This window comes from Eleutherodactylus coqui, chromosome 8 (assembly GCF_035609145.1).
Source record: "Eleutherodactylus coqui strain aEleCoq1 chromosome 8, aEleCoq1.hap1, whole genome shotgun sequence".
Lineage (NCBI taxonomy): Eukaryota > Metazoa > Chordata > Amphibia > Anura > Eleutherodactylidae > Eleutherodactylus > Eleutherodactylus coqui.
This window is the reverse complement of record NC_089844.1, coordinates 177,444,339-177,504,408: the sequence shown is the minus strand read 5'-3', so window position 1 is coordinate 177,504,408 and position 60,070 is coordinate 177,444,339. Positions and strand designations below refer to the sequence as shown.

The 60,070-nt window shown below is 44.9% G+C and overlaps 2 protein-coding genes across 2 annotated transcripts; both read right to left on the bottom strand.

Moving 5' to 3' along the window:
* Positions 1-5,956: 5,956 nt before the first annotated feature.
* On the bottom strand, positions 5,957-11,867 carry LOC136578041 (uncharacterized). Its single transcript, XM_066577950.1, has 5 exons — positions 11,800-11,867; positions 10,766-10,898; positions 10,086-10,136; positions 6,510-9,052; positions 5,957-6,035 (listed from the first exon to the last, which is right to left on the bottom strand). The coding sequence occupies exons 1-5, from the start codon at positions 11,865-11,867 to the stop codon at positions 5,957-5,959; spliced, it is 2,874 nt and encodes a 957-aa protein (XP_066434047.1).
* Positions 11,868-29,074: 17,207 nt separating this feature from the next.
* On the bottom strand, positions 29,075-49,893 carry LOC136577705 (uncharacterized). The gene is made up of 6 exons (XM_066577623.1): positions 49,843-49,893; positions 46,578-46,858; positions 35,002-35,205; positions 34,565-34,587; positions 31,665-31,712; positions 29,075-29,868 (listed from the first exon to the last, which is right to left on the bottom strand). The coding sequence occupies exons 1-6, from the start codon at positions 49,863-49,865 to the stop codon at positions 29,656-29,658; spliced, it is 792 nt and encodes a 263-aa protein (XP_066433720.1). The 5' UTR covers positions 49,866-49,893; the 3' UTR covers positions 29,075-29,655.
* Positions 49,894-60,070: the final 10,177 nt, after the last annotated feature.

Here is a 60,070-nt window from a genome sequence, read left to right as displayed (position 1 = left end):
TTTTTGGTCACTGGGTATGCAATGCTAACTGCAGCTGCCTTGTCAATGCAATCTAAGTAGCCACTCCCAGCTTTATCCTTGTTGTCTATGATAAAATCAGTGTTACTATCATAGCCACGCGAGTTGCAGCCACGCATGTGAGCTGTATGAAGTGTTTTACGCAGTTAGAAATGGCAGTTCAACAGGGCAGGAGACAGGTAGGCCGCAAACTCTGCCTATATGCCTTGTGATTCACAACTATCACTAATGCTGTCACCTCTATCCTCATCTTTGCTGTTAGCTTTAGAGCCTTTTTCCAAAGCCCACCTCTAGTGCATTCTACTCACATCAGCCCTTCTCTTCTTTCCTCACCCAGTTAACATGCACTCTTTACTTTCTTAATAAACCTCAAACCCCCAAATGCCAAACTTAACAACCGCCCTTATAAATTCCCTAACCACCTGCTCACCCTCGCCATCCTGCTGCTACTAGCAGCAGGGGATATTTCTCCCAATCCTTGTCCGCTCCTATTACCCCGCTATATAAATAAAAAGTAATTTTTTTTTTTTTTTCAGTAGAATTGTGCAGCCTTTTGCACATCTCCTTGTGTATTGCACATGCATTTGTACAACCCGTAGACTATTTTATGCACCAAAGTAGAGCATATTGTGTTGTTTTCCACATGCACTATATGCGTGCGCAAAAAGAAGGAGCTGTGAATGAACCCATTTAAATCAATGGGTTGTATTCTCTGCGTATTGAGCATAGAAAATTTTGTGGGTAGTAATGGGGGACACAGATGTACCACCACAAAGGAGGGGTGTGCAGCACACAGGGGGGGGGGGGCACTAATTATTTAGAGGTGGAGGCCACAAAGAGACAACTATTAATTTATAAAGCTCGCAGAGGGGCCATTCTCACTTTTTGAGGGGCACAGAGGTTCTATTATTACTTGGGTGAACAGAGGGATCACTATTATTTTGCGGGGCACTATTACCTTGTTGGGGGCACAAAGGTTGCTAATTACTGTGTGAAGGCACAAATAGAGGAACTATTACTGTGGGGCACCAAGGGGGCAATAAAGCTTTGTGAGGGGACAAATGAGGAATTTTTTACTGTATGGGAGCACAAAAAGATGAGTTTTTCTTCTTTGTGGGGACACAGAGGGGGTATGATTAGTGTTCGGGGGCACAAAGGAGGCATTATTTTGTTGAGCACCAGCTCACTTTAGAGATGTAGCCATGCAAATAAAAGATTCTGAAGCGCTGCAGCCGTAAACTAGGATATAAAGTTGTGCAAGAAAACATAAAACCATGTATGTACTGTGCAAAAGGGATCAAACATGCAGAAACAATGTCTCGTCACGGCTGCGATGAGCAGATAATAAAGGTAAGATCTCATTTATGTTTCATTTCTTTTTATTACATTTCTTCAGTACGACATCGTTAGTACATGATGAAACAGCAAATTACAGTAATTTACACAAATTAGTAGAGCAGACATTTCATTATGGGCGGCTTGTCATATTACTGCAGTCTGATCACGTGTCTAGTGCCCATTATAATAAATAGCGTTAAAATCTTTAGAAAATCTTAAATAAAAAAAAATCCTTTTTAACATTTTGTCCAAAGAAAAATCTAAATCATAAAAAAATACTTAGTATCATCACAGTTACAGAAGTCCTGCAATGCATTATCATAGCGATCAAAGCTTTTCTGGTTCAAGTAACCTTAAGGTACATAAAAACTGTGAAAAGGAAGTAAAATGGTAAAAAAAAAAAGTCAAAACCCCTATTTTGCGCACTTTACTCTTTTTGAATATTGAAAAAAACACACATTTGATATCATCATATCCGTAGCGACCTGTGCAGTAAATTAACCCTTTGCAATCCAATTTTGGATTCAGGGTTTCCTAGGGGGCTTTCTCTTTCTGACATTATACAATCGCGCCATCTGCTGGTTAGAGCCAGTACTGTGGTATGGACATGCTGGAGAGGCCCCCGACAACAGAGCGGCCGGCAATATACAGTAAGAATACCCTGCCAGACATCTTCCAACATCGGAGCTGTACAGTCTTCAATCAGAATGTCTTTAGACGTCAGACAGTGAATTGGAAAGGGTTAAACCCGCTATTTATCTTGCACGGTGCAAACTGTGAAAAAAAAAAAAACGGAGTGAAAATGTTTATTTTGTTGATTTGGTCTACCAAAAAAGATGTATTAATTCTAAATTCAAATGGGTGAGCGTGATATCGGGCCAAGAAACCCGGCCTGATATTGTGATTGTGAATGTGCCATTTACCTGTGAATTGTAAGTGTTTTTCACGCGCATTTTTTTCACGCACAAACTTGCAGTTTTTGTGCGATGCGTTTTTAACATTAGAGGGTCCTTTTGACATTCACATTAAAAAAAACGCAGCAACATTGCGTGAAAAACAACTTGGGTGAAAACCGCATGTGTGCAGGGGCCCTGAAGACTACAGCCCTTATATGACCATGCCAACGGACAAATAAAGTTATGGTTTTTAAAAAGTGGAGATGAAAATCCCCAAAAAGTTGTTGCATCCTTTTTGCCAAAATAGCTTTCTGTTTGCTTCCATTCCGTTAGGTTTACGTTTCTTTAATGCGACAAATAAGACTTCAGGCTGCGTTAGGTTCCCATTTTTTAGCGGAATGCCAACAAACAGAAAGCTCACAGTTGGCTTTCATTTTTTTTAAAAACACCATTGAAATTAGTGAGAGAAAAAACTGATCTGATTATTTCTATTTTTCTTCGATTTCTCTGAAGCCTTAACAAAGTTGTGATCTGAGCCCAAGGGAGAACATTCCTAACAACAGTCACTTGTAGTCCTTCCAGGAACAGAAGAGTAAAAGAATCCACTGCAACCACTTGAAATAGAAGCTCATTCCAAACACAATCCTCCCCTGGAAGTAGTCGGAGGGGATGAAACTCTGTCTGTGTGATTGTAACATTCATATGAGTGATTGATTACGTGATAGAGCAGAAGGATCATTTATTTTGGGGAACCTTGTAGGGAGGCTCTAGTACCCTGTTGTACCGCCTCTAGCTTGGATACAAGATGTGATATTGGCAGGCATGGAGGCTCTAGTACCCTGTTGTACCGCCTCTAGCTTGGATACAAGATATGATACAGGGGGCATGGAGGCTCTAGTACCCTGTTGTACCACCTCTAGCTTGGATACAAGATATGATACAGGGGGCATGGAGGCTCTAGTACCCTGTTTTACTGCTTCTAGCTCGGATACAAGATGTGATATGGACAGGCATGGAGGCTCTAGTACCCTGTTGAGGATCCTCTAGCTTGGATACAATATGTGATACGGGAGGGCATGGAGGCTCTAGTACCTGTTGTACCGCCTCTAGCTTGGATACAAGATATGATACAGGGGGCATGGAGGCTCTAGTACCCTGTTTTACTGCCTCTAGCTCGGATACAAGATGTGATAGAGGGGGCATGGAGGCTCTAGTACCCTGTTTTACTGCCTCTAGCTCGGATACAAGATGTGATAGAGGGGGCATGGAGGCTCTAGTACCCTGTTGTACCACCTCTAGCTTGTATACAAGATGAGATGCAGGGGGCATGGAGGCTCTAGTACCCTGTTATATCACCTCTAGCTTGGATACAAGATGTGACATTGATGGGCATGAAGGCTCTAGTACCCTGTTTTACTGCCTCTGGCTTGGATACAAGATATGATACAGCGGGGCCTTGAAGCTTTAGTACCCTGTTGTACCGCCTCTAGCTTGGATACAAGATGGGATATGGCCGGGCATTGAGGCTCTAGTTCCCTGTTGTACCACCTCTAGCTTGGATACTAGATGTGTTAGGGGTTGGCATGGAGGCTTTTGTACCCTGTAGTACCGCCTCTAGCTTGGATACAAGATGTGATATGGCCGGGCATTGAGGCTCTAGTTCCCTGTTGTACCACCTCTAGCTTGGATACTAGATGTGTTAGGGGTTGGCATGGAGGCTTTTGTACCCTGTAGTACCACCTCTAGCTTGGATACAAGATGTGATATGGGTGGGCATGGAGGCTCTAATACCCTGTTGTACAACCTCTAGCTTGGATATTACATGTGATATGGGCAGTCATCGAGGTTCTAGTTCTCTGTTGTACCTCTTCTAGTTTGGATACAAGAAGTGATACTGGCTGGTATGGAGGCTCTAGTACCCTGTTTTACCACCTCTGGCTTGGATACAAGATGTGATACGGGTGGGCATGGAGGCTCTAGTACCCTGTTTTACCACCTCTGGCTTGGATACAAGATGTGATACGGGTGGGTATGGAGGCTCTAGTATCCTGTTGTACCACCTCTAGCTTGGATACAAGATGTGATACAGGCGAGCATGGAGGCTCTAGTACCCTTTTGTACTGCCTCTAGCTTGGATACAAGATGTGATACGGACAAGCATGGAGGCTCTAATACCCTGTTGTACTGCCTCTAGCTTGGATACAAGATGTGATACAGGCAGCCATGGAGCCTCTAGTACCCTGTTGTACTGCCTCTAGCTTGGATACAAGATGTGATATGAGGACATGGAGGCATACAGCTTCTGTATGGTATCCTGTGGCATATTGCTCCACATTTGCTGTAACTGAGCCTCTAGATTGTGCAAACCTCTAGGCTGTCGAAGTTGGCATCCCAGATGGTCCCAATATGTTCTGTTGGCAATAAATCTGGCGGCCGGGCGGCCACAGAAGTGTGAGAATGTTGTGGAGACATTCCTGTGACCCTCTTGTGTGTGCGGCCAAGCACTATCCTACATTATTATACCTCTTGGAAGCCACCTTGAGAGGAACACATGTGGCTGCAGGACGTCCTGAACATATCGCTGAGCTGTTATTGTCACTTGTACCACTACTAGGGGTGACCGACTGACCATAACACCAATAGTGGGCAGTATTGAAGCGCTGATCCCTATGTCTCCAAACATGAACAATGCTGTTGTCAGTCTTCAAACTAAGCCCGATTTCACTTCATAGCAGACCAGTTTCATTGCTCACGATGTCACTGCAAATGGAGGCGATGATGGGTGGGTGTCAAAGGCCGTACACATAATGGACACCATGAGACCAAATGTCCTTCAGCCAAGCACTTGGAAATGGTTCAGGCAGACACAGAGGGTTGTAAAAATGGTGCCCCTTGTCTTTGGATGGTGAACAATAAAACAGTTGGAGCAATCAGTTGATCATCTCCGCTGGTAGTTTGTCAAAGACATCCTGAGTTCGGTCACCTTGTGTGCGGTCCCAACATCCCCTAACAGTCTGGTCAGAATGGCCCAGGTGGTGGGCAATTCGTTGATATGCCCATCCAGCTTCTTACATCTCAATAATGCACCCCTCTCACACTCTGGGTAAAATCTATTCTCCGCGTCGTACAGGCATTTAGTGATCAACAAGCTCTACAAAAGTGGAAGAAGAGGTCACTACACACAAGGAGCCTCCAACAGCCTTTTATAGGCCAAGGGGAGAACCACTTTTAGGGCCTCTGATGACAAGACCATTTATCTAATCAGACCACAACTCTAATCATTTACAGATTTGCCAGAGATGTAACTGCAGGCCGACAAGTCCTTCTAGGTCCTTGATTTTTTTTTTTACAATGAGTGTACAATTACAGTGCTGCCGATTGAACAAATTCTAACTTTCCACTTTTAGTGTTCTGGAGATGTAGAGGTAAAAGGCACTAGAGGATCTCACCCAATAGTGGATGGTTTTCTCAGGAGAAGCTTCAAATCAAAAGTCTATAAAACTCTCCCAAGGAGCACTAGTGCGGCACTTCTAGTTCACATCCTCCTCGCCTTCAGGATAAGGGTAGCAGTCCTCTGGTATGTCTCATGTGTAGCAGGGTCTGTAGGGAGAGCCTCGCTATGCAAGGTATCAGCGGTTCTGTGTTCTATGCTCTGAACTGTCCTCACCCCAACCAGCACTTTCTGTCCCATCTCCTTGGAGCCCCTAGGACCAACTGGCCATCAGCTCATTCTGCCAACAGTCCTCTGATCGGTGAACGGCTTTCTTCAAACCCTTTTTACACCTGAGACACAAGAGGATAGACACAGAGGATGTAAAACAACATAAGTAGCCCCATCTGTCCTGCCGGGGAAACCCCTTGCAGGTTTATGTCATGTTGATCCCTACAGTGGTGGGGTTGTCCTCTGGAAAGTGGCTGGAATATTCTGGAAGTGATGGTGAAGTATGCAGACTTGTAGAATTTCCCAAACTTTCTGTGGTATTCACCCAAGCAGTCACATTTGGAGTTGTATTACCTGGCAGTAATGTGGGAGCCTCAGTATGACTAGTTACAAGTGTATTTGTGTTAAGACCTGAGCGCTCAGTAGTAGTTCCTGAAAATAAGGTGGAGAAGGTGAGATTACTCGTGGTGCTTCCTGGACCTGATGTGTAGACATCAGCCATGGAACTTTTTTGCGTTGTAGAAGTTTGGATTGTATACTGTTGTGCAGTAGTAGAAGTGTCTGTCCTGTTGATCCCTACAGTGGTGGTGTTGTACTCTGGATAGTGACTGGAACTTTCCGGAAGTAATGAAGATGTATACAGATTTGTAGAATTTTCCATAGTTGAGGTGGTTATTTCATGACCAGTCGTTGGGTTCTCTCCAATGGTTGAATTTGTACTTCTATTTTCTTGAACTAACATAGTAGTTAAGGTATGACTGGATACCAGTGTGGTAGTGTTATGATGTAAGCCCTCAGTAGTAATTCCTGGTAATGAGGTGGGGGAAGTAAGATTACTCCTTGAACTTTCTGGATGCGATGTATATTGATAGGTGGTGGAAATGTCTTGCGTTGTAGTATTCTGTATTGTATTCTGTTGTGGAGTAGTAGTTTCTGTCCGGTTGATCCCTACAGTGGTGGTGTTGTACTCTGGATAGTGACTGGAACTTTCCAGAAGTAATGTAGATGTATGCAGACTTGTCAAATCTTCCATATTTGATGTGGTTATATCAAGACCAGCTGTATGATTTTTTCCAGTGGTTGAATTTGGATTTCCCGGAACTAATGTAGTTTCCTTAGTTTGACTGGGTACTCGGGTTGTGGTGTTATGATCTGAGTCCTCAGTAGTAGTTCCTGGTAATGAGGTGAGGGAAGTAAGATTACTCTTGGAGCTTTCTGGATCTGATGTGTATTGATTGGTGGTGTAAATTTCTTCCACTGCAGTACTATGTATAGCATTCTGTTGTGGAGTAGAAGTGTCTGTCCTGTTGATCCCTACAGTGGTGGTGTTGTACTCTGGATAGTGACTGGAACTTTCCGGAAGTAATGAAGATGTATACAGACTCGTGACATTTTCCATAGTTGAGGTGGTTATTTCATGACTAGTCGTTGGATTCTCTCCAATGGTTGAATTTGGATTTGTATTTTCTTGAACTAACATGGTAGTTAAGGTATGACTGGTTACCAGTGTGGTAGTGGTATGATCTAAGCCCTCAGTAGTAATTCCTGGTAATGAAGTGGGGGAGGTAAGATTACTCATAGAACTTCCTGGATCTGATGTGTATTGATCGGTGGTAGAAATGTCTTGCGGTGTAGTATTCTGTATTGTATAGTCTTCTGGAGTAGTAGTTTCTGTCCGGTTAATCCCTACAGTGGTGGTGTTGTAGTCTGGATAGTGACTGGAACTTTCCGGAAGGAATGAAGATGTATACAGACTCGTGGAGTTTTCCATAGTTGAGGTGGTTATTGCATTACCAGTCGTTGGATTCTCTCCAATGGTTGAATTAGGAATTGTACTTTCTTGAACTAACATGGTAGTTGAGGTATGACTGTTAACCAGTGTGGTAGTGTTATGATCTAAGCCCTCAGTAGTAGTTCCTGGTAATGAGGAGGGGGATGTAAGATTACTCATAGAACTTTCTGGATCTAATGTGTATTGCTCGGTGGTGGAAATGTCTTTTGTTGTAATAGTCTGTATTGTATAGTCTTGTTGCGTTGCAGTATTCTGTATTGTATAGTCTTGTTGAGTAGTAGTTTCTGTCCAGTTGATCCCTACAGTGGTGGTGTTGTAGTCTGGATAGTGACTGGAACTTTCCGGAAGTAATGAAGATGTATGCAGGCTTGTGGAATTTTCCATACTTGATGTGGTTATATCAAGACCAGCTGTTGGATTTTTTCCAACGGTTGAATCTGTATTGGTATTTCCTGGGCCTGATGTGGTTGCCTCAGTTTGACTGGATACCAGTGTGGTGATGTTAAGATCTGAGCCCTCAGTAGTTATTCCTGGTAATGAGGTGGGGGAGGTAAGATTACTCGTAGAGCTTCCAGGATATGATGTGTATTCATCAGTTGTGGATGTTTCTTCTGTTGTATTATTATATTCTGTAAACCATTGTGCAGTAGTAGTAGTTTCTGTCCGGTTGATCCCTACAGTGGTGGTGTTGTACTCTGGATAGTGACTGGAACTTTCCGGAAGTAATGAAGATGTATACAGACTCGTGGAATTTTCCAAAGTTGAGGATGTTATTTCATGACCAGTCGTTGGATTCTCTCCAATGGTTGAATTAGGGCTTGTATTTTCTTGAACTAACATGGTGGTTAAGGTGTGATTGGTTACCAGTGTGGTGGTGTTATGATCTAAGCCCTCAGTAGTAATTCCTGGTAATGAGGTGGGGGAGGTAAGATTAGTCGTGGAGCTTCCTTGATCTGGAGTGTAGAGATCGGCTGTGGAAGTCTCTTCTGTTGAAGTGCTTTGTGCTGTGAACTGTTGTGGAGTAGTAGACGGTTTTGTCTGGTTGATCCCTACAGTGGTGCTGTTGTTCTCTGGATAGTGGCTGGTACTTACTGGGGTTAGTGTTGATGTGTACTGAATTGTTGTGGAATTTTCTTTTGTTGTGAAATGATGGGTTGTATGTACTTGAGGGGTTCTGGAGGTTTCTGTCCATTTGATCCCTACAGTACTGGTGCTGTACGCTGGGTAGTGGCTGGAGGTGGCAGGAGTTGATGTGACATTTCCATTTTTTCCTCTATTTGCCACCTCATCTACTCCAAGAAAAGTAATAAGTACCATGATAATCAGGATAATAGGGATTGCCAGCCTCTGTGGAGAGAGAATTAAGAAGATGGAGGTACATAATAGAGCATACACTAGCCATGCAGGGTAATGCAGTTATTAGGGTCGAGGGGTATTGCATTATCACTAAATGAGGCTCCGTGCAAAACAAATCAACAGGTCATGGAAGACTAATGCAATAACTGAACACAGCCCAACAGAGGGTTAATTTAGTGGGGACTGGAATCACATAGCCCAAGGAAGAGTTAATTAACCAGACACCAGAATCATGCAGCCTAATGGAGAAATAATTAACTGGATGCCAAAATCATGGCACCCTGAGTGACTCAGGGAGAGCAGAGCCGAGTACATTGCTATGAGCCAGAAAGGACCATGTTGTGTACACTGATTTGTCCTTACATTGTGGGGTCTAAGAAGCCAGAGTCCCGGCTCTGAGCAGCCAGCACAGCCCAGAAGTCATTATTTCTCTGGTCCAGCTCTGTGCAGATCAGTTGTTTTCATACCACCGGGGAGAACTCCAATCCCCCTGATTCCTCTTCTGTGGCCTGCGTACCCCTCTATTACAAGCTGTGTGGTAGTGCTGTAATCACTTCCTGACCTCAGTTTTGTATTAGCTTTGCTTATCAATCCCTCATGATTTCTGTCAGTAAATGGCAATCTTTATTGTTTAGATCCAGAGACAGATTATTTGTTCTGGTCATGTGATGATCACATGATTAAAGGGGTTTTCCAGGCAGCGCCTGTCGGGATACACCGAGGTCGGAGCAGTAGCCATTGTTCCGACCCTGTGTAGTGGCTGGTGCTTATAATTGCAGGCACAGCTCTCATTGAAATCAATGGTATGCCATCCTACAATTACAAGCACCGGCCACTACACGGGGTCGGAGCAGCAGCTTCACTTCTGATCCTGGTGTATCCTGGCACTGACAGTGAGCATTGCCTGGAAAACCCCTTTAAGAATAAATCTTTATTTGCTGAAGATGGAGCACTCCTTTAAGATCCCGACTTCCCATTCTAAGCCTTATATAACACAACAAGTGAGACACATAATCTTGCTAACCTGAAAGCCGTTTTCCCTGCTTGTGTCTTCTGGAAAATCTTTCTCATCCTCCTATGAAGTAGAACAAAGTGTGTGAGATTTATACATCACTGATGATGTCACCATGTGTTATATACAGAACAGTATGACCCACCCGACACCCCAGTACCAGCCTGTTCCTCTGCAGTATGTCCAGTCTTCCTGTCCTCCGTGTTCTCCCTTCTATCTTCAGCAGGGGTGTAACTAGGGGCGGGATCTGTGATAACCAAGGGGCCTCCCATGTCTCCCTCTCCTCCTCCACTATCTCTATCAGACTTCACTGTAGTTTTGAAATTATTGTCATGAACCAGGAGGCACAGGCTGGGCAGAGTTACAGGTCCTCTTCCTGATATTACACTGCAGTACATGGAATTGCGGCAGAACAAAAAAGACATGAGACCTGGGATTTTAAATGTATATATGCTGCATCCTCTCAGCCACTTGTTATCCCAGGTTCTTTCACGGTGAATCTTTGATTCTACACCAAACAAATAATAACTCTGAGATTATATCAGTGGTCTCCAACCTGTGGCCCCACAACACTAGTGGGACATTAACTTCCATAATTTCCTGACAGCCGCAGGTTGGTAATTATAGGCTCACAGCATCTGGAGAGCCACCGGTTGGAGACCACTGGGTTATATCCATGGATATCTAGATACCTGGATGATATTTCTTCTTCCTTTCTCAGTTTTTCCACTGCTGAAGGTACTTGTAATGTCATCTTGTGCAGCTCCAGGAGTTCCTTCTCCAACCTCTGAGAAAACATATGGAATGAATTTAATAATTTCTTGACTGATTGAGCAATTTAAAACTAAGAGGCACGGCCAAGATACACAATATATTACTGCATGCACAGAAAGATATATAAATGTGTAGGGGACTTGGTGAGACGGACTTGGTATGACTTGGTATACTCTGGATCACCTGGTGGAGGTGCTATAAAAGTCTTTGTATGGCTTGGTGGACTTGGTGGACTTCAGGTTATGGTAACATCAACAAATAGCAGCGGGTACACTGTGTTTAATCCATGGCGGCAGCAAGTCACCTCACTCGGTAGTCACAGCCGTTGGCCACTATCACATTCTGCTTCACTTAACATAGACCTCTTCCCGCCCCGTCGGGCTGTACCTCCTCACTGAGGCGCTAGGCATCATAAATATCACCATTTCACAACTCACCTGAGGGTCTATCCTGTTGCTACCATTTTCTCAAACTCTTCACCTAGACTCACTATTGCTCCACTGTTACACAAGTGGTTGTATATTACGAATAACCAAACATAATAAACACCTCAGCAGTCATTGAGACATCCTTGCAGCTTATGCACACAGTTTGCAGGTTACGAAAACTCCCTGTTCCTGTTGGCTTGCATGGGCTGCTGCCCCTTAATCACAACTAATAACACAATCCCAGCTTTTCGCTCAATTCCAGACTCAATTTGTAACTAATAACACAGTCCCAGCTTTTCGCCGCTACCCAAACCTAAAGTCCCAAGCATGCATGCATATCTATATTTTCTGAGGCTGGCCTCCTTACATGTGTTTGGTGCGTAGTACTGTTTCACGAAAATAGGTCCTATCCTGATAGTAAGACCTACCTGGTTTTCAGGGGAGGCTTAAAATATAAGGCCTCCCCCGAAAATAAGACCTAGCTAACATCCCCCCCCCCCCCCCCAAAAAAAATCAATACTCACCTGGTCCACGGCATCTTGATGGTCTCCAACGGCGCGGCGCAGACTGCAGAGTCCTCCCCGTCTGCCATCTCAGCTTCTGCTGGTGACGAGTCTTTGAATACCCAGCAAAGCGAGCGTTGTGATTGGCTGATCGAGCGCCAGCAGCCAATCACAGCCGGCGCTCGATGAGCCAATCACAGCTCTCGCTTTGCTGGAGGCGGGGTATTCAAACCCCGTCACCAGCAGAAGCTGAGATGGCAGACGGGGAGGACTCCAGAGACCATTGGGACGCTGCAGACCAGGTTGAGTGTAAGCCCCCCCCCCCCCCCCCCCAAATAAGACACTGTGCCTCTTTTGGGGCAAAAATTTATATAAGACAGTGTCCTTTTTTCAGGGAAACGCGGTATACCCTCGACCGCGTGTGTTAGCAGTACCTCCCTTTTAGCTAGTTGCCTCTGTAACATGAGCTCCCAGCTCTTAGGGCCCTTTGGCCCCCAGTCTGTGGGGCCTATTTCTACACTTGTGGTTAGTGTCGTGTAGGATCAGCAGCTGCCGCCATCTACCCCAGGCCTCTGCTGGTTCCCTGGTCTGTTGGAATCTGTACACTGTTCTCTATATAACTGTAAATGTATTTGTGATGCTCCAGCAGGCCTGCTAGTAATCTTGCAGGGACTCTGAGTTAGGGTGAGCTTAGAAAATTGCACCTCCTGCACATTCTTATTAGCGCTATATGCACTCTCTCCAGTCCCCACTGCTACATTATGGCAGGGTGTGAGGTATCTTTGCACATACTGCTTGTCAGTGCTTTTATTTACAGCACTCGACCAGTCTCTACTCTCATCCGCTCCCCTCCCGGCCGATTACTGGGCCAGAGGGAGCAGGACCAAATGCTGCAGCTCATTAGCTGCTTGCCATGGTGGCTGCAGTGAGGGGAAGTACCCCCCTACAGACTTGGTATAACTTAGTAAACTAGGTGGACTTATGATATATGGCAATACAACATGGTCTAATGGATTGTATGACTTGTTTGATTTAGTTTGGGGAACCTGATTGACTTTGAATGATTTGGTGGACTTGGTATGGAAGAGTCTATATGCCCTGTTGTATTTGGTATGGCATGGTTGACTAAATGTGATTGATGTGACTTGTTGGACTTGGAAGACTTAGTATGGTGGACTTTGTATGACCTGGTGGACTTGGTATAACCAAAGGCCCTTTTACACGCAAAGATAATGTTTCAAATGACTGAAAGATTGAAAGATTTAGCGATGTATTTGCATAAAATGTTGTTGGCCATTAACACTTCATCATCTTCACTTGCATGTAAAAGGACTTCCAGGAGCTGTTTGCAGAGCCCAGTGTGTGTTTAAACACTAGCCCAGGTGCATTGTTCTGCTTGTGGCTAATGGCAGATTCCATTGTTCTCTCCCAGCTAGTGTAAACACAGAGAACAGCATGCGGTCTATTGAGAGATAAATGTGTTTGCTTTACCTCTCAGTAGCTGAATGATGGATTTTAAGTTCACCTTAAAATCATTGTTCAAACGAAAAGTGCACAATGCCTGCGTTTACATGTAACGATTATCACTCATTTTTGGTAGTTTGAATGAATTTTGAGCGATAATCGTTACATGTAAAATGACCTTTACTCAACTAGATGCACTAAGTATAACTTAGTACAACGTGGCCTTGTGGACTGTATGACTTGGTTTGGTGAATTCGGTAGACTTTGTATGACTTGGTGTGGAGGAATCTCTATGCGCTTTTTAACTTGGTTGACTAGATGGGCATAGTATGACCTGTTGGACTTGTTATGACTTGGTGAATTTGGTAGACTTTGTATAACTTGATGGACTTAGTAAGACCTGGGAGACTTGGTATAATTTGGTCAACCAGGTACACTTAGTGTAACTTGGTTTAACTCGGTCTATTGGACAGTATGACTTTCTTTTGATTTGGTTGGGTGAACTCTGTATGACTTGGTGGACTTTGTATGGCTTGATTTACACAGATCTATTATCATATCTTTGAGGTAGACATAAGAAGGGTCATTTGTTGGCAGAATGCGTCCTTGTGCAAACACTGGATGTGTTGCCAGTGATAAGGAGTACATTATCTGCTGCTGCCCTATAGCCAATGGGGTAAATGTGAAGAAACCTCCTTCCTCCTGGATCTGGTCTTTAACTGGTGACCTCCCATCTCTGTGCTCAGATCCAGAAGGCACTTCCTCTGTGATGACGCACACTTCAGCTGGTGTCCATGTTGTATTGCTGTCCTGGTTCAGCTCTGAGCTTCTGTCCTCTGGAACATCAACCACAACAACGATGTCTCTGGTTTCTGTATCTAACAAAGAACGATAATTATCCTGTAGTCTATAAGCTCACATCATACACACAGCAGTATTCTGCAAATCAGAAGCCATGAAATAACTTGGTGTAACATTTCTTAATTCATCACTTGTGGGTCTTATTCTCCAGTCACCTCCAAAGGGACAATAACAAATATACTAGAAAAACAATCATGTGACCTATTTATGCCTTTTGAGCTCCCACAATGCAATGCACCTAGTAACAGGAAACCACCAGAATGATAGCAGCAGCTTTGGATGGGAACGCAGAATAAGACAGAAAATTGTAAAACAGCAAAACTGCAGGGAAAGTGGAGATCGGAGATCCGTGGGTATCTGTATAATGTAAGGGCATGAGAACCACCCAGAGATACTCTTTAAAATTGGTCTCTATGGCTTATAAATGGGGAGGGTGGGAGGACCTTTATATAATGGGGTATATGAAAAGGTGACTTGCAAAAGAAAACATGGAGGCATCAAATGTAGACAAGAAGTAGAAAACGTTATCTTAAAGATTAGAAGAACTAAGTCAAGGTTCCTGGTGAGGTATGAACACTTTGTCTATGTGTCTTCTCTGCTTCCTTGGCTGTTTCCCTCTTTGTCTATACCATATACTGTATGTATATACTCTGGTTTATTGATCTAGGGATTGATATAAGCTGGAGGGAGGTGACAGACATAACTTTACCTTTCTTACCAGTTTCCATACTATTTGTTACTTCTGACTTCTCATATTCTGCTCTTTTCAGAACTGAGATTTTCCTTATCTACTTCTGTGAAGAGGCTCAGCTCTCATGCCCAGGTTACATAATGTCCCTGGCTCTGCAAGTTCCAGGGCTTCTGCTCTACACTGATATCTTCCAGTCTTTGGTCACCATCAGGAAGGTTTTTCTCTCTAGAAGGAAAAGTAGAAAATGTTGCTGAATATAACCAAATCCCTGTGCATGAAACTTATCCTCCTCCACATCATCTTCATCATTACCATCATCACTCTCATTAGCACCCTCATCCTCATCATCATCATCATTAATATCATCATCATTCTCATCACAGTCATCATACTCCCCTCATCATCACCATTCTCATTGTCTTCATCATGCTCATCATCCTTACCATCCTCATCTCCTCAATAACCAATGATAATAAATTAATTACAATAAATTATAACTATTACAAGTGAGGCGTGTTCTAGCCTCGTTGCTAATATCTTTGTATATATACTTCTGCTTGTTCATGGAATAAGTGGCAGAGCTTACTTGAAATATAAAATATACCTAAGGGCGCCCACCCACTGGCGATTTTTTTTCTTTGCGTTTTGCGTTTTTTCTCAAGAGCAATTAGAATTGAATGTACTCCTGTCCACTGGCGTTTTTTTTTGCGGTGCGTTGCGATTTTTAACATAGGAACTGTCAGTTGCATATGTGTCCTTATTTTTCTCCTAATGCACCCATCAATGTCAATGGAAATTAATGGAAAAGGCGCGAAAAAGCCGCGAAAACGCCGCAAAAAACGCAGCGAAAAACGCACGGAAAACGCAGCGTTTTTCACGCACGAAAATCGCAAACGCCAGTGGGTGGGCGCCCTAAAGTGCATATTTCGCTATCACTGTCATCATTCTCATGCTCATCATCCTTACCATCCTCAACATCCTCATCACCATCCTTATTATCATTATTCTCATCATCTCATGAATCTGAACATCATTCTTATCACCATCATCGTCATCATTCTAATCATTATCCTCATCATTACCATGCTCAACATCAACATAATTATCTTCACCAGTGTTATTTAACAAACTCATCATCATCTGTGGATTACGCAGCTTCATGCACACAGCTTCTAGATCAAGAATGCACAGCCTCTGGCCTGGAGGCCACATTCTGCCCATGATGCCATTCTGTGTGGACAACTATCGGGTCTGGTGGCCACTCACATGTATTTTCCATGTCAGTGGGAAGAGTAGGGTGCGTAACAGAGAGATGGATAAGTACTAGTGGTACACTGCACAGCCATCCTTGGGACCCCCCTATATTGGCAGAATTAGGGCCTCCTGACCACTGTGTGACACTTTTAGAAAAGCACAAAGTGGAGAAGTGACTATACATGCGTGCAGCTACCTTGATTGTAGTTTAGGGAATAGTGAACACTCGGCTGTCTCAGTATCGCACATAAACTACAATTGAGTGAGATGCATTTTGGTCTCTTCCTTTCTGAACAATGGACAAGGGAGAAGGAGATGCCAATTCTCCCAACAAGTGGGAGTCCTTAAAGTGGAACCGGCAGCCATTAGATACTTATGGTGTATAGTTTTGATATGCCATAAATGTTTAAGGTGGTGATACTTCTTTAAGTTTCAGTATTGCCCTTGGAATTGATCTCAATCTAACAGTGTGGCCCTCAGACCAGAAAAGGTTTTTCACCTCTGTTTTAGGCAGAACGGGTCTTTAGGTTATTGACTAGGTTTGGTTATGGAGCTGACAATTAATGACAATACCGGCAAGCCAAGAGTGCGACTTCCCTCAGGAGGGGCTCAGATGACCCTTTAAAGAAGGACTCTGTTTCATGCATGACCTTCCGCTTCTTCTTGGAGGTCCCATTCTCTTCCATCCCAGTTCATTACTATGCACCATATTCATGAATTTCTAAGTATATAGTATGGCTTCATATCATGGAGTCTACATGAATGAGGACAAGTTTAGTGACACCGGTCAGCTGATATTTTTGATCCCACATTCAGCATTTTGTGGGATTCCATGACACCGACCTAAAAATGGGTAGAGCCTATCCAAATGTGTCACAGAAAGGAAAATTCTGAGATGCTTTGTGGGTATCTCATGAATGGGGAATGAAATGTTGGCAGTTATGCACCATTACATTATTTCCTCTTACTATGTAATTTACATACATGTTCAAGGTTGGCCTCAGGTGAAGGTTTTCCTCCACCAGCCTCCCCTTCAATGTTATTTTGATCATAAATAACCACAATACCCCGCTTTCAGCAAGCAATTGCTCTGATTAGTTAATGAGCGCCGCACCACCTAATCAGAGCTGGCGCTCCATTAGCCAATCACAGCCATTCCCTGAATGACATCATAGGTCTTATTATCAGGGAAACACAGTAGGGTACTGGTGCATTATGTCTCCACCAGAATAATGGGTTTGTCAACCTGAGTAAAAGGGAACGCCCACAGCTGCTGATTGGCAGCTGCAGACGTGCCCTTCGTAGCTCCTTAGCTCCCTATCGGCCGACAAGAAAGACCTTGCAATTAAAGCGGGTGTAGCTGTCCTGCAGCTGCCGTTTCGCCTTCAGTTCCTGCTGACTCCTCCAGCCCACATGCCAGCAAGAAACAGATAGTGCTCGAAGCGGCTGCAGTTGTCCCCTTGCAGCCTCTGGGGCGTTACCTGATGGCCGGCAATGTGCTGGAATTGGCTCCAGAACTGCACTACCGGCCACTGCAGCTCCTGCCCTTCCAGCTTGCTGCTGGCACTGCAGCCAACACCGCTAGATATCCTGACAGGGCAGCTACTGAAAACGCGACCGGCACTCCCACAGCAGGCGCTCCTGCTTCTGGCCGGACAGCTCATGTGGCTGTTTATGCTTCTGACCAACCAGCTCTTAAAAGCTGTTCCGGCAGGGGGCTCCTGGACGTGGTCGGACAGCCACTGCAAACCCAGGCCAGATTCTAAAAGCAGTTCCGGCAGGGGCGCTCATGGCCATGGACAGACAGCCACTGCACACCCAGGGCAAACCCAAATGTCACAGGGAGTGAAGATGGCATCCCGGCGGTGGGGGAGTGACAGGGTCGGCAGGAGCTGACCTAGGATGCCGCAGCCAAGAGCTGTGAAACAGCCACTAGGATTGGAGATTGCAGTCCGTCGGGGAGCGTACATGCCAGAGGGGCATGTACAGCTGTCAACCAGGCCCTTCCCTACTACTGTACCTGGCCAACCCATTTCTCCACCCCTAGTTCCGGTGGAGACAAGATGCACCCGTACCACACAGTAGATATGGCTACATCAAAAAGAAAGTGTGTTTATCATCGTGATGTTTTTTGTATTATTTGTGAGAAATACACATTCCCTCAGCAGAGACAAGCTATAACGGACTTATTTAGCTTATTTAGCTTACTCCACAGTGAGACTAGGGACAAAGACGAGTCATGGGCACCACATATTGTGTGCAAAACATGTACATAGCAACTGCAACAATGGTGGAACGGGAAAAGGAAGTACATGAAATTTGGTATAGCAATGGTGTGGCGCGAGCAGAGCAACCGTAGCGATGACTGTTACTCTTGTGTGGTGAATATAAAGGGTATCAATGGGAAAAACTAGAGTAAGACTTATCCAGATAAGCGCCCTGTACCACATTTAGAAGATATACTTGTCCTAACATGGAGCAGCCTTCCAGAGGTGTCTGAAGAAACAGATGAACCGGCTGGTGAGAAAGAAAGCTCTGCTGAGCAACATGACAGTGATTTCCAAGGATCTTCATCAGCTGCATAAGATTTCAATCAAATAGTATTGAATGACCTCATAAGAGACCTAAATCTTCCAAAAAAAGTGTCTGAGTTGTCAGCTTCCCAACTGGCAGGAATAAGTTTATTGTTACCGGGAACTAATATCATAGCATACCGCAACAGAGAAGAAGAGTTTCTGCAATTCTTCACAAAAGAAAATTATTTGGCTTTCTGCAACAACTTGCAAGGGTCCTCATTAGGCTGAATGTGAGAGAATACACACCAAGCTAATGGTGGTTGTTGTTTCATAGCTCCAAACGGAGTCTAAAATGTTTACTTCTACATAATGGAAACAGATTCATGTCAATTCCTGTTGGTTACTTAGTTAGTATGCGGAAAGATTAGGCAACAATAGCCTCAGTCCTGCAGAAGATGGAGTATCGAGATCACCAATGGATTATCTGTGCCCTTACAAGGGTATCCAATGACCTACTGACAGCCAAATCGAGGGGCGATTACTCCCTACTGTTCCTCCTCGACCTCTCCGCAGCATTTGACACTGTTGACCACAAACTCCTCCTCAGTATGCTTCGCTCCATTGGTCTAAAGGACACTGCTCCTGGTTCTCCTCCTACCTATCTGACTGCTCTTTCAGCGTTTCCTTTGCTGGCTCTACCTCCCCTCTTCTTCCCCTTGCTGTTGGGGTCCCCCAGGGCTCAGTCCTTGGCCCCCTCCTTTTCTCTATCTACACAGCCCCTAATGGACAAACCTTCAGGAGATTTGGTCTCCAATACCACCTGTATGCTGATGACACCCAGCTATACACCTCTTCCCGTGACATCTCTGCACCTTTCCTCCAAAACATCACCGACTGTCTGTCTGCTGTCTCTAACACCATGTCCTCTCTCTACCTAAAACTAAACCTCTCTAAAACTGACTCACTGGTATTTCCACCCTCCACTAACCGACCTCATCCTGACATTTCCATCTCAGTGTGTGGCGCCACCATAGCTCCTAGACAACATGCCCGCTGCCTTGGGGTCATATTCGATTCTGATTTCTCTTTTACTCCCTACATCCAATCTCTCGCCCGGACATGTCAGCTGCACCTCAAGAACATCGCAAGAATCCGCTCTTTTCTCACTGTGGACACGCTAAAAATGCTTACTGTTGCCCTCATCCACTCTCGGCTCGATTATTGCAACTCGTTGCTGATCGGCCTCCCCTGCACCAGACTCTACCCTCTACAATCCATCCTGAATGTGGCAGCCAGGCTCATCTTCCTGTCCAGCCACTACTCAGACGCCTCTGCCCTGTGCCATTCACTGCACTGGCTGCCCGTTAACTACAGAATTCAATTTAAACTTGATACCTTCATCCACAAAGCCCTCCACAGTGCAGTGCCCCCCTATATTGCCTTCTCATCTTAATCCATCACCCAGCCCGGGCTCTCCGCTCTGCTAACGAAACCAGACTGAGCGCCCCTTTAATATGAACTTCTCATTCCCGCCTCCAAGACTTCTCCAGAGCAGCACCAGTCCTCTGGAACGCACTACCAAAGGATACCCGAGCAATCCAGGACTTGCAGAACTTCAGGCATGCTCTAAAAATGCACCTCTTCAGGGAGGCATACCGCATACCCTAAACAAACCCCTCTGTACTCCGCCTGATAACATGCTCCCTGACCTACTGACTGCAATCCCTGCTAGCCACCATTAACCGCTCCTGCAGTCATACCGATTCTGCCATCACACAGTCAAATGTCTGACCATTGTTTATGTGTATAGCATCCCTCACTCTTCACCTCGCCATATGTGCACATCTCCAGCCCTTTACCTTCTGTATCACCCCATTACTTGTAGTATGTAAGCTCGTTGGAGCAGGACCCTCACCCCTATTGTTTCCATCAACTGATTACTATGTAACCGTGGTTCTGTAATGTTTGTATTTTGTCTTTCTGTATTCCCCCTGTCTATGTAATATGTTGCCGCTATACAAATAAAGGTTATTATTATTATCTGTGTGGATTTGAAAATGGTGAATTTCCTTCTATGGCAGCAGGGCGTGTACATGAGGTATCCATGTTTCCTATGTCTGTGGGACAGCAGAGCTTAAGATCAACGCTGGGTGAGAAGACAGTCCTTGGAGAGAAACATGGTTTCTGGAGAAAACAATATCCCAGAACCTTTAGTGGACAGAGAAGAGATCATATCGCCACCATTGTACATTAAATTGGTTTGATGAAGCAATTTGTAAATGTTCTCGGGAGAGAGGGAACGTGTTTTGACTACATATGTAGAAAATTTCCTGGGCTGAACATGGAGAAACTATAAGCAGGTATATTCGATGCACCACAAATCCGGGAACTCATGAGAGACCAGCGTCTCCAAGATTCTATGTACAAAATTGAGGCATGTGCGCGGTTATCATCCTGTATGGTTGTAAAGAGTTTTCTTGGAAATAACAATGTGGCTAACTTCAGGCACTCGTGGAGAATACGCTCGCTGCATTCTGTACACTTGGCTGCAACATCAGTATAAAGTTGCACTGTCTGTACAGTCATTTGGATCGATTTCCATTGTCTCTTGGTGATGTCTGCGGCGAACAGCGGGAAGGATTTCACCAAGAAATAATGATCATGGAAGAACGATACTGTGGATGATGGGATACACATATGATGGCAGCATACTGCTGGAGCATCCATTGTAGATGTCCAGGAACATCACATCATAGGAAATCACAGAAACGAGGGTTCAGTGCCGTGTCCCAATGAAGAGACTTTTTTTCGTAGTTCGTTTTCTAAGCTTCACGGAATATATTCTTCCAATACCAGATTTTTTAATAATAATGTTATTAATAGTTAATGGTGGCATAATATTGAAATAAAACAGTTTGTAGTGAAAAGGAGACCTGATGGGCAAAAACTAATGCCATTTTCAGAATCTACGACCCAGAAATAACCAAAAATATGTTCTAACATCTTCAACATGAAAGGTTGTGTTCCCCAGTGTAATATTTCATTGTAAAATGCTGAATCAAACTCCATGATGTCAATATGGAAAACCCTTCTCTGAGCGGGAGCTGAAGGTAGTGACCAGAGCGGAGCGTGGACATTTCTCATATAACCTCCCCCAACATCATTCAAGATGAACTGCCTGGAATAATCTCTGATGATTATCTATGCTTCATCATCAGCCACAAGACCTAACGTGGTCATCATGTAGTCATGTGACCAGCCATGACCACCTTGATTACGAGTGGACTATAATGTATGCTACAGGCTTGTCAATGGGGAAAGGGCAACCTACATATTGGGCTGAGGATCAGGTAGCTTAAAAGAGCCACAGTCAGAGTTTGTACCCTATAAGTCATGGAGCCCCCATCTACACTTACAAGATGATGTTCTGCCCCAAACACAATTTTGACTGCCAAAATTATATGGCATGATGGATTGATTAGACTATTGTTCCAAACTTCAGTTCTCACAACAACCCAACAGGTATGGTTTTCAGAATTTCCATAGTATTGCAGAGGTGATGTATTTATTGTTACAAGTGTTCTTTCTCATCAGGATAGGCTCAACCTGTTGGGGGTCATAAAAACTGGAGTTTGGGAAACCCTGAGTCCAAAAACACAAACATTAGCTACTGTTTGCATCCATTTTAATAGATCTGTTTTTAGTGTAAATATTTTTCCCTACACTCTTTGCCTTCTGAGCATGTGCAGAAGAAAAACTGGTCCCTTAAACTGAACAAATAATAGATACAAATGGAAGGCTTTCCAATTGCATCCATTCTACATTGACAACAATGTAAAAAAATAAATCGGAGGGTGACTTTCCGTCAGCTTTGCATGTTTTCTTGGGGGGGGGACCAAAAAGGATGGGAACCTGATGGAACGGACACAAAGTGAGAACCCTAAAATCCCCACTGAAATTAATGGGAAATTAAACTGAAAGGAGTGTTTCCTTTTGTCTGTCCCGATGATGCAACAGAAGGAAATGTGCGCAGAGCCTTGCATTATTATACTGCTATAAGATTTACTCAATAGACTCAGTAATGAGACCTTGACCTCCTCGCTCTCTGTCTGTGGCTATGAATCAGATAAAGTTCAGTACATAGCGAAGAACTTACAGCTGCACTGAGACTGTGCAGCAGATTTACCAATAGAAATGCGTCATAATTCCAAAAGGGGACATAAAGTTACAAAAAAATGTCTAAAAACACTACTGTATGAGTAAACTGGGATACTTTTGGAACACCTAGTCTAGTTATGAGCCATCTGAATTTAAGCTAGTATTAATAAATCTGACCATGAGGCACTCCTGACCATGAGGCAATGACAATCATGGATCCATAATAAGTTGTCCCATATGGTGACCATGCTGCGGTTGTACTCACCCTCTGCAGCGATCGCTCAGACACTCTGCAGGGTTTATTGATTTCTACTTCAGTGTCTTAAAGCTGAGTTGTTGTGTTTTTTAATCAAAGTCCAACATAATCTCATCAGGAAGTATTAGGAAAAAGTGTGTGTGTGTGGGGGGGGGGGAGTCACTCAGTTCCAAACAGTCTGCCATGGACGGGGCTGATATATGGGGTCAGCATACAGCTTAAGGCTCTGCTTTTGTGGGGTTTGGTGCTTTAATGACATTGTGTCTAGTGAAATTGGGATAAATGTGATAATGAGATAAACTCAATACATGGACCTAATCATTGATGAAGAATGTAACTTGTACATCAGTTACAGCTGACAACCCACCTCTGAATTTAGAAGAGAGGGTATCACTGTCCAAGAAGTGGCTGGAACCCAAGGTTTGTACTCTACCCTAAATTGTGAAAATAGTGGCAGCTGATTGTATCATTCGTGCCCTCCCAATGGAGCTGCAGCGCTGGGTTGGTTTGGAGACCCCAAAGACGCCAACCAGCTGGTTGACCACGACGACAGATACCTTGCCAATGAGGGCTATCTCCGTGACACCCCGGCTGCCCTTATCTCCCCTAGTAGTACCTGGCCCACAACAAGGGGGAGGCCTATGAAATGTGATGGAGCTCGGTACCACTCCTTGCTTGCACAGCCTCACCAGGCCTAGACTCTGAGCCACACATGTGTAAAATAACCGTGAACCACCTTATGGTGGAGGCTCTTTAGGACTCTGGAAGTTTAGTCACTTTGGTCCATGTCAGTCTGGTAACTGAAAGCTATTTACAAGAGAAACACCTGAGTGTTACAGCATCCACGGTGACACAAGAGTGTATCCTCCAGATCTTGCTACTATAAGGACAATGGTGGGAACTGTATCCTATGAAGTAGGCGTAGTTAAGAGTTTGATACAACATATGATAGTGTGGCATGATTTCCCTCTGTTCTGGGACTTGTGGCATAAAGCAACATCTCCAGCTAAAGAGACTGGGGAAACTTCTAGTGAAATCTGATGGCAGTATAATTGTGGACGTTGAAGCAGGATGCACTAATTTTCCTTTGCAGGTCTTGGCAGGGAAAGAGGATGAGGATAGATTCAGAGGGTTTCCGTTATCTGGAAGTTGTTCTATTAAAAAAAAAAAAAAACTAGCACCAAAAGCATTGAATGGGAGCTGTCCATGATTCCTAAAGAAATCCTTACTGACCAGTGGACACCGTTTATGTTCAAGATAATGAAAGAGCTGTGCTACCTCTTTAAAATTAAAAGCACATACACACCTCTATGTCCCACCTTCAGACAGATGGATTAGCGGAGTGATTTAATAAGAACCTAAAACAGATGTTAAAAAAGGTGGGCGTAACTGGCACGTCTATTACCATACCTGATGTTTTCCATTCGAGAGGTGCCATTGGCTTTTACAGGGCTCTCATCCTTTGAAATGGTCTATGGTCATCACCCAAGGGGGCTGCTGCACACAGTGAAGGAAACATGGGAAACTTAGTCAACTCCCTAGAAGAGTATTATTGAGCATGTGGAACAAATGCAGGACCGCATTGCTATGGTAATGCCTATTGTTAGAGAACACGTGCAGGCAGCACAAGAGGCCCAGAGGAGGGTGCATAATCAGTCTGTGAAGGTTAGAGACTTTTACCCTGGGGACCGCATCCTGATCTTGGTGCCAACAGTCGAAAGTAAATTTCTTGCTAAGTTGCAAGGCCCTATGAGGTCATAGAGAAGGTTGGGGTGGTAAATTATAAAGTCCACCAGTCAGGCAAAAGAAAGCCATACCAAAATTACCATGTCAATTTAATTAAGCTCTGGAAAGTTGGAGGATCCTTAGGCCTTGAGGGCTAGGAGGGTAAAGCCACAGCCACCTGTTCCCGTGGTCAGAATAGGCGATACCCTCTCAATACGCCAACAGCAAGAGGCTAAGGAATTCCTGCAGACAAACAAAAGCTAGTTCTTCGACCTGACAGGGAGCACCTGTGTTATAAAGCAGGACATTATAACCAAACCTGGGGTAAAAGTAAATATCAACCCTTACAGGATACTGGAAGCATGTAGAAACACAGTTTCTACCAAAGCTAAACACATGCTGGATCTAAGCGTAACAGAGAAGTCAAAAAGTCAGTGGTCAAGCCCAATTGTTTTGATCCCTAAACCAAATGGCACTTGGAAATTTTGTAACAACTTCAGAAAGTTAAATGAAATCTCCAAGTGCAATGCTTACCCAATGTCAAGCATCGATGAGTTGATTGAGAGTCTTGATAGTGCCAGGTACATTACCCCTCTGAATCTCACAAAAGGATATTGGCAATTATCTTTAACTGACAGAGCAAAAGAGAAAACCACTTTGTCTACCCTAGAATGATTGTTTTAATACAAAAACATGCCATCTGGTTTAGATGGGGTACTTGCTATCTTACAGGGATGACGGACCGAATTCTGAAGCCGCATCGTGGCTATTCCACAGCATACTTGCATGATGTGGTTATTTACAGCTCATATTGGGAAAGTCACCTTGGAAAGGTATAGACCATCGTGGATGCCATAAGGATTGCAAGTGCACAGTACTTGGAGGAAGCCAAATAACTTGGCTATGCTATTGGTAGAGGGGTAATCAAGCCTCAAGTTAATGAGGTAGAGGTCATAGACAGTTGGCCTAGACCATTAACCAAGAAGCAAATCAAGGGTATCATAGGGTACTACCACAGTTTTGTCCGAAATTTTGCCTCCATAGCAGCACCATTAACTGACTTGACTAAAGGTCGGAAGTCGGTAATAGTGGCATTAACTCCTGAAGCAGAGGATGCTTTTCAAAGCCTGAAGTATGCTGTATGTCAGCAGCCAGAGTAAGTCATCCCTGATTTTACCGAAGAGTTTGCTGTACAAACAGATGTTTTGGACGCAGGTCTGGGCGCACTATTGTCCCAAGCGATAAATGCTCACCATCCAGTAATGTATTTGAGTCAAAAGTTGTCCCCCGCAGAAAGGAATAATGCCATTGTAGAACGAGAATATTTGGCAGTGAAGTGGGTGTTGGAAACCTTAAAATACTATCTCCTCGTTAGAGAGTTTAAGCGGATATCGGACCATGCCCTCTTGACATGGATGAAACAAAATAAGGAGAAGAATGCTAGAGTGATAAGATGGTTCTTTACACTCCAGAACTTTAATTTTTCCTTCGATTAAAGACCAGGCAAGTCTCAGGGTAATGTGGATGCCTTGCGACTGGAGGAGAGTTCTCTCCTCACTCTCCCCTGTCCCTCTCAATTCACTAACACAGTGGCCATTCAGTACAGACCGGCTGCTATTTACACTGAACGATCATCATCCAGAACATGAGTCAACAATGTGATGCAGCAGCAAAAAAAATGAAATATGTCAACATGCAAACAAAAAAGCCAAGCTCATAGTGCAAAAAAGTTGTTCTAGGATACTTGCAATTGTGCTTATGTCTGTGCGAAGCCAGCCTAAGGCCTCTTTCACACGGGCATTGCGATTGATTTTTATCGCATGCACGTGAGAAGGTTGTGTACAAATTGTGGTTAAATCTTGCTTTTTCTCGACCATTCACATGACCGGGTGCGACGTATATATGCCTCAGCCGAGGATTCCGACAGCCGGGGGAAGAGAGTTTAGCGATACTTAACTTTTTCCCGCCTTACTTTGCAGGCTGATCACGGCAATAGAAGCTCCCATAGAAGCCTATGGGAACTGCCAGCAAAGGGGGAGGGATGGGGAGGTCATATTGCACCGCGAGCTGCTGCTAAAGTCCCTCCCTCTCACTTTGCCGGCAGTTCCCATAGGTTTAGGGGCTGGCGGATGATTGCGGTCAAAAGATAGGGCAAGACCTACCTTTTCCGTCCGTGCCTAAAAGCAACCGGACGGAATCCGCAGCATATGTGCTATCTTTTCCAGCTGGCTGATTTTACGCACCGGAAAACCGCCCATCTGGATGAATGCATCGGATTTGAATGCTTTAGATGGTCACGATTTTCAGCAGATGTTTTATCGTGGCAAAATAGCCACAATAAACCGTTTGTGTGAATATGGACTAATGCTGCTATTACACGCGGCATTACTGCCCTGCAAAACGCAGGAGGAACGACGCTGATCACAGCCGTCAGCGGGACGTCTCAGTTCAGTACCTATGAGAAGTCCAGCTATAATCAGTGTAGCGCCTCCTGCATTTTGCAGGACAGTAATGCTGCATGTAATAGCAGCCATTGGGAACAAGCAGGGATAGGGTGCTATTACATGAATGCTAGCGACTTCCATTAGCGCTTGTGTTTTCCCGACAATTGCTGGGCTGCACGTGTAAGTACAGTTGCAGCCCGGCAATTAGCTGTAATACAAACCACCAGTGATTGTGTAATACAGCCCTTATATAGAAACATAACAAGGTGAAAACAGAAATAGAGGAATATGGAAGTGCAATGTTGGTGGGATTAACCACTCAGTTGCTGGAGAATGTGGATATGTGGCAGAGCTAAGCTATTCCACAGCCTCCTGGGTCAAAGGTCGTACAAACGGCTCAGTCTGTAACACAATCAGTGTCACCCGCAGACTTTACATTGAGGACTATGGTATCCCCTCCCATGCCTGTGACCCCTGTGCCCCAATATACTGGTGTTTTCCATATAAGACCATATTATAGGGAATCCAGAGGAATCAGATCTGTGGATCCACAGAATATGGGTGCGGGTTCTTATTTGCCGCTATTCTCTGAACTGCAAGACTTCATCAAACTCTTCTAATGTTATAATCATCTTGTACCTGGCACATAGAAATGCACAGAATGCAGCGGCCCTGATCCAACAAACTGCGGGAGTTCCTCTGATAAGGTCAGTTCTCTATGGATAACAGTCCCCTTTATAGTTCCAAAGTCCGCCCAGCTACAGTGTAAATCATTGGAAGGAGCCAACAAAGTCAACGTATCAACAAAAAGATGTTACTATAACAACTGCAATGTGACTGTAAAAAATACGAAAGCGCCGCCCCCGAGTCCTGTGTGATGTCTTCTTATGTTCTCACCATTTCTGACTTGGCCTTTCCCACCGCTGGGTGACTGTCACTATTGACCACCCTTACAGGAACCACAAGGGTTGCCACCTAGAGTAAACCTGAATCAATCTGAATTATCACCCAGTTATACCCCCATCTCCCGCAGCTTCTCTCCTGCTGCACGGCCCGTGGAACTGCTGGTTCTTGCCATGGAACAGCCCATCTCCCTTCTTCATGGGGGATGTTAATATGAATAGAAGAGTCACATATTTTTGCAAAAGTTTGGTTTGCATTTTTCAGCCACCCCCAACGCTTTTCCAAAAACTGGACTGGTGTTGTGCATTTCTGAATTTAGCATGAATGATACCACTAGTGTACGCCAGCTTATACCTGGTGTAGTTTTGCCTGTCTGGTGCCCTTAAAGGAGACACCAAATGTAACTGTTGTGAGTAGCACCAATTCCTTAGCAAAAGAATCTTGAACAACCATTATGTGTGTAAGGGGGGTGAGAGGTGTCCCGCACCCCCATTACACTATACCGTGTCTTGGCTGCTCAGGAACCATGCAAGTTGAGCTCTGCAAACCTCAAGTACAGAGTCCTGGATGTACCCCCGCCCCCTGCCTGTGATGTGGCCAGGCAAGGGTAGAGCCTGAGAGCGTTGACAAGCTCTGTGCGGTTGTATTTGATGTACTCTGGCACCAACTGTCCATGGAGGCCGCAATGATAATGTAATGCTGTGGAACTCCAGAAATAAAGTATGAAGACAGACAGGTATAAGATTAATATGCCGGACTGAGATTGAAACATATTGTTATTGTGAGATTCCGGCTGAACTTCTGTAATGAAACTACAAAGAACATCCTACAGAGCGAAAATCTTGCTCATCCAGTTACGGTTCAGTGAAGCTTGCTTTTATAAAAAAAATCTGGTTTCCGTCTTCTTCTGTCAGCCTCCGTACCATCCTGAACCTGTGTCGTACCACCCCCCGTGACCTGTGAACCTGTGATGGCTGCAGCAGGTAGAGCGCTCCTCCGGTTCTAAGTGCGACAGTCACCATAATCTGGTAAATTCATCTAATTTATTTTCATATAGCTCACACAGATGCCAGAGGGCAGCACAGAGATCATCATCACTGGATCAATCCCTGTCCCCATTGGGGCTCACAAGCTAAATATGGGGAGGAAAGAAAAAACAAACTCCAAGCAGATTTTACCCTTCATCAGATTTAAACTCAGGGTCCTAGTGCAACAGGATAACAGTGCTGGGCTACCATTCTGCCCCCTAATGGACAGAACTCTACTTGCTGTCTTCCACATAATGCACACACCATCAACAGATCTTGTATTTATTTCTTACTGAACATTCCCTTGGAATGTAGGGACAGAGCGCTGATGGCAGAAATCACAAATATCATTATAAAAGATTCACAGAATAACAATAAATGAACAAGATGGCGACAGATCAGAAATTAGGATGAAGAAATGGGGCTGACAGTACTGGAAACAGATAAGTGGCTGCTCAGGGGCCGGACCAGTTGTCAGCAGCTCATTACATCACTCAGTAGGCGGGGTTTACAGTAGATAATTAGATAGACATAAAGATATGTGGAACTGCTACACCTAGGCGGTGGTGTTATATAGTCAAGTGCTGTTATACAATCCTGTGGTGTTATATATTGTGGTAGTATTATGTATTATGGTGGTGTTTCCATGAGGTTCGGGGGTCATCGTGATGTACGTAAGAAGAGTAGTCCCTGGTACAGAAGTACTTTCCGGTGCACGAGTGGATAACCATATGATTAGGCTGATCAGCAGAATTACCACAACGAGGAAGATGAGCACGTAGGGGGCGAACTAAAAGAGGAAAGAACATCATGGTTACATCACCACCGACAACCAATCAAAACATTGCTCAGCATGACCATATAGCGAATTCTGCTAAAGGATTAGACATATAGAATTTCCTGACGATGTACCAAGAAGTGCCAAACTAAAAACCCCATGGTAATTGTCCCACCCTCTACCATAAACACTGCCTCATCTTCAATGTCAAACCTTGTCCTATCCTCTACTATAAACACCCTCCACCCTCTAAATCAGTTCCTATCTCACCCTCTATCTCATTGCCCTATCACACTGCTCCACCCTCTAGCCTGCCCCCTTCCTCACCCATTAAAGCAAACACTGTTGCACTCTCTACCCCAGTTATTGACCCCCTTGACCCTAAACCATGCCTCTCCCTCTGCCATGGTCAGTGCCTCACCTTCTACGCCAAGCTCTGCCCTACCCTCTACCATAAACTTTACCTCATCCTTTACCCTGGTCACTGCTTCACCCTCGACACTCAACCCTGCGCTCTACCACAAACACTATCTGACATGGAATCCTGGTTTCACCCTCTACCTCATCTGTGTCTCACCTTCTACAACATTGACCCATCCTCTGCTCCATTCACCCAAAATGCACATTTCTACCTTAGTATATATAGTTAACAAAGATCTACTAGATCAAGTGAAGATTATGTCCCCCTACTGCTTTCTTACTGTCATGTCCCCCAATCACATGACCGATCTACTAAGGTCGAAACATTGCATATTTAGAATGGAGGAATAAAAGTTTTTCTTCTTTTTTGACAAACCCCTTGAATGCCGTCACATCATTGACTCACCTTCAATCTGAAGTACTGCCCCATCCACCGCCCATACTTCATCCCAGTCACTGCTACACCTTTTGATGCAAACACTACCCCACTCTTTACTCTTGTTATTGACACTCTCTATCTTGAACTATATCCTACCCTCTATCCCAAATGCTGCCTGTCCTCGACCCCAAACACTGCAGCACCTTCTACCATAGTTACAGAGAAGAGCGTCCCAGAAAGGGGGCCAATAGGAGTGTGAGAATGGAGTAGGTGAAAAGATGTATAATCCAAGTGACGCTTCATTTCATGATGCAAGATCAAGCCGGCAATGTAATGTGTTTCGAGGTACACAGACCTCTTCCTCAGACAGCCGGGTGACTATAGTTTATAGCAGATCAAAAGGTACATAGGGAAAATAGCAGATTATTAGAGATGAGCGAGCATACTCGTTAAGGACAATTGCTAGATCGGTTGCTCAGTTCAGGTGACGGCGCGGGTGACAGGTGAGTTGCGGCAGTCAGCAGGAGGGAGCGGGGGGGGAGAGAGGGAGAGAGAGATCTCCCCTCCGCTCCTCCCTGCTCTCCCCCGCCACTCCCCGCCGGCAGCCGAACCTTTGCTCCCGAGCGGGCAGGTACTCGCTAAGGGCAATGCTCGATCGAGCAATTGCCCTTAGCGAGTATACTCGCTCATCTCTACAGATTACGAGGAGAAAAGGGACAAGATAAACACAAAGACAAAAATATAATAAATCAATAGGAATAAATTTAAAGTATGACTAGTATAGTGCAGATGATTCTTATGGCTTCCATAGATGTATGTGGAATATAAAACAATGTTCATGTATATAAACAACTATACAAATACAGAATAAACACAAGTAGTAAAAATCAATATAAAACATATAAATAATGTGTCCATATGTAATTCTTAAGTAGATGGGAAATGGAACGTGGGAGTTGTGGGGGGTGTACATATAGACGCCCCAATGTCTGGAAGGATAAACACTTACTTTATAATTTCTGGGTTCTCCCATCCTAGGTAGGAGGGGCAGCTGAACCTAGAAAGGATGAAAAGATGGTGAAAATAAAATAGGAAGTAAGAAATGTGTATAACGGGCCGGGGAGGGAACTGGTTGGATTTCAAAAATGAATGGGACTAGAGGGGAAGAGGGATAGAAGAGAGAGAGAAAATACACACAAATGCCACTGCAAGGGGCAATGAGGGTAAGAAAATATATAAAGCAATGAAAAGGTAGGTGTACACATACGCCTTATATATATATATGTTTGCATTAATAGAAATGGGTGCATGAAGTGTTGTGATGGGGCTGGTGGGACTCCCACCATAGTCACTGCTCCGCCCTCTTCCACCATCACTGCTGCACCTTTTCATTTTAGCTTTTGTCTTACTCTAAAAAAGCAAGGCCAGCGAGTCTACATGACCTCACATAGGAGCTCGATGACCATCCAGGGTCATAAGTTGTCTCAAGTTTTGTTTTTTTCACATTGTAGGTCAATTTATAGAAAAGTGGACAAACCCTTTAAGATCTCCCCCTCTTCCTAGTGCATCTATCTGACAGCATTAGCCAATCTGAGGAGACTGTTGGGATCGAGGAACCTTCTGGCTTTCAGACACTTTTTCCTTGCTCCCATATTTACAGAATCCAGGAGATGCCCTTTATCCTGTACTCTCAGGAGGCTTCCACTCCGGGGTGACGGTTTCAAGGACTGTGGGGGTCAATTGCTTTTATGCTAACGTCACCCCAAATAAGTAGAACTGCAGGTTTAGGGCCCTTTTTCACTGGATGATTGTTGGGATTACACAGGAGCGATCATCGCTCACTGAGTGGAGGCGGACATCGTTCTGGCCTGGCTGCCTGCATAGATACATGACTGCCTGCCTGTGAACATATGGATGTAAGTTTATATCTATATGCATGTATGTATATATCTGTATATACTGTATGTGCTGTTATGTGTATTCTCACAGACACAGATGGCTGCTGGTTGTCACATTTACACAACGGGGAAGATTTATTATTGAAAATGGAAGTTTTGTAGCGAAATTTCTGACCATGCCTTGAACCACATTTACGATGTGTTTAGACACTTTCAGACACTTTTTGTTCAAATCCTACAAAGGAACATTCCGTTATAAGAAGGGGGCGTGGCCTAAATGTGACATCGCGTGCCCACAAATGCAGAAGAAGGATGGCGTACTTTGTGTTGCAAGCTAAGCCAACTAATAGGTGGTATGAAGTTAGACTTAATGACATGGCCTATTTTGGACTTAAGGACGCAATGATTTTTGGCAGATTTTCTTCTCCATTTTTCAAAAAACATAACTTTTTTATTTTTCCGTCGATGCGGCCGTATAAGGGCTTGTTTTTTGCGTGGCGAACTGTAGTTTTTATCTGTGCCACTTTTGGGTTTCTGCGGGTCGGTACGGTTACAATGATACCAAAATTATTTTTTTTTAAAGATTTTTCCACTTTTCCGCAATAAAAACCCTTTTTTTGGAAATCTTTTTTTTTTCTAAATTCAAAGTCCTGTAACTTTCTTATTTTTCCATGGACGGAGCTCTATGAGGGCTTATTTTTTGCGAGACGAGCTGTAGTTTTTATTGGTACCATTTTGGGATACATTCAGCTTTTTTGATCACTTTTATAGCGTTTTTAGTGAGGCAAAATGCTAAAAAATTAGCTTTTTTTTTTTGACAATATTTATTTATTAAACTGTAACATGTATACATTTCTATATTTGTTACAAAAGAATAACATTTTGATTGACACGAAAAAAGTTTTCCTGTCTGAAGGCATCCCAAGTTCCATCTGTATGCTGAGGACCAGGAAGACAACATGAAACAAAACGCTACACAACAGCATTGTTAATTATTTAAAACAAATCCACCGTGTCCTTTATGAGGACCTCACTGATGGCAGCATAACGTAGTGGCAGAAATACTGATTTCAACAGCCTGTCTCTTACTGGGCGATGTGCAGTAGTTTTTAAGAACCTAAAGGAATTTTCCATTTTGCCTCAGTTTTTTAGCGTTTTTTTCAGTCAAAATCATGTGCAATTTATTGTTTGTGTCGTTATGGACGCGTAAATACCAAATATGGGGGGGGGGGTAATTTTTTTTCCCTTTTTTATGCTAATATGAGAAAAAGCATAAAAAAGGGTTTTTTTACTTTTTTTTTTACATTTTTCTTTTTTATTCATTTTTCTTTTTTTTTACACAACTTATGTCCCCCTGGGGGACTTACAACACTGTACTGATGATTGCTGTGATAAGGCATGGCAGGGCTACTGCCCTGCTATGCCTTATCATTTATACAGCAATCACAGGCTATGGCAATACAGGACTCCAGTGTCTGGTGTCCTGTTGCCATGGCAACCAGCCGGGCTCCCTGCGACTATATCGCGAGAGCCCGGCATCTTCACAGAGGGAGCGCGCTCCCTCAGTGAACACCTCCCTTGCCGCGATCTGCATAGATCGCAGCAGGGAAGGGATTAACAGCGGGGGGCGCATCTCAGATGCACCCCTGCTGTTGCAGCGGGAGGCCAGCTATGACTGACAGCCGGCTCCCGCTGCGGGATAGCGCGAGATCATAAGTGATCTCGCGCTATCCCCAGGACGTACGTTTACGCCCTGTTGCGGTAAGTACCCAGCTGCCAGGATGTAAACTTATGCCCTGGAGCGGGAAGGGGTTAAACATTGACAGATTTATTATCCACTGGGATAAAGTTTGCACTGACTATTAGACAGTATTAGTAAATCTGCCCATTGATGTAAGTGCAGCACTGGTGCCCATCAGAGCTGGACATGTGGCCGTGTATAGCTAGATATAGGGGTTCTGGATGCGCCATACGCTGTGTGCAGTCTGCGCAGTCTGTGTTTGGCACTTACAAGGTTGGACCTTTCCTTGGCACCTGTGGAGAAGAAGAAGAGTTTCTTGTTAAAATTTGACAATAGTTTTGTATTATCATCTCCTAGTATTCTATCTTTATACCATCATATAGTATGTCTGGTAGTACTATCTCCTAGTATCCATCATGTCATAGTACCCTCTCGTAATATCGTCTGGCATCTTGTAAGGTCCATCATCTCATAGTACCCTCTTGTAGTATCATCCTGCACTACTGTCTCATAGTACTCATCATCTCATAGTATTGCCTCGCTACATCATCTCACAGAACAGTCCCATAGTCCCATCTCATAGTATTGTCTGCTAGTACATAGTATCGTCTCGCAGTATCTACGTAGTATCGTCTCTGAATAGGCTTCATTTCGAGTGACCATAGAGCTGGATGACCCCCTGATTTGTCTGTGAATCGTCCCATTACCTTCTACCACCCTCTTCATATCATTCAGTGTTCTCAGGACATGGGCTGATGGCTGGTATCCAAGAGAGGCTTTATCTGCGGAGCTGAAGAGGAACAGATCCTCGGCGAGGTTTCTGATTTTTGGCTGAAAAGTGAGAATTCTAGCTTTCTCCTCCTCGTTGCTGCTGTCCAGGTCGTCGATCACAACCAGAACATTCTGCCTCCCTAGAGAGAACCAGTGAAGAGAAGAGTAGATGTGAAGGCAACGAATGTAGTCCTATACTGAGTGCTATATGTACACTCCTATATTGGTTGTTATATACAGTACTGTCCAAAGGTTTTAGGCAGGTGTGGAAAAAAACTGGAAAGTAAGAATGTTTCCAAAACTAGAAGTGTTAATAGTTTATTTTTGTCAATTAACAAATTGTACTGCTCTCATCATGCTTCACTGCTGCCTGCTGACACTCCTTATTGTACGGCTCTCCATCATGCTTACTGCTGCCTGCTGACACTCCTTATTGTACGGCTCTCCATCATGCTTGCTGCTGCCTGCAGACACTCATTATTGTACTGCTCTCCGTCTTGCCTACTGCTGCCTGCAGACACTCATTATTGTACCACTTTCCACCATGCTTCACTGCTGCCTGCAGACACTCATTATTGTACCACTTTCCACCATGCTTCACTGCTGCCTGCAGACACTTATTATTGTACTGCTCTCCACCATGCTTCACTGCTACCTGCAGACACTCATTATTGTACCGCTCTCCACCATGCTTCACTGCTGCCTGCAGACACTTATTATTGTACCGCTCTCCACCATGCTTCACTGCTGCCCGCAGACACTCATTATTGTACCGCTCTCCACCATGCTTCACTGCTGCCTGCAGACACTTATTAACGCACCTCTTCAGGGAAGCATACCAAATCTCCTGACCTAGTCCCTCGCCCCTCCCTATGGTGCTCCATCCTGTTTGCCTTCTGATAAATGATCTGTACATAAAATTTCCTATTGCCTGTGTTCCCCACCCCCTGCACCTCCTGTACCACCCTCAACCCATTTGTGTCTAACCCAATGTACCTTATATTGTAATTGTTGTATTGTTTTGCATTTATCCATGCCTGAAAGCGCTGCGGAATAAGTTGGCGCTATACAAATAAAGATTATTATTATTATTATTACTTATTATTGTACTGCTCTCCACCATGCTTCACTGCTGCCTGTAGACACTTATTATTGTACCGCTCTCCACCATGCTTCACTGCTGCCTGCAGACACTCATTATTGTACCGCTCTCTACCATGCTTCACTGTTGCCTGCAGACACTCATTATTGTACCACTCTCCACCATGATTACCTGCTATCCAAAGGCACTCATTATTGTACAGCTCTTCATCAGACTTCACTGCTGCCTGCTGACACTTATTATTGTACCGCACTCCACCATACCTCACTGCTGCCTGCAGACACTCATTATTGTACCGCTCTCTACCATAATTCACTGCTGTTTGGTGACACTAATTATTGTACTGCTCTCCACCATGCTTCACTGCTGCCGGCAGACACTCAGTATTTTACCACTCTCCACCATGCTTCATGGCTGCCTACAGACACTCATTATTGTACAGCTCTCCATCATGCTTCACGGTATTAGTGTATCTTGATGCCACCAGGAAGTACTGGTGGAGTCAAGACTGACTGCCTGGTGACACCCCTTCAAGGTTATTGGCTGCAGAAGAAGGCTCGGCAGTAGGTCCTGGCAGGTTAGTATTATTATCCATTGTCCTCTAGCTGAAAACCCCGCTGCTGCTCCCCCCAGCTGGTAAAACATCTCCCCACGGCTGTTGTTTTTTCCCCCGACCCTGTAATCGCCAATCCTGCTGTTACTTACCCGGGCCTGGGTTCCCTGCTACATAGTAACATAGTATGTAAGGCCGAATGAAGACATTGTCCATCTAGTCCAGCCTGTCTATCCTACTGTGTTGATCCAGAGGAAGGCAAAAAACCCCAAGGCCAGAAGTCAATTAGCCCTTTTGGGGAAAAAATTCCTTCCCGACTCCCTAATGGCAATCAGACTGTTCCCTGGATCAACCCCTAATAGTTCCTACCTGCCTATATACCAGGATTGACACTTAACCTAATATTTATATCCTGTAATATCCTTCTTCTCCAGAAAGACATCAAGTCCCCTTTTAAACTCCTCTATGGATTTTGCCATCACCACTTCCTCCGGTAGAGAGTTCCACAGTCTAACTGCTCTTACAGTAAAGAACCCCTTTCTGTGTTGGTGATGAAACCTACTTTCCTCTAATCGTAGCGGATGTCCTCTTGTTACCGTCGTGGTCCTGGGTGTAAACAGATCGCGGGAGAGATCCATGTGTTGTCCCCTCATGTACTTATACATGGTTATTTGGTCGCCTCTTAACCTTCTTTTTTCTAGAGTAAATAGTCCCAATTTGGATAGCCTCTCTGGGTATTCCAGTCCCGTCATTCCATGTATTAGTTTAGTCGCTCTTCTTTGAACCCCCTCAAGCACTGTGACATCTTTCCTGAGCACCGGTGTCCAGAATTGTACGCAGTATTCCATGTGAGGTCTGACAAGTGCCTTATATAAGCAGCTGTAGCTGCTTATCTCTCCGGGCGCCCCACTGCAGCTGTTACGTCCCCAGCGGTGTGTTCTCAGCCGCTGCTGCTTCTCATAAACGGTCTGCCGCTCCATTGTGTTCTGTGCGGCGCTTATGTCTGCGGACTGCCCACGTGACATCTTCTGTCCCGGCTCACTTTGGCGGCTCCCCGGCCCTTACATCCGCTTGCTGCTTTTTCCACGGACGTTCGCCGCTGCTACCTCCGATCAGCAGTGAGGCTGTGCGTTGTCTCACCTGCGCCGCGGCGGGGGAACAACATCAACGGCACTGCAAGAGGTATTTATGGCTCCTCTAGATATTGATTTTTGCCAGCCGTGGCTGGTTAGGGTTAGGGATGATTTCCCTTTTAGAATAACATCATTAGTTGTAAATGCTTGCATGTTACAACATAATCTGTAACCTTAACCGGTCACGGCTGGCAACAATCAACATCCTTCTGACGTCAACCGATAGGGAGCAAGAGGTGTAACAGGGGCGTTCCTCCTGTCAAACCTCTAGTCTCCTGGTGGCATCAAGATGCACTAATACCATGTTTCACTGTTTCCTGCAGACACTCATAATTGTACCGTTCTTCACTATGCCTCACTGCTGCCTGCAGACACTCCTTATTGTACAGCTCTCCACCATGCTTACTGCTGCATACAGACACTCATTATTGTACCACTCTCCACCATGCTTCACTGCTGCCTGCAGACACTCATTATTGTGTCACTCTCCCCTATACTTCACTGCTGCCTGCAGGCACTCATTATTGTGCCGCTCTCCACCATGCTTCACTGCTGCCTGCAGACACTCATTATTGTACTGCTCTCCACTACGCTTTACTGCTGCATGTAGATGTGAAACTGTCTTCCACAACCTCACCTTTGTATGTACCGTAAATGTTCAGTTATTCTTATTTTTAGTTTATGGCTTGTGCAGCCTACATACTTCATTTTACATGTAGGACATTCTATGATATAAATGATGTTTATACTTTCACATTTTCTATAAGTTGAAATGGAGAAACATTGAGACATGAGACTATTACTGAAATTAAATGTGTTACGAGTTCTACTACATGTATTGCATCGGGATTTACCCCAATTAAAGGACCCTTTTTGTTCCAACCAAGATGAGCTTTTTAAATTAGAAGCACTTGTTAAAAAAAGGCTTTGAGATTTTTTTCACGGAGGAGCAGCCATTCTTTGTTTCTTTGAAAGTATAATAGAGGAGATCACAGCTCATCCTCCTGACTGTGTACTTATCGTCTTTAGCTTATTTAGGTGAATATAGAAGATAATGATAATTAAACTGTCCCAAGCAGAGTATTACTTTAGCTAATGGTGTCCTGTTGCATTATGGGGTTAATGTGAAAGTGAAAGAAAAAACCTCACCATCTAGATGATGCCTGATAAGTATTAGATAGGAGGCTGCACTGCATGGAAGGGGCTAAAGTGTCAAAAAGAGACCAAATGGGTGTGACAGGCAATCAGGTGAGAGGAGGGCAGGGATAGAAAAATGTGTTTTCGCCAGAGTGGTCATTTAAGAACTTCCATTGTCGTCAATGATTTAATGGAGTTCAGCTCTGATGCAGTAAACTGCCAGACAATGGTAGGAGATCTTAGGTCCCACCCTTTGACATGACTCTACAGTTAAGGCCATCCTGGAAAAGGGCATATGTACCCAGCCAGCATTAAAATAAAGCCTTGGACTGTGGCTGCGCAACTGCAAGAGAAAGCTCAGTTTTTAGGGGGAGAGTGGGGAAATGATATAAAAGCTGAGAAATAACCAGTGCAAAGTGCGCCAGAAGCTTTTAGAGAGACTTTGATGCAGCAGATAAAGAGAAGAGCAGAGACTCCGATCCAGGCATCCAGCCTATTGAAGTGGTAGAGGCCGCTGCCACCATGGAGCATGGCACAGGCCGCGGAGCAGACTCAATCTATCCAACAAGTGGAGTGACAACTGAGAGTGGTCTGGGCAGAAGGAAAGGTGCTATACTCCAGTGGGCTGCCACGATCTTAAAGGACCAAGTGCTGCTGAACCGAAAATTATACAGAGTGCTGCGGAGGCCGATGCTGAGAGCTGACTGCCAAAAGTATTGCAAGAGTCTTGTACTGAGTGTAATATGCTGGGAAGGAAAGGACTTTGTCAACGGGAAGGAGTGCGCTGCTGCACCACCAGCTTGGGAAGCGCTGCAAAAGACCGGGCACTATGGATAAAAGTGGTTATGAGTACCAATCGTGAGTGCACTCTTTTCCCCGGTTCAGCTATGTAAATAATCATCTGTTAGGCTGGGGGTCTCGGAGCTTATGGGACTATCTGAAAGGGTTAATGCTATTGAAGTGTTAAATGTGGTGCCATCTTTAGTGAAAGGCCTTGCGTAGTTCGTAATAGGATGATTTAATATCCTGCACTGAGCAAGGGGTTGGACCAGATGACCCCGGAGGACCCGATAACCCTGGAGGTCCCTTCCAACTCTACCAGTCTATGAATCTATGTTTATTACGGTTGTTATGGCGCAGTAAGCCACTCGGCAGATAATGAAAGTATAGACTGTTAGTAAGCAGCATTGCATATTTTGAGTTATACGAGGGGCTGCTGATAAGTCTTTGGCTTTACCCAGAAAGAAACGAGATAGGAAGATGAAACTTTACATTTATTCCACATACTGTCCACTGATAACAACAAACTTCGGTATTCTAAGTTCTGTAAGCTTTGCAAAAAGAAGGATTTTGGTTGTGCCTCAAACCAGTCATCCGTAGCAGCCATGGCATCAGAAATGGTGTGAAATTTGGTACCCTTGGTGTTTCTTCAGGTTTGGAAACAGATGATAGTCGGAGGGAGCTAGATCTGGTGAATAAGGTGGGTGGTCAACCAGCTGGAAGCCGAGCTCCACCAGTTTTGCTATGGTCGCCTGTGCAGTGTGAGCAGAGGCGTTGTCTTGCAGGAACAAGATTCCTTTGGACAGCTTGCCGCGCCTTTTGGCCTTCAGAGCTGCCTTCAATTGGTCCAAAAGTTCAATGTAATACCTTGCATTGATGGTGGAACCATTTTGAAGGTAGTCCACTAGCAGCACGCCCTCCTTATCCCAGAACACAGACGCCATCACCTTAGTGGTTGAACTTCTTTGGGCGAGGAGAACCACTGTGCCTCCACTCTTGACTGCTCCTTGGTTTCAGGCTCATCCATAGTAACCAGTCGATCCAGGAAGTTCTTATCAGTCTGGAAACGCTGACAAATGGACCGGGGAGTTTTCACTCACATACTTTTCTGGTCTGTTGTCAAACATTTGGGGACCCACTTTGCAGATAGCTTCTTCATGTTCAACTGTTCATGGATGATGACACAAACGTATTCATGAGAAATCCCCATGATGTCTGCTATTTGTTTACCTGAAATTGGCCGATTCTCCAGTATGAGGTTGTGCACGGCATTGACGATCTCCGGAACAACAACCTCTCTCGGTCGTCCAGGACATTCCTCATCATTGGTGCTGAAGTGGCCCGTTTTAAATTTGGCAACCCAGCTCTTAACTGTAGAATATGAAGGGCATTGATCCCCCAATGTCTGCGACATATCACCATGAATATCCTTCGCAGACTTTCCTTGCAGAAACAAGAATTGTATCACTCCTCTGCTCTCATTTGCTGTGAATATCGCCTTAGACTTATCTTAGCTGAGATACAGAACTGGATCAGATGTCACCAATTAGACCAGAAACACCTTCAGATGTTAGGGCGGCTAGTGGTGTCCACGAATTGGTTAGGACGATTGTGGGCAAGGTTCGATTTTCCATCAAGAAATTATTTAAGCACCAGATTTTGTGGCTACAAGGATCCCCCTCTCAGTGGTTAAAAAGGAAGATTATTTATTTTATTAATGTTAAAAAATTAATAAATGGCTGCTGTGGCCAAATTATCCGAATAATTTTGTGTGGTGTCATTCTTTAAGGTAAAGGTCGGTTGGCTACAGAATGGCTACTCGGGTCTACCCTGGTCATGTTATACTGCTATGTAAGGGGGCAGTGGTGAAGCTGTATACATGCGATGGAGAGGAGGTAGTATGTGCACCTATGGAGCTTTGTTAGGATAGCTTTCATTTCAGGGCGTTGTAGGGATATTTTGGGGTCACCTTTGAAAGTAGGGATGCCGGTAGTACAAGGTTTTACTGCTATAACATCTTCCTGCACAGTCGTCTCTATTACAGAAATCATTGTGAGGGACATTACAACCTCATGTGTATCCTCCCCTTATTGATATGCTGCTATCCCAGTGAGTGTGAGAGCGCAGCAGAGTAGGGCAGACGCGTTTCTCACATGAGTAGTAGACATTATTTAAAGTACTGTGTTTCAGCCCAACATGGCGGAGGGTGTGGGGTGTAAGCTTGTCTGCTTATATTGGGATTGTTCTGGTAGACTACATGACCTCCAGCATCTATTGTTGTCTGTTAATAGTGTTCGCTCTCTAGCACCATCCCAAGTACTTGTAAAGGAACATTTATCAGCAGGAAAACAAGAAAAGAAAGGAGGAAAACAAGGAAATATGGGGGATGGCGCTTCGAGACCAATGGTCTAAGAAGAAGGAGAATAAAGCCAGTGCCCAGTCCCGTTATTGGCCTCATGTCTTCAACCTCACAGGCCTGCGCCTCCAAGGGAGCAAGGTAAGAAAAGTAAGAGGTCCACTGTACTATGGTGGCCACATTTCTAGCGCTTTGTCCATGATACCAAACAGCAGTAAGTTAGTGTGGGAGAAACCATAGTGTTTGTACACCATCTTGTTCCCCACTCCATTGTCTAACTTCTGTGACACACGTAATCAGGTATTTTATAGAATCAGAAGTTTACAAGGCCTGAAGAAGAAAATCTGTGACTGACTTTCGCTCACACGAGTGTCTACTCAGGAAGACTAACTATGAACTTTGTTTTGGAAATATACTCTACTTAGCAAATAGTAAAGCAGATAAGGAGTTTTTTTTTAATTTCATTGTATATATATATAAGTAAAGGGTCACAATTACACCTGTGAGGGACACCAATGAGATAGCCACTCACACAGCCTCTTAATATAGAGCGGGGTGGCGGTATTATTGTTTCTTGTCACCAACAGAAGTAGGGGTGGAGACAAGATACAGGCTGCTTGACTGGCCAGACATGCCCCCTGTTCGTGATTGGTTGCACCGCTGGCTCCCCTTGCTCGGGCTCACAGGTACTGGCACTGAGCACTGTGGTTTCCTGCTGTGAGTGTCCCACTGCTATCCCCCACTGCAGCCCGGACTGTTGCCACTGGCATCCTCTCAGCAGCGGTGCTGTAACTGTGGCCTCCCATCTCCCCTTACCATTAGCAACCCCACTGTGACTCTCTCTGGCGGCTTTACTCTCTCAACGGCAGTCCCCTTTATCTGGCTGGCGATGACTGTCCCTAGCAGCTGTACTCTCCCACGTCCGCTCTTTGTACCTGCCCCGCTGTCGGCCGTCCGACTCCTGATGCAGTGGGGGAGAAGCCAGCACGCAGAGCCAGCGGTCGGCAGATGTCAGCGCTCCTAGCGGCCGTGCGCCTCCTGATGCAGTGAGGGAGAAGGCAGCTGAGAGACCCGCCGGTTGCCACATGTGAGTGCTGCTGAGCGCTAGTGAGGCCCCCACACGCCTGAGACACGCAGCATGGGGGACTACAGTTTTGGCAGCAGCGGCGGGGTGTGGGTTCCCCAGCAACAGTATTTTGCTTTTTGCTGTGCAGAAGGGTTAGGGATTAGTTTTCCAGTGAAGCCTACATTATTACCTGTAACATAGAAGCATTAACAGCAGATAATTTAAGGATAACTGCAAGAGTTACCCTAACCCTCCTGCCCAGGCAAAAATCACTAGACAGCCTGGTAACACCTTCCAGGACCTTGCAGAATTCAGCCAATCGGGAGCTGGGGGTGTGACAGGGGCGTTCCTCCATGAAAGCCCTGTCAAACCCCTTGCTTCGGGTGGTGACAAGATACAATAATACCTGGGGTAGCTGCTTGGTGTATTCTCCTGCACAGAGTAGATACAAAGTGTCAGACCACTCTAGTACTTGTAGTGCGCCATGCAGACTAGCAACCTATTAATGATGCCATATCAGTTCGCCAGGCTGCCCTGCACCTCAAAAAGTGCACCACATTGTTACTGCCACCCTGGGTTCCCTCAGCGTTTAAAAGCCGCACTGCATGCTGAGGAGATGGCAGTTATCTGCCCTCCTGTTTTTGGGACACACCTGTAGCGCTCCATTGTGTGGAATACTTGGGGTGTGCAGGAGGGAGTCTGTGATTTTAAGAACAACTTGCCAGTATACTGGCCGCACCCTACATGACCAGATCATAGTCCTCAGCATGAGGGGCATTCCTAAAAAAAAAAATACACCACTGCTTTTTGCATTTCATTTTTGTATGCAAAATAATGTGATATTCTCCGGTTTCGGCTACACCAAGTTTATACAGTTTTTTATGTGTTACTATTTTTGGACACTAAAACCACTTTTTTAAATAGATTTGCTTTTGTGTTGCTGCATTTCAAGAGCCGTAACAGGTTTATTTTTCTATCGAGCTTTATGGGGGCTTGCTTTTGGAGGATGAACTCAAGTCTTAATTTACTCCAATTTTTAGGAACTTATAACATTTTGATAACTTTTTATTTAAATTTTTTCTGATGCAAGAATAACAAAATCTGCAATTTTGACAATTACCGTGCAGAATAAAAAATATGTTAAATTGATTGATATACTTTCTGCTACTTTTTCACACTTTTTTTTTTTTTTTAAAAACATGTGTTTTTACTACAATTGTTTCTCATGGCTTGCACGGTGCGGGTTAGTGCGAACACAGTGATATCAAATTTGTGTTGAGTTTTTATATTGAGCTAAGGCCACTTTCGCACGGCCGTGAAAATTGTGCGAGATTTGTACACTGTGAGACGCACAAATCTGGCACGAATATAAACTCTATTCCTTTGAATGCGATGCAGGAAAAAAATCGAGGCAAGTTCCCTCGGAATGCATTGCCCTATGTTTTCAATGGGGCCAGAAAACATATTGCAGGGCGCGATGTGCACGCGAATGCGATGCAAGGTTTTCTATTGAAAACAATGGGAAACCCTCACCACGCCGGAGCATCGCAACTGTACTGAAGTGATGGGAGGCATTTTTTACACAAAAATGCCTCGCATCTGTGGGGACATCGCATGTGCGCAATATCGGACCGCGTTTCATGGCCCAATATCACACTCGGCCGAGTGAAAGTAGCCTAAGTGGGGGGAGTTGGGGTTTTGACTGCTGTTTTTTGTTTGGATTTTTTACACTTTACTTTGCATTTAATTCTTGTCCCACTACAAGACTTGAAGTTCAGCACTTTTGATTGTTTTATAATGTACTTCAATACTTCAGTATTGCACTGTATTACGGCGTATAAAGCTCAGCCAGAGGCTGAGCCATGTTAAGCCTGGTTTAGACACAACGATTATCACTCAAAAGATGTCTTTTGAACGACTTTTGAGTGCTAATCGTTGTGTTCTTTTACAGCGCAAGGTGATCGCTCAAACGTTGAGCGATCACCTTGCGCTCCAAGTAGGGGAAGCAGAAGACAGGCAGGGCCACTTGTCTTCTGCATCCAGCTGTTCTTTGCTCGGAGCGCCCAGCTGTTATACAGCCGAGTGCTCCGAGCAGGGTTGGAAGAACACAGCTGGACAGCTGTGTTCTTCATACCCCACCTGTGTTCAGGAAGCGGGATACAGCTGAAACAATAGTATCAGTTGTATCCCACTGTGAATTCATGATAAGGTGCATCGTTATCTTTCAGCATGCTGAAAGACTATGTTCAGCGACTGCTTAACAAAAACTGCACAATGTCAGTGCTGTTAGACACAACGATTATCGCTCAAAAGAGGCTGTTGAGCGATAATCGTTGTTCTTAATGGGCCTTAAGCCTCCTGAAATGGCAAACCCAGAGGCCATCTTCAAACCTGTAGTCACCCTGAGATCACAGTCTGGGGGTCAGATGGCTGACAGCAAAGCCGCCTCCCTCTGTCAGCCCTCTACATGCCACAGTCGCATTGACCATAGCATGTAAAGGCTTGAAAGGCTGGGATCGGTGGTTTTGCTGGTCTGCGTCATTACAGCTGCTGCCAGGCTGTCACCAGACAGCTGGACACTCCCGCCCTCTGGCACAGGAGACCCATGCTGGTATTCTCATACAGCACCCTAAGAAGGTGTATGCATCAGTATAAAGCCCTTTAGTTGGTGCCATAAAAGGCATATGGGCAGTTGTTAAGGGGTTAAAGGTACATACACATATCATTAACAATCCTATCAGCAACACTAACATCCCACCCCTTTACATCACATCTCCAGCTTTGGGGAACACAAAGGTTCAAACTAAGTGACTAAAAAGACCACACAGTGGTGATATTGGGGTGCTGCTAGGGTTAAACCCACTAAAGACAGAGTCAGAGCATAAGGAGTGGTTGTACCCCAGAAGTGTTTCCTAGTGGCAAACACTATCTTAGTTGGTCTATTTGTAGAAGGGATTGCGCTGCCAATAAATGTGGGAGATGAGGATTACACCGTCATATCCATGTATGACCATTACCTGCCTCTTCAGGGATCACATTAAGTGAGATACTATATCTTCAAAGTAACCAAGAAGCAAGATGGGGAGCCAGTAGGACCTCTCTGACTGCAGGACTGTCATCAGGGAAACCACCAACCAGCAAAAGCCAACTGAATGCAATATCATATAACCAGAGGTGAGACAAAGTCCCCACAATCTGATGGCAGAAAGGGAACTTGTAGTTTCATCCTGGGCCAAGTCAACCTTAGAGGCTCATTTGCTAAGGCAGACAGCGCCCCAACGCGTGACAGTCCTAATACTAGCCATACTCTACTGGACCTACACCAAATGGTACAGGCAGACGGTCACAGACTGACTACTACTAATGAGATTTGGGTAATTCTCACCGTGAACAGTGTTGAGATGCTGCAGCTCCATATCGTACAGGGAGTCGGTGACATCAGTGACATTGATCCGTCCTCTTGTCTTTGAATGGTAGAGGATGGCAAAGTTGCACTTAGAAGCCTCCTCATAAAATGTCAGGGAGTTGTTTGTGATGATCACAGACCGGACGTCCCGCACATTTCTGCTTTCCAAAAGTTGTCCACTCAGCCACCGATAACAAGATTCATCCTCCCTCGAGAAGATTCCAACCAGCGTCATCGTTACCTGCAATCTGTAGGCGGCCCTAAAATAACACAGAACCCCAAAATATGTCGATCAGCAACAGAGCTCCGTGCCACCAGCAGCACCATGAAGTGTTGGACATAAACTACAACTAGTCAACAGCTGGAACTAGTGATGTCGCCAGACAAATAAGTGATGTCAGCACACCAACAAGTGATGTCACCTATGAAATGCTCGGCTGTGACTGATTGGATATCAGTGGCTCATAATTGACAGCTCCAGGAGAGGCGACCACAGGGGACCTCCGGCTGCTCATCCACAGAGTTAAGAGGGTCAACTTTTTATATAAACCCCAGCTGACCAGGAGGACACTGCAGAGAGGGAAAAGGCTTTGCTGATTTCTTCTAACCATTGCGGTTGCTGATCTTTTTATGGTCCTTTCATACGGGACGATTGTTAGACGCTTTCACACAGGAGCAATGATTGCTTATTCGTCGTTCGGTCGCTGTCTGTGTTCACATGAATCATTATCATTCCGATTCTGACAGTCCAGCGAGGATCTGAAGGATAATCATTCATGTAGAATGGCCCTTATTTAGTAAATGTTGCCGGATCATCTACTTTTATAACCCTGCATTAAAGGGGCGTTCCTGCAGCGCCTGTTAGGGTGTCAGTACTCCACAGTGTGTCCACGTATCAACCACAATTAGCGTTTCTCAATCTAAGGCCAGGCTCACATGAGTGTATTTAAATTGAGTATTATGTGGGTGATGTACACATGTATATGAGTATGACAGCATGCATGAGATATGCTGCCATGCCCAAGCAAAGTCGCTGCCATACGCGGCAATATGCTGGTCCATACCATGGAAAAATGCTGCGTTGTATGCACAGTGGTTTACCACATACTTATTGGAGATTGCGCTAAGGCCACTTACACCAAGGAAATCGTGCAAGATTTGTGCGTTGCAAGATGCTTATATCTCACATGAATATGAACCCCATTCTTCTGAATGCGGTTATATACATGAGCAACTTTTTCCTACATCGCGGTGCGGGAACAAAACGTGATATGTTGTATCTTTGGGCATTCCCTCGGATCGTTGTTTTCAATGGGAATGGCATTGTTCGATGTGAGATTTCCTATTAAAAAAAACAATGGGAAACACTTGCTGATCCTACTTCACTGGGTAGGATCGCTACTTCACTGAAGTGACGCCGGGCGGTTCTAACACAAAAACGTCTTGAATCCGCTGGGACATGGCACGTTGGCCGACACTTGGCCCGATCTCACACTCGCCTGTGTGAAATTAGCCTAAGATGTAATATTAACCCCTGTGGTTCCTGCAGCCCCTGGGACGCCTCCGCCTAACATGTACAATACCAGGAAATGTCAGAGAATAAATACTTGTCCTAATAATTTTCCGATTGCCAAATTGGAATCGGGAAGGAGTATTTTCCCTTAAATGACAATAATTTGCTTCTACCTCACTGTGGTGTCTTGCCTTCCTCTGGATCAACATGTGATGGGGCGGGGGGGCAGGCTGAACTGGATATTGATGGACTCATATACTATGTTCTCCCAGCAGTATTCAAGTGAGCTCAGAGGTGAATCCCAGCTCCTATGCATCATATACATTGTATACAGGACTCGTATTTAGGATACATTGTATATAGGACACATTCCATGTATGATACATTATATACAGGACTTGGCATATTTAGGATACATCGCATAGAAGATGCAATCTACATGGGATATATTATATATAAGACATGGTAAATAGAGTATACATTATATAGAAGACACATTGTATATAGGATACATAGGGCAGAGTATATAAAGGAAAGATTGTATATAGGGCATAATGTATAAAAAAAATAGTGTATATAGGGTACGTTGTTTACAGAACATGATATATATAGGATGCATTGTATATAGGACATGGTGTGTATGGTATGCATTGTATAGGGGACACATTGTATATAGGGTACATCATATACAGGACACAGTATTCATAGGGTGCATTATATATAGGACACAGTGCATATAGGGTACATTGTATACAGAATGTGGTATATGTAGGATGTATTGTATACAGGACATGGTGTATATAGGATTCATTATATACAGGACACAGTGTATATAGAGTGCATTGCATATAGAACATGGTGTAGATTAGATACATTGTATACAGGACACAGTCTATATAGGATACATTATATACAGGGCATGGTGTATATAGGATGAATTGTATATAGGACACAGTGTATATAGGATATATTGTATACAGGACACAGTGTATATAGGGTACATTGTATTAAGGAGACAGTTTATACAGGCTGCATTGTATACAGGATGTGCTATATATAGGATGCATTGGATAGAGGACACAATCTATATAGGATACATTGTTTACAGGACACGGTGCAGATAGGATAAATTGTATACAGGACACAGACTATATAGGATACATAATATACAGGACACTGTGTATATAGGATACATTGTATATAGGACACGGTGTATACAGTGTGCATTGTACATAGGATGCAGTCTATATAGGATACATTGTATATAGGGCACAGTGTATATAGAATACATTGTATGTAGGACACCATGTATATAGGATACATTGTATATAGAACACAGGGTATATAGTGTGTATTGTATATAGGACACAGTCTATATAGGATGGATTGTATATAGGATACATTGTATATAGGACACAGTATATATCAGATACATTGTATACAGGATACATTAGGTTCACTTACCTGGTTCTCGTTGATTTCAGCTGTTTTAAGATAGGTTTCCTGTCTCTGTGATTACACCCTGTAATCTCATACAGAAAGTGAAAGGAGCTGCCGGAGGAGGATGATGAGGAGCTGCCCCCTCCTTCCCACTCCCCCAGTCACATTAATACTACATACAGGACGTTCCTCACATCATCAACAGCAGTGACTTATATGCTTACAGTAACTAACCGAATGATCTACTCTATATAGGAAGGACCCATGCTTTCCTATCCGGTTTTCCCTTACCATTTTTCTTCTACTTTTGCCATTTCTTGCCTTCCTCATCCGCACTGTCTTCATGGGAGGATTCATCAGGACTGGAAGGCAGCTCTTCTCTCCATCCTTCTGGTTTCCTCCTCCACATCACTATCCCTCAGGATCTCAGCAGTGGGCTTCATGTTCCTGCGAGGAGCTGCAGACTCTTCCTTACTCACACTACTCATTATCAAGCTCCCCTTCATCCCTTTTACTCACCTCCATGTTTTCTGTGTAATTTTTACCCCCATCATTCTCACCCTTTACTATGGCCAGACTGGTAACATCTCTCGTCCTGGGGGAGGATTAAGAGGAACTTGGCAGCTTAGAGGACTACTGGCACCTCCATCCAAGCCAGCAGGGGATCACCCAAGACTTGGCTTCTTAGAGATAGCCTCCTCCAAGCCGCCAGGTCCAACCCTTCTTTAGTAATGTGGGAAACAGAACTTCGGGCTGCACGCATGGAGAGGCCTTCAGCCCCGCCCCGTCCCACCATACGCAATGTAATCCCGACAAAAGAATTCAAGTGTGAAACATTAACAAAACTTTGACAGTAAACAGAATTTATGATCCCACCCACACAATGGCCCTGTCCCTGTCACCATATTCTCAGATCCACTACTCACCACTCGGGATTGCCAAACTGCCCCCCACATCTGCCATGTTTGCAGTGTGGCCACTCAGCACTATACAAGCCCCTTTATTTAGGCTTTTCTCAGTGCCACCCAACAGCGGATGACCACCACACTTTTTCCTCCACCTCCCTGGAAAGCTTGGGATCACCTGATGTTGACAACCACCACATGCCTAGACGCACTGCAGGGCCCTTCAAGAGGGCATACACCACTGGGAAACCCCCCTTCTTTTTACCCACTGCAAGACCCCTCTGGAGGTCACCTGACACCAGATAACCCCCACACTTAAAGACCTCGCTGTCAGATACCACCCATCACCACACTGCCCATCATTCCTCCTGTTATCACGAACCAAGTGAGTGCCTAGACCAGGATTCCTAGCACTCTCCCTTCCTGTGCACTGAGTCCACATTAGCAAGGTCCAGGCTGGGTCAGATAAGGAGGCTACCCATACAGCTACCCCCCTCCCTTGGTTCAGATGCTTGCCCTGGGAGGTTGACGTACCTGTACTCCCCCTGGGTGATCATTTTGACCTTTTTTATTCTTCTTAACCCCGGAGAACCATTGAGTTATTCACAAAACAGAGACCCACCAGGGGATTCCAGGTGCTTTATATATGCCATTAGCTTTCCGAGCTTGAAATGACGATAACTTGCCCGTCTGGCTTTCCACTGTCTGCAGTTCTCTGCAGCTGAGACCCTTTAACCCAGTCATCATTGCATAGTTTCTCTGCAAAGGGACCTGCCCCCTTAAAGATGGCCAATCTTCTCTCACCAGGGTGAGGAGCTCTTCTTTTAGCTTTTCAACTGCCTGGTTGTATTGGGCTCTCCTTGCTCAACCTAAATTGTTGGACAGTAAACTGTCTGTCTGTAGCTCCTCCTGGAGCCTTTTGATGGTGCAACGTCTGAGAAGCGGGCCCACAGCTGAGGAGACAGCGGGGTAGATAAAGGCTTTGTCACAGGGCTCTACCATCTCCTCCCCTGGGGGTAGCTCAAGACCCGACTAAGTTACTGCTGGGGAAGGTCACAGGGAAAAGTAACCAGACATAACCTGTAGTCTTCTTTGTCATGCATGATGCCACCATTCCGTACTCTGCAGTGAATCTTGGCGATTGAATAAAGTAGTCCACGCACAGGGAAACATTCTAGGCAAACCAGGAATTGTCTGTAATGTCCACTTACTGTAACTTGTTAAACTCGAAACAACATCAGCAGTCTGGCATAGATACAACACAATAAAGTGGTGCGACAGGGAGGATTCTCGGGGTAATACTGATGATCCACAGTCCCAGTTATCTGTGTGATCCTGCTCCCGTCAACTCTCTCTCTCTAACGTTTCACCAGTCCACACTCACATTACTTGTCATTCAGCAGTCCTCCTCTCACTCAGTGCTGTGATAGCACCAGCACATCATGGGTAGATTGGTCCCAGGCCAAGTAGAAGGGAATTGCTCGGCTACCTCCATTTTCTCCACACACAGACCGATCAATGTCTGTGCGTCTCACTCCCTGACTTCTTACTTGCAGACTTAGACTAGTCAGACTCCTGCAAGAAGGCAGAAGACTCTTGCACTACATCTTGCAAACACATATATACAACACAGTCACATGACACACAAAGGGATACATTTTCCAGACATAACCCAGACATTAACCCATTCAGTGCTGCAGAGGTGCAATACACACTCAAATGCATACCACACATAAGACACTGACAAGACAAGGGCACGAGACAAACATATGACATTATGGAGGGGCCCCACTGACTCTAGGCCACTACAATCGTGCTGCTGGCCTCAAAGTACTCCTGGGTTCTCACAGCTATCCTGAAGGCAAAGCTGTTTACATCTTCCAGGGGTAGGACAGGGGTCTCCTATATAAGAACCTGCTCTTGCTCCAGGGGGCCTTTGCTGGAACTCCTTGCAGCTTAGGTCCAGGAGGACTAGCATCCCTCACCCTGGTTATTCTGATGGCCACCTTGAGTGAACTCCAGGAGGGGCACAGGAGACACATCGCTACGTCTTGGGCTAGATCTCCTCAATCCCTCCTGGGTAGCCAGTTGTAATACATCCCATACTTCACTGGCCTGGCCCAGAGAGTGGGAGTTAGTAGGCTTCCCTCTAACCATAACCCAGGACTTCATATTCTCCTTGGTATGAGGGAACAAAAGCCCCAGGCCCTGGAGTTATGTCCCTTTTAAACGACTGCATGAGCGCTGATGTCACCGCTAGGTTGTTAGCGCTCAGGCAGAGTGTTTAGTCAGGTAGATGACCGCTGACTATTCTCTCACCATTACATATTCTATGGGAAGCACTGAGCAGGGAGCGTTTACACTCAGCGACAAGTCGGCGATCCAGCGTTGATTTTCATGCTAGTTGAGTGAGCGACCAGCAAATGAATAGTGCAAGATGGCTGTGCATATAGATGCGACGATTATCACGCAAATTCTTTCTTTTGAACTAATTTTGTGCGATAATTGTTCCGTTTTAATGGCCCTTCAGGGAAGGCTCAGAGCTGCAATCACCTGCACACAAGCTGAACCGGAGGCACAGGGAGTCCGGCGGTGCATACAGCAGCCACGCAGACAGTACTACTCTGACTCCATGACTGGGCCGCTGTGTGAGCCGCCGTTTCACTGCATATGGCAGCAATTTTTTGGGGACTGTACATGGCAGCGAATCTCACACACTCTGCCAAGCGCAGTCTTCCTGTTTTTTTATTAAATTTCCTTTCATTGGATCCATTCACCACGTATTATGTGCGCGTGCAACGCAATTAAATTATGCTTGTGTGAGCCTGCCCTTAGGCTTGAAGGCACTATCACTACTGTATGCCTGGTCTTGCCTCTTCTCCATAGACTTCTGTGCACGAGGAAGACACTTTGGTGGGATTTGCTGCTTGATCTGCACCCATGATTTGTCACAGGAGGGGAATATATTGGCAATGTAACATTGAGCTGAGGTTGGTGGAGCGCCGACACGTGGTCCTTGCAGCTGCACTTTATGCATTTCAAGCCCTTAACAAGGTCCAGTAGAGCCGTGGCGTCTGAAACAAGCCAGAAACCTCTTCATGGGTTCTTTCTGATGCACTTCTTAAGGGGACGTGGTGAGTGTCTGTCTTCGGCCGGGTGCACACTACCCATGTGGCGGGTAGTGCCTGAGAGGCTCGAGCACAACTTGCATCAGACAGTACATGGGGACCGGTTGATGTGCCGTCCGACTTACGCACAGACACGTTATTTTTCATCCATTATACAAGCAGGAATATGACATACGATGAGGTTTTTCATGGATCTGTGTATAGAAGCGTCAGTGTGCATAGCCTCATATCACTATAATTGGGCTATCTGCTGTCTGTGGCCCCGAATACGCTAGTGTGCAGGTGTAGTACCTCAGAGTTGGATACCACAGCACTTTTGTGGCCACTCCTTATGACAATGTGTATATGTCTTTAAATGTTTTTTTGTGTGTTAAACCTATGTGCTCCTGCAACCTAACCCGCAGTGTTCTGGTAAATCACCCTAACCTCCTAGCATATGTCAGTCACCCTGAGCTAGCCTAGGGATTGGTTACCTAGCTAGCTAGTTGCTAGGGAGCCTATAATTGGAGGATAAACCCTCTGCACGGGTTGAGTGAGAGCAATAGTATAAAAGAGAGAGGGGTAGAGCTTAAGGCAGTCTAGAAGATTCCAGCAGAGTAGAGTCAAAGAACATCTGAGCAGCCAGTGTGGTGGGAAGCAAAGTGTGAGTACAAAAAGCAAGAAATGTGTTGAGAAAGACAATCAGGAAAGACATTTTATGTAAAGAGGAGAATAGAGAAAGAGGGATCAACAAGTAGAAACAGAGCAAAGGCAAAGAAGTAAAAGGAGATTTAAAGAGACAAAGTCATGAAGCAAAGTAGATGAATCAACTAATGAGTACAGAGGAGCATTCCTGTCTCTGTCTCAAACAGTCCTAAAACTAGGAACAAGAAAATGATAAAAGTGTGTAATTGTAATATCTCAAAGCAAAGAAATAGAAATGTGATGTAATGCTTTTAGGGAAGAACCCTCTTAAGTAATAAACTGCTTTCCTGCTTGCACCTTCAATCCTGACTCCTGGAATCCCTTCCCACCAACTAAATATCAGCAATGAGGTACCAAATCACACTCCCAGGGGTAAGGATTGGCAATCCCTTTTTTTGTTTATTTCTCCAATTTTTATAATTATTATTTTTTGTCCAGAATGGGTCCCTACTAGAGATGAGCGAGCATACTCGCTAAGGGTAATTACTCGATCGAGCATTGCCCTTAGCGAGTACCTGCCCGCTCGGAAGAAAAGATTTGGCTGCCGGCGGCGGGGGAGAGTGGGGAGGAACGCAGGGGGGATCTCTCTCTCCCTCTCTCCCCCCCGCTCCCCCTGCTCACTGCCGCAACTCACCTTTCACCCGCGCCGGCAGCCGAACCTTTTCTTCCGAGCAGGCAGGTACTCGCTAAGGACAATGCTCAATCGAGTAATTGTCCTTAGCGAGTATGCTCGCTCATCTCTAGTCCCTACTGATATATGAACTGACGTCATGACCAAACACCATCTTACCCTACCTGACTCCGCAGGTATCACCCCACCAGGAATTATCATCTTACCTGACCCTACTATGTGGGTAGCACCTTAGGAGAACTACTAAGGTCTAACGTCAATTTATCATTGTGTAACCCTGCGCCAGGCCACGTTTCATTGGAGGGGAGCAGCAGCACCATCCTGACTACCATCATTCGCTGCCCTCGCCATCGCACCCTCTGCAGTCTGGCCTGTTGCACAGGCAGTCTTAGCCAGCTGAATTTCTAGGAGTAGATCGCTGAGTTCTTGAAATTTCAGATTGCTCTTGCCTAATAGTTTTAGAAAACCTTGCAACCTTTTGAACAGAGCCTTCTCTGTGGCTTCAGAACTACCAAAGCTTTGTTCTAATCTCTCCAAAGCAGCAATGAGGCCTGGCACTGGATTTCCAATGTGGACAGATCTGAGTCTCTTGATATGTTCTATAGACTATGGTGTGAGCCACCTAATTAGCCAATCTTCAGCGATGCCAAGGTCACTAATTGTGGTTCTGAAGGCACATTTCCAACTTCTGTATTTTTTGGGCTGGTCATCAAATCTTGTGAAGCCAGTCTTAGTAGGTTGCCCACAAACCATGTACCTGGTAGAAAATGACAAGTCTGTTATCTTTGGTTTTGGGCATGGAATTGTTGGTTGAGTAGTGCTGATCATGTTGTTTGTGGTGTTCTGGCTAAGAGACACAAGGAAATATGGGGCTGCATAGGCATTCAACCCAGGAGCTAGTTCAAAGTTGATAGACAGAGTCACCCATGGATCTTGAACCAAGGGGTAGCCAGAAGTTCTATATCTTGTTGACATACTAGTTTGAACCAGGGCATCCGTGAGTTGCACTTGCTTAGGTACGGTGTGCCGTGGTGTGAAGAAGTATGGAGATGAGTAATGGATAATTTGTTGTGTTGACTGCAAAAGTATCAAGATGATCTGTGTTGTATTTGTTACTCAGGGGTTAATACAGTTTAGTCTGAAGCTCGTAGAAGCAGTGTGACCTTGTAGTGAGGCCTGGAGTATTTCCTGGAGACCATATTTAGTCATTAGTATCCGCATTCTTTACTTTTATCAAATGTAATTAATGTATGCACACGTCACATTATGTATCCGTCAGTACTTAAAGGGGTTGTCCCGCGCCGAAACGGGTTTTTTTTTTTTTCAACCCCCCCCCCGTTCGGCGCGAGACAACCCCGATGCAGGGAGGTAAAGAAAGCTCACCGGAGCGCTTACCTGAATCCCCGCGCTCCGGTGACTTCTCTACTCACCGCTGAAGATGGCCTCTTCCTCCGTGGACCGCAGCTCTTCTGTGCGGTCCACTGCCGATTCCAGCCTCCTGATTGGCTGGAATCGGCACGTGACGGGGCGGAGCTACACGGAGCTACACGGAGCCCCATAGAAGACTGCAGAAGACCCGGACTGCGCAAGCGCGGCTAATTTGGCCATCGGAGGGCGAAAATTAGTCGGCACCATGGAGACGAGGACGCCAGCAACGGAACAGGTAAGTATAAAACTTTTTATAACTTCTGCATGGCTCATAATTAATGCACAATGTACATTACAAAGTGCATTATTATGGCCATGCAGAAGTGTACAGACCCACTTGCTGCCTCGGGACAACCCCTTTAACTTCTGTAATGATTTGCTACTTTTAGGGTGTTGTCTCGCAGGTGCAAAATACTGAGGAACAGCCACTGACACACTTACCACACACTGGGAGGCTGCTTATGTCATGCCCCTTATTGTCAAAAAATTGCTTAACACTGAGCGCTGTACGGGCAAACAGGTGACTGGTTCTTACATCATGACCACATGGCAATGAATGTTGAGCTATTTTTGACCAAAAATAACATGACACCCTCGCCTCACTTCCATAATCACCCGATCCCGCTCTGTGCGACTTTTTTTAATGAGTGCTTTGAGCAATAGAAAAGAAAACAAAATTTCCCAGCTGCACGTTGTTCATATGAAGCAGCATCACAAAATAGGTGAAAACCTGAACAACTGAAACCTTCCCCAACAACATTAGTTGGAATACCGCTGTGATGCCCATGAGACAGCGGATCTACGGAGGGGGAGTTCAGGTGTCTGTTTTGTCAACGGCGGCGGCTCTGCTGTTGCCCTTCTCACATACTGAGGCCACGGGAAAATTCAGCAATATGAATGGCGTTTTCTAGTTTGGTACAGAGCCGGGCAGGAAAAGATGGTGGCTTGTCAAGTTCAAGTTCATGATGCGAGTCTGTATGTAGGCTGAAACCCACTCCGGACAAAACAATAATAAAAATGGGGGTAGTGGTCCTTTTCCCTGGAGGGTGTAGTGTAGTACCTCAGTGCAGGTGTAGTAGGTGGTGGGAAGGGACTCCAAGAGACTGGATTCAATGATGAAACAACAGGAAGGTTTATTAACAGAGATAGAGATCTTCATCTACTGACAGTCATACAACTGGAAGAACATTGGCTTGGGGGAGATGATTACAATTTGAATACAGGGATTGCTGCTTCTTACATTCAGGAGTTATTGAAGGGAATACATTCTTGTGCACTTTAGTTTACACTCCAGTTTCACTCTCTGGATTTAGCTATAAAGTTTTCTTCTCTATCATTTTTTCTATTGTCTTGATGGTCACCTTCTTCTTTTTATCTTCTCCCTTACTTAATATTTTTCTCTTGCTGTCTTGGGCTACTTACAACATAAATATGCTTTTGTACTCACACTTTTCCACTTCCTACCGCACTTGCTCCTCTTTGATGTTCCTTCTTCATTGTCTAGGTCTTTTCTCCTTCTTAGACTCTTCTAGACTAGACTAGACTCCCTTCAGCTCCACCCACTCTCCTCTTATACCAGCACTCTAGCCCATCACATATGGAGGACTCCTCTCCCTATCACATACCCTCTTCCTTTCTGCTACCTGTCTAGTCAATCCCCAGGCTGTTGATAAGTGACCTGAAACCCAATGGAGATGGGGAGGCTGTCAGTGCACAAGACACAGTGGTACATGGAAAAACTGAATATGAGTATAAATCTCACCTTTTACACTTAATATAATAAGCACATTTTAACCCTGAAATGTTGACAGAAGTGCTGCAGTAACCCTAATCCAGGTCACTACACTACCTCAGAAGGGATCTGTAGACCTTCACCTAACAACAGAAGCCAGCACTAGTAACACCCTGCACACCAGAAGAAGATTCCGGTTTCTTTTGAGTACCCCCTCATATGTGGCGTATTATAATTTTGTGTGCAGTGTTATGAAAAGTTTAAGTATTTAACCCTCCTTTGGACTGATATGAGACCACAACTTACGTTCTTTCAGTAAGGTTAATTTTGAAAAAAAAGATGTGCTGCCTCCACCACCATCTGTCACTGCCACGCCATAAAGACACTACACGCTGCTCTGATTGGCCAGTAATGATCACAGAGGGTCTTATAATTGGTAAATTCATACAGTTCATTTTCATATAGCGCATACATATGCCAGAGCGCAGTACAAAGATGATCATCACTTAATCAGTTCTGTCCTTACTGGAGCTCATAAGCTAAATTACCCTATTAACATGATTTTGGGAGGAAACAAAATACAAATTCTAAGTACATTTTACCCTTAATTGGATTTTTAACCAGAGACCCCAGTGATCAGGCCTAGAGATCTTCATAAATGATTCACAGAATAACAAACAACTGGTGATGAGCGAGCATACTCGCTAAGGGCAATTGCGCGAGCGAGCATTGCCCTTAGCGAGTACCTGCCCGCTCGAGAGAAAAGGTTCGGGTGCTGGTGACGGGCAGGGAGCTGCGGGGGAGAGCAGGGAGGAATGGAGGGGAGATCTCCCCCCCCGCTCTCCCCTGCTGACTGCTGCAACTCACCTCTCACCCGCACCGGCACCCGAACCTTTTCTCTCGAGCAGGCAGGTACTCGCTAAGGGCAATCCTCAATCGAGTAATTGCCCTTAGCGAGTATGCTCGCTCATCTCTACAAACAACGAACAAGATGACAACAGATCAGAAATTAGGACATAACAATGATGCTGACTGATAAGTGGCTGCTCAGGGGCCAGACAAGATTTCAGCAGCTCATGACATCACTCAGTAGGCGGGCTTTACAGATAATTATTTATATAGAGATAAAGCTATTGGGACTGCTACATCAGGCTGTGGTGCTATACAATCCTATGATGGTCATGTGACTGATGTTTATATAAGTCCGTATTAGACCTGCTTCCCAGACTTACCTGCCTCCTGTTATTTCTGGCAGACATAAGGGTTGTCCAGTTTCCATGGTAACCTGAACTGCTGTACACTTCTATCCAGCAATGCAGGGGTTACTCCTTTCAGTGTTCCCGTTCAGCTACTAGGCATCAGCAATTACCTTCAAATTTAGCTGAGCTCAGTCTCATTGCCTTAGTGCTGGTGTATGTTGCTTCATTCATCCAGTCTGGTTACTGTTTCCACGTTCCTACTTGCTCTACATCTTGTGCTTCTCCCATAAGCGTTTTCCCTAGTGCCTACCTGTCTTTGTGTTGTCTTCATCTCTGTGGTAAGTCTCTACTGTTTGTGTTCATTGTACTCTGCTGTGTTTCTGGTTTTCAGTTCATCTTTCCTGTGCCCTGTCAGGGATAGACAGCCCCAAGGTGAGTCAGAACGATTACCCTGCTTCTAGGCAGGGCTTTTCCCCTAACCCTGTTTTAGTTTAGGGTGAGATCTCCATCTCATGTTGCCTATTACAGGATCTGTGCTCGGTGGTACTAAGTGTTCCTTAGTACTTCTCATACTCGCGAATCAGACGGTTTTGCAGCATCGCGCTCCAATAACTCCATCTACCGGGATTGACAATCTCCTTCAATGCTGTCACATTGTTGCCTTGGTGTCATTCTTAAACAGTGCTCCATCCTCTATCCGAAGCACTGCCCCATCCTCTACCATAAACACTGCCCATCTCCGACCCCAAATCCAGCCCGTCCTTCAGCCATCACTTTTTAATCCAAAAACTGCCCACTCTCTACCTTTGTTA

Coding starts and splice junctions, on each gene's coding strand:
- LOC136578041 (XM_066577950.1), bottom strand. CDS start 11,867: ATGGCAGACGGGGAGGACTCTGCAGTCTGCGCCGCGCCGTTGGAGACC. Junction 9,053..10,085: donor GCAGGGAAAACGGCTTTCAG/GTTAGCAAGATT, acceptor CTCTCTCCACAG/AGGCTGGCAATCCCTATTAT. Junction 6,036..6,509: donor AGTTCCAGTCACTATCCAGA/GTACAACACCAC, acceptor CTTGTGTCTCAG/GTGTAAAAAGGGTTTGAAGA.
- LOC136577705 (XM_066577623.1), bottom strand. CDS start 49,865: ATGGCAAAAGTAGAAGAAAAATG. Junction 46,859..49,842: donor GCAAAAGTAGAAGAAAAATG/GTAAGGGAAAAC, acceptor GTGTTATTTTAG/GGCCGCCTACAGATTGCAGG. Junction 29,869..31,664: donor GAGAACCCAGAAATTATAAA/GTAAGTGTTTAT, acceptor TTCCTCTTTTAG/TTCGCCCCCTACGTGCTCAT.